The sequence below is a fragment of the Eupeodes corollae genome, chromosome 1 (genome assembly GCF_945859685.1).
Source record: "Eupeodes corollae chromosome 1, idEupCoro1.1, whole genome shotgun sequence".
NCBI classification, from domain to species: Eukaryota; Metazoa; Arthropoda; class Insecta; order Diptera; family Syrphidae; genus Eupeodes; species Eupeodes corollae.
Window position 1 is genome coordinate 225,641,219 of NC_079147.1, and position 72,089 is coordinate 225,713,307.

Consider the following 72,089-nt stretch of genomic DNA (forward strand, 5'->3'; position numbering starts at 1 on the left):
ACCAACTGCTTAATGGTGATTAAGTCAACGATCCCGCCTGCGAGCAACCAAGATTGAGATCAAACTAGCCATCACCAGGCTAAAGTCGAACAAAGTGGCCGGTAATATGATGGTCTGCAGACGGAGCTTTTTAACTACGCTGGAGCAGATCTGGTAAGGAGCTTGCACCAGCTAGTTACTAAAATTCGGTCGGAAGAAAGCATGCCCGACGAGTGGAACTTAAGCACCATCTGCCCGATCCATTAAAAAGGTTACCGCCTTTTCTGCGTCAACTACAGAGGCATTAGCCTTTTAAACATTGCGTACAAGATCTTTTCCAGCGTATTATATAAACCTTAAGCCATTTACTGACGAACTAATCGGCCCATACCAGTATGGCTTCAGGCCTAAAAAATCTACCATCGACCAAATTGTCATTCGACGCCAAATTCTGGAAAAGAACGAAGAACATAACATCGAAACACACCATCTTTTCAAGTGGCACAATCTTTCGAAAATCCACACAATATCTTTGACATGCAGATGACTTCCACCTTATGGAAAAAACCAAACGAGTAGTGAAGGGTGCCTTCTCTAATATCGAATCTGAGGCGAAGAAAAGTAACGAGGACAAAACGAAATATTTACTGTCGTCAAATAGAGCCGATTCACATCGTAGACTTGGTCAAAGCGTCACAACTAACAGGTATAACTTCGAGTTGGTAAACGAATTTGTTTATCTGGGCACTGCTGTTAATTCTGCAAATGACATCAGTGCGGAGATCAAACGTAGAATTACCCTTGCTAATCGCAGTTTCTTTGGACTAAGCAAGAAGTTAATGAATAAGGCCCTATCGCGAAGTATCAAAGAGACAATGAACATGACCTTAATCATCCCAGTTTTGCTATATGGTGAAGAAGCATGGACCCTCTCCCAGGCGGATGAAGGATCTCTTGGTATCTTCAAGAGAAAGGTTCTGCGTACGATTTATGGTCCGGTTTGTACTGGCATAGTAACATCTGACAGAGAAGATTTAATCAGGAGTTATACGAGCTGCACAGCGACTTGCCAATGGTCAAAATACTGCGTGTTCAACGCTTAAGATGGCTAGGGCATGTCGAGCGAATGAACAAGCCTGAGGGAACAAGAAGCAGAGGCAGGCCTCATCTCTGGTGGAGTGATCAAGTTGAGGCCGACGCACGTCAACTTGGTATTCGAAACTGCAGGTAGCAAGCTAGAGATCGAGTGAGTTGGTGAAAGTTATTACTTGCTTTTAATAAAGTAAAAGTAAAGTAAGAATTCGATTTTAAACAGTAAGTTTTCTGCCTTTGAACAAGCACTATAGTTAACGCTTTAAGTCATTTGATAATTTAGTTTGTGATAAATTTTTAATTTCTGTAATCTTACTTACGTACTAAAGGTGGCACTAAAGTCATGTGACTAGAGCATTGCCCAACGAACTTCTTTATCTAGCTCGGTTCCTAGCTAAATGTCTCCAGTTGTCTTGGATAAGGCCACTTTTCACTTGTTCGATCCACCTGATCCGCTGTCTTCCTCTACTATGCTGTCCTGTGGGTGTGGATTCGAAGACTTTCCGGGCCGGAGGATTTGTTTCCATGCACTCTACGACGTAGGACTTTTATTATTTTGGCTAAGTCTATATCGCTTTATAGCTCGCCTTGCATCTTCTCCTCAACTTACCTTGTGTCCATAGATCAAGCAAATAACTTTGCTCCCGAAAAGTCTCAAGGTGCTTTCGTTTTAACCCATGCATCTGCACCGTATAGCAGGAAGAGTATAATGAGAGTATTACGTACTTAAGATGGCACTACAGTCCTGTGACTAGAGCATTACCCAACAAACTTCTTCATCTAGCTCATTCTCTAACTAGATGTCCCCAGTTGTGCACTCTAAATTGAACGATGGCATTTTTCAATTGTGCCTGCAACCTGAGCCGCGGTCTTCCTTTACTGTGCTGTCCTGTAGGCTTGGATTCAAAGACTTTCCGTGCCAAAGTATCGGTTTTCATGCACTCTACTTGGACTTTTTTCTTTTTGACTAAGTCTACGTCGCTGTACAGCTCGTACTTGCATCTTCTCCTCCACTCACCTTTTATCCATATGGAACCATAGATCACACAAAAAACTTTTCTCTCGAAACAAACCAAGGTGGTTTCATCTGCTTTTGTCGTAGTCCATGCTTCTGCATTGTATAGCAGGAAAGGGATGATGAGGGCACCTGCACTATTCTTTCAAGGACGACGTTAAAGAAATCACATGACAGCGCCTCAACTCGTGTAAATCTTTTTTTGACATCAAGAGGTTTGGTTAAGTTGTTTCTAAACTTTATAGAGCAGAACGGATTTTTCATGGACTTTCTACACAAAAGCACGGGCTTGGCAGGGATGCCAAGACTAGACATGGCTCTATACAGTTCATCTAAATGGATGCTGTGATATGCCTTGAAATCGGTGAAAAGATGATGGATTACAATTTGATGTTGGGGATCTGTCGTAATGTGAATATTTGATAGACTGTGGACTATCTTGATCTAAATTAGTACTGATAGGGATCTATCATGTGGTTAACGATGGGCTTTAAAAGTTCACATATTACGGCAGAGAAGATTTTATATGCGATGTTAAGGAGACTGATTCCTCTATCTTCCGTCCATTTTTACAGATAGGTTGGTGCATGCTTCTAAATTGTCTCTAGCTGATTTGAAAAGTTTGGCATTGAACCATTTCCTCTGTTTGTAAGCCTTTAGTTTAATTATGGCAATTTTTACTTCTTACAAGTCGGGAAGACAGGATTGTTGTCTTTTGTAGTCTATATTGAATGGATCATCCTGCCTGACAGCGAAATTCTGTTCGTCGTCACCATTATGAACTAGATATAGATATCTAAACATTCCACAGTTTGATTTTGAATTAACTTTCTTCTTACAACAGATGACATCATGCTTAATTACATGTTTGAGTACAATTTCTGCAACGTTGATAAATTTAAATATTCAATCTTTTCTTTTCTACCTTTAGCTTACCTTTTTCTTCAAGCTCAATCATTTGATATATTTATTTATGATCAATGTATTTTATTGGGATTCCAAAACAGAAAAACACTAAATCAATAAAAATAAAAAAAAAACGAAAATGCTTTGTTGGGAACAACAATCAATCAAGACGTTTAAATCTTTTGGACTGGTTTCAAGCCCAAAATGTAGAAACATTTACTCAGCACTGAAGCAGTAGCTTCACACAAAAGTATCCTGCTTTTATGCACTTTAATTATGGTTCCCTCCTTATTTTTCTCTATGCAATAGCACTTGTCATAGAATTCCGAGAAAGTGGTACAAACCTCATAACAATACTCGCACAGAGTGTGCAAGAGTAAATCCTTTGTGATTTTAAGGATAACATCTGGGAATTTAAGCAGCACCTTTGCCAGTTTCCATTCCTTTTCGTGTTCCACTGTTATCGATTCTGTCTTCAAGATTTCTGATAGGTTAGAGAAGTCTACACCACAATTGCGAGCGATTGAGCAAATGCGGGTGAAGGCATACAGAAGATAGACCGCGGTGTTTCCTCGATCTTCCAACATTTTGTCGAAGGAAAACACATAGGCATTGGTGCGGTTGTGGCAAAGATCTGCATACTTAATACATCCATAAGCGACGGATTCCTGGGCAGCTTTTAATTCTTCTGGTGTGAGTACCTTGTCACGTTCCTTTTCTTTTAGTTTGTCGAGAGCCCTACGCAGACCTTCATCGAGCAGATCAGAAAGTTTCACTGTCTCACCGGAGCGCGTTTTGAATTTTTTACCATCTTCACCAAGGACCACACCGAACATTACGTGATCCACTCGGTGCTTCTTCAAGTCGATGATATTCGCACGTTCAGCGCAGGCGAAGATTGTGGTTAAATGTGTGTTTTGCCCAGCATCCACAACATAAATAGCCCAATCAGCTTTAACCTCTTCGAATCGGTACCGAATTGCAGCCATATCGGATGTGTCGTAGGTAAATCCTCCATCGGTCTTTATCACTGTAAGTGGAACGCCTGTCTTCGTTTCATCTGACCACATAATCTTTCGACCTTCATCCTCTTCGAGGAAACCTTTGCTTTCTAGTAATTTGATCACATCGATCATTCTCGATTGATAAAAGGATTCACCTCGCTCTTCGAGTGTCACATCTAGACGGTCGTATATGTTTTGAAACTCTTTTCGGGAAACATCACAGATTAATGTCCATGCTCTAACTGATAAAGGATCTCCACTCTGCAGCTTTACTACGCAGCTATATGCTCGTTTCTTGAATTCTTCATCCTCATCGAATCTAAATGAAACAATAAAAATTATGAAACAACTAAAAATGTTGGTATACAATTTTTTTTTCAAACCTTTTCTTTGACTCCTTATAGAACGCTTGAAGGTCGTGAATTGGTGGACTTTCTGTGTGAAAACTAGGAAAACTGTCCTCCAAATGTGCAATGAGCATACCGAATTGGGTTCCCCAATCACCCAGATGATTGTGTCGCACTACATCATGACCAATAAATTCCAAGAGACGAGCAATTGATTCTCCAATAATTGTGGATCGTAAATGTCCAACGTGCATTTGTTTAGCAATGTTGGGCGATGAGAAATCAACCAAAACACGCTTTTTAATGCATTCAGGTGGCTGCACACCGTTTTTTAGCAAATCACCAATTGCTTTAACTGCAAACGTTCTATAAAAAAAAACGTTAACTTGTAAAACTATATTTGCATTGAAAGTTATTGATATAAAATTAAAGTTGAATAGGCCAAGAATCAAGTTTGAACTGCTTAGATTTGATTAACTAAGAAGATTATTTAAATTTAAGGTATACATTGATTACAATATTGACAGGAACTTAAGAAGTCGTACTTTTTCTTTGGAAAACCTCTTTTTCTACATCTTCAAAAGACACTTGGTAAGAATCGGTAACGAGTAGTGTGGGACTATTACCACACAAAACAAACGGTTAAGCTTGCTTTCTTAATTTATGGTTTTTCTAAGGCGATGTAAGAAGTTTGCTGCCCCTCTGATCTGGCTATTATTTACAAGACTTATTTACGTCCAAAGCTTGAGTATAACTCCCATATCTGGGCTGGTGCTCCTGCAACTTACTTAAGCCTCTTGGATAGTATTAAACGTAGAGCATTTAGATTGATTGGTGATATTACCATCATAAGATTATTTACGTTTACGTCGGTACTGGCTTTAAGTTTTTTCATTTATTTTAGCAGTAAATTCTGCAAACAATCCTCGCCATTCATCAACATTTGACTCCGTTATAGATAGATTAAATCCATGTGATAGGGCCATCTCATTCCAATCCTTAAATGGGGAGGCATTGGTTTGTAATAATCTTATCAAAATAGATTTGTGAAGATTTCCTCCACTTCTTTTCATAACTCTAATTAGATATTCATAGTTGGCTTTAAGGTTTTGAGTGAATAGAGGAGTTATACTAGATTCGACATAGATGACGTAGTTCGGGGTTGAGTGTGGCAATCGCTTATTCAGCTTAAAAAAATATCTTTGCATTTTTTCAAATGACTCGAAGAATTAATATCCAAACACCTGCACACCGTAGCACATTCATGTGTTTACGGTTGTCTGGAAAACGCGATATTTTGACACCAGACCGATTTCCTGGTTAGCAAAGAACTTGGGCCATATTACGCTCAAAGCCAGTTTAGCATCACTACCTTTTTGTTCTGCGTGTTTTGAAAAACTAAGGTACTAAGGTAAAACTCCTAGGTACTTAAATTCTGTTACAACTTCAATGGCTACATTATTAAGAGACTAGCTCTCTACGGGACGCGTCCTTCTTTGATGTGCTTCAAAAATCATAACTTTTGTTTTACTTATATTGATGAGTAAGCCCCACTTCTCGCAAAAGGCATTCAGTTTGTTGATTTGCAACTGGAGGGTGAAGGGGTTGTCAGCGAGTAAGACTAAGTAGTCAGCATAGAGCAGGACTTTCACTTGGATGTCAGCAAAAAGTATTCCTCCCGGTAGTCTATCACAAATGTCATCAATATATAAAACAAATAAAATGGGCTTAAAATCATGCCTTGGGGAACACCTGCCGTTGGTTCAAACCAGTTAGAAAGATCGGACCCATCCCATACCGATGCACAAGATGAGACAAGTAAATTAAAGTACATCAATAAAAATTTTCGGGAAATTCGTAGCGTTGAAAGCTTGTACACCAAAGCCTGACTGTTGACCTTGTCAAAAGCTGTATAATTTCTTCTTTTTTTCAATCGACTTCTTGGCAATACTGGTTAGCGCGAATATATGATCCATTGTTGAGAAGCCCGAACGGAATCCCGCTTGAAACATGCTCAGTAGATTTCTGTCCTCGATCCATTTAGTAAGTCTGTCATAAAGAATTGACGTAAAAATCTTCCTTAAGGTGTTTAGCATAGAAATTCCTCTGTAATTCTCTGGCATCGTAATATCGAGCCATAAGCGATAATTGAATTTATATAAAAGTTCGTACCTTTTATTTAAATTGGTAAATAAATAACTTGCAGGTGCAAAACTGTGATAAAAGTTGATTTGTGTTATTATTATTAATAAAAATTTGAAAAGTTCACCAGCGACTTTAAATCTTAGACTTTCACTTTTGACAGTGGAAATGTCAATTGCCGTATCAACAGCATGCAATGATAGCGTTGGCATCCACTGAAATATCCCTTTTAAATAAAATATTTAAGGTTGGTCTTAAGACACTTTTTTTCCGTATACCTTCTTCTGTTTTCTTTTGTTCCGAGCTGTACCGTACTCTAAAGAGCCTTTTCGTAAAATAGATTTCAGTATTTTGTACTACTGCCTATGCAGTTCTTACTCCAATTTCAAGTGCCGAATCTTGGCAAAAACTTGAGATTGTTGATTCTTAAAGGTGTGTCCATTTAAAAGTACTTCTGCTAGTTAACTCTCGAGAGCAACTATCGGGAGACTGTCCATTTGAGAGCCAAATTTTAGAAATTTTGCTATCGCGAGCTCTCTGCTAGAATATTGAGAGTTTTCTTGCTGAGGGTACTCTCATAATCGCGTCCACTTGATAAATTTCTTCTGGTGGCATATTATCAGTTGGCCATGTATTCTTACAAGATGCTTTAATTAACGGTACTGTTGGGTCAAACCGTGGGTAGGTCGTCGTAACCGATTCGGTGAGGGTCTGCTCTTTCAAGAGAGCTTAAAATTGAAGATCCTCATCAGTTTCGAAATTTTTGCCGTTAGCGAAATTGAATTTTTGATACAAAACGTGGGAACCATAATTAAAAAAAAAAAAAGATACCCAATTAAGGGCATACCTTGGATAAGATTTGTTACGATGGTATCGTCCAAATTTTTCATTCCTCCACTAGGGCAGATTTCAGCCCATTGAGTTTTTCTGGAAGGGCGGGTCCCTCCTTATCATTTTTCCTAGTATGTCCCAAACATGTTCGATGGGATTCATATAGAGCACTTCTTGTAAGTAGTCGGGAACGCACCTAGCAACGTTCGGTCTAGCATTGTCTTGCATTAGCAAGGAATTGTCTTCAATAAATGGTGCGAAAGGAAGCACATTTTCCCCCAGAATGTTGTTGATGTAGTAACTTCCTTTTCCTTCCTCCTTCCACGATGCACAGCTCGGTTTTTTCGTCCATGGAAATTCCCGCCTACACAATGACGATACCCCCCCAGAAATGTTCGTCATGGGCAACCGTTTCCGAAGAGTAGCTTTCACCTGATCGTCTCCACGCCCTGCTACGTCCATCTGGTGAGCGCAGACAAAACCTGGACTCATCAGTGAAAATAACTCTACCCTAGTCGGCCTCGGTCCATCTCGATGAAGTTGAGCAAATTCCATCCGACTTCGCTTGTGCTGTAACGTGAGTGTCTTGGTACACTAGCAGGTCTTCAGCCTCCTCACCGTTTAAGAATTCACAGCTCTACCCCTAACGAAGTCTGTGAGATAGTTCAACGGCTCTTTGGTGAAGATCTCGAAGCCTTTGAAGCACCAAATATCGATCATCCATGGCAGATGTTGTTCTTGGGCGACCTGAGCCTTTCCGCCGGTTGCAGGAGTTTGTTTCCCCGTACCTTTGAATGGCTCTTTTTACCGTCGTCTCCGGTTTTCCGATCAAAACAACGGCATACCGTGCAACCTGAGCAACGATAAAATTGTACATTGGTGATTTGTGTAAGATATTATTTTGGCACGTACTTTCAAGTTCTTTGAGCGAGACAAAAGGAATTTCACATTCGTCGTTCCTATCAACAAACTGTAAGGAATCTGTAGCCGTGTTTCTGTTTGTTTTTAAAACATTCGCGAGATGTTCAGCAAAAAGTTTAGCGTTTAGTTTCGGTTTTCCGATCAACTTTATTCGAGTGTTTTGTTTGGGGGTTTTATTTATATGCTTTACTGCTTTCCATAAAGACTATTCGTTAGAAGCATCTTTAGGCAGAACTTTCAGGAATTTACCTAGTGAATTGTTTTTGAACTCACTGATTCTTTTTTTTTCAGATTGATTCAGATTCTGAAAAAAGGAGACCCTCTAAACTGCACCAACTATAGAGGAATCATTCTACTTAACATCGCTTACAAAATCTTCTCTGCCTGTAAAATGTGAACGTCTAAAGCCCATCGTCAACAACCTGATAGATCCTTATTAGTGTAGTTTTAGACCAAGAAAGTCCACAGTCGTTCAAACATTCACATTACGGCAGATCCTGGAAAAAAACCCAAGAACATCAAATCGACACCCGCCATATTTTCATCGATTTCAAGGCCGCATATGACAGCATCTACAGGGACAAGCAGCATAAAGCCATGTCTAGTTTTGACTGCAAAACTCGTCCGTTTGTGCAGTTTGACCATTGAGAATTCACGCTGCTCCATAAAGGTTGGAAACAACTTAACAGAACCTTTCGATGTCAAAAAAACAAGGTGATGCGCTTTCATGTGATTTTTTACCATCGAACTTGAAAGAATAGTGCAGAGCTCCCACGTCAACACTAGAGGCAATGTCTTTCAAAAGTCTGTCCAATTAATAGCATATGCTGATGACATTGACATAATCGGAAGAACTGAGCGTGATGTCAATGAGGCGCAGAAAACAACACCAGCGCTGAGATCAAACGAAAGATAACTCTTGCTAACCGCTGCTTTTTTGGGCTAAGAAAGTAATTGAGTGGCAAAGTTCTCTTTCGAAAACCAATGTGTCGCTATATAAGACCCTCATCATCCCCGTCCTGCTATACGGTGCAGAAGCATAGACTATGACAAAAGCGGATGAAAGTACCTTGGGTCGTTTCGAGACAAAAGTTCTTCGTGTAGATCCCACGTATGTCCCGTATGCATAGAAAGGGAGTGGAGTAGAAGAAACTTAGCCAGTAGGGTAAAAGTATCGACTAAGATGGTTGGGTCGCGTAGAGTGCATGGAAACCAATCCTTCAGCCCGGAAAGTCTTCGAAACCACACCCATAGGACAGCACAGATGGGGAAGACCGAGGATCAGGTGGCGCGCACAAGTGGAAAGTGACCTCACCCAACTTGGAGCGCGAAACTGAAGACATCTAGGGACCCATCTAGCTAGGTTTGTTTGGTTAGGCCCTAATACACACAGGACTGTAGCTCCACCTTTAGTAAGATTTTTTTTTATTTTGTTGTTTAGAAGTAAAATGTTTTGTTTAACGATAGTATCTTCTGCTTTTCATATCCTTTTTGGATTCACGTTCTCCTTCTTGTTCGGACACGGACTTCTAACAACAGCTTATGATAAGGTTTTTACATTTTGAACTTGAAAGAAATGTCCAATGTGTAGAATTTAAAGCCTCGAAAACTCAATGCTACTTACTCTAACTAATGTGTGACTCTCTTCCAATGCCACAATCCATGGGTAGCACTTGAACCAATTAGATTAGGTTTGTGTCTCTTGTCGCTAAAAACGCTGTTTTTTTTTGCGTTTTATTCGTCCGAAACGCGAATAAAATTCTCATATTTGAACAAGTGACCCAATAACCCACTTAAGTTTCTTGGAAAGAAATCAAAATAACGCTCTAAAAACAATAGTGAAATAGCCAATAATGCACTCTACTTCAAGCATTTTAACCCTAAATTCAAAACCAACATAGATCGGTAATTTTTTCTAATCCTATCCTATTTTCCTAATGATCCATAACGCTTTGAGTGTGCGTAAAATATATTTAAAAAATACAGGAAGATTTTTTTTAAACTTACTTGTCCAAGAAAATATTTATGAATCCAGGTCCGGCAACGTCAACCTTAGCTATAACAGGTGATGGTTCTAAACTGGCAACAATTGCAGCACCAATATCTCTTGGTGGCTTTGCCTGTCCCGCTGCTTTCAGAGCATTTGCAATAGACATTGCGCTGTTGCATTGGTAGTCACCCTGTTTAGCTGAAACACTTATCACAGCCGTTGCGGCATCTCCGCTCAGGCTGGGAAATGCTTTTGCAATTGCACGTGTAAACAAATTCGTCAAATGTTCATGTATGGAAATCATTCCCTGAACAGGAACAGACACACCAGTGCAGTGCTTCTTCTCTGCTATGACAGCCTTTGAAACAATTTTGTTAGTTTGACTTTCTAGTTAGAACACGTTTATTGTTTTTCAACTTACATTTTCAAGAACTGCCAACCGATGTTTGAGCTTCATATTTTCTACTTGCAATTTGCTGAATTCCTCATCACCGGTTTCCTCGAGAAATTCTCCAGTACTGATTTTTTTCATTTGTTCCCGCAGCTGCGATGTCATCTTTTCCTACAATCACCTCCTCACACGTGTTTTTAAACCGTTTTTTAGTGGGAAAATAGAACAAATGAACTTACCAATTGTTGCAGGCGTTCTATTTCACCATTTAACGACATTTTAATTAAAATTTCGTGGATCTTTTGGATCTTTGATACAAATTTGTCTATAAAATGTTTTTATTTGAAAACTTTCAATTGGCAATCGGCAGCCAGCAGCATCCACAAAATGTCAAAATCGTAGTTGACAAATGTGAAATGCCACGATGATCGGACACGTTCAGCACATAAAACCATAACTCAACTACAGGATACAGTGAAGCCCACTTTTATCATTTTTCAAAATTAATTAGGAATAAGGTTTTGGATTGAATTCCTCACAACATCGAGTAATTTGTTTGTATCGACAAATACAAATTAAGGTCTACTGTAAAATAGAATTCCGGAAACAATTTTTTCCATCGCGTTCCCTGTTCCTAGAGAATTAGTTTAGTTTAGTCTTTGTATATATAATTGAATAGTACTATCATGAAGAAGGAACGCTCGACCTAACATCTTCTTACGACTTCCTAAACAATTCGTTCCACATGTTTTGCATGTGGAATGTATTGGGGTGGGAGTAAAAATGAGCGAGAATTCCAACATAAAATAATAAATTTCCAGATTATTAGAAAAAACAGAAGATAGAGAAGAATGTATACAAATTCAGCGAAAGTTCGAGGGAGTACATGAAAATACATTTTTGTTATAATTTATTATTTATATTTTGTATAATTTGTTATTTTTATTGTTTGATTGGTTGATTGGCAATGAAATCATTTAAAAAAACACACAGGACAAAAAATAGAAGAAAAATTAGAATATAAACTTTTTGTGGTTGCCAAATAGAAAAATTAAGGTTTTCCCTATTTTTTTCTAATCATTTTCAAATGAGACAAATATTTTTAAACCATGCTTATAATAGTGCGAACATTTTTAACTTAACATAGGAAGTTATTGTAATGGGTCCGATTTGTCAAATTCAAAATTTTGACATTTCTCGACGTTCAAGGTCCCTAGAGTCGAAAAAAAAAGATTTTTAGAGAGTTGTCTGTGCGTGCGTGTGTACGTATATACATACGTTCGTGCATCCGTAAGTTTGGGAACTTTTTTCGTCATCCAGAACCAGTGGAGATATCGACTTCAAATAAATATTGTTATACAGATAATAATGCAGAAAGATGCAAAAAGGGCTCTCAAGAAAATTGCATGGGTGGTTTTTTTGACATAGTAATTTGAAAAAAAGGTAAATATTTTGATTAACCCTAAATATCTCACGAACGATACCAAAGAAATATATTTTTTGAAAAATTCCAATTAACGTTTTTTTTATAAATCAAAAAAACTGAAAAACAAAATATTATTCGCCTAGAAAATTATACGAACAAAAAATGATTTTATGTAACGAAAAATATCGTTTTTGAAATCTGGTAAAATTATGAGAAAAATTTAATTGACAGTTTTTGTACAAAATATAAAAAAAACAATACTAATACATACTTGGTAAAAATGTACTTTTACCTCAAATACCTTTTCAAAAATTAAAAACATTGGCTTCAAAATAGTTTTATCTCACAGAAAATATTATTTGCCACATTTATCTAATTTTTATTAAAATCCAACAGTTAAGTAGTTAATCGGAATGGGAAGTTATCAGTGCGGGTTGGGTCCGAGCCGCTACATTGAAAATATACTCATGTTAAAATAACAGCTTTAATGGTCACTTATTTAAAAACTCTTTTTAGTTAATTTGATGTTAGCACCGTAGAAATAAATCAATAGTAATTGAGGTGAAGATTAAAATTGACAAAGATTTTGTTGGAAATAAAAAATGTATTTAATTTTGATTTGAAATTTGATGTGTATTTCTTCAATGTTAAGGTTTTTTATCTTTATTCCTTAATCAAATTCCTTAAAATTAGAATGTCATTTTTAAAACGTGATTACTTAAATAATTAATTACACCTAAAAAATCAAAACCATTTGACCTTTTTCCTAAGAACGGAATAAGCAAGAAGAAGATAGTGTAGTAATCTTTAGCCATTTGTCCGTTTTTTAGAACAACCAAAATAAGGGTGAGAAGAATAGTAGGTTTTGTTACCTTTTTGGTTTAATACATTAATTTAACAAAACTATTCCCTAGAAACTTCCCTACATTTTTGTCTACGCAACAACCTGCCAACCTAAACAAAAACTGTCGTACTTATTTATGTACCTATTTTAACTCCAAAACGATAAATATAGAAAATATGTTTTAAAATTGGGAAAACATGCATAAATTCTCTTTTTTCCAATTCTAACACAGTTGTTTATAAAAAAGTCTGAAGCTACTATTAGAAGTTCAACGTAATCGGTCAATGCGTTGACTCTTTGACGTCAAATAGACTTCATTTGTAGATCTACAATAATTAAAAATCACAAAATAATTATGTAATATGCTTACACTGTACCAATTTTAACATTCTTTCACACCCTAATATGAAAAAAAATAAAAATAACGTTGGCTTAAATAAAAATTATTTTGTCTAATCGTGTGATAGTCAACATCTTAAGCATTGAAGCTTTGAACGTTGACACAAAATATTTATATGTTTTTATGACGTCACAGAGTCAATGCGTTGGCCCTTTAAGTTCATTGTTTAATTCTAGCTTGAGTCATGACTTGACTCCAATTACGAAACGACTTTAGTCCTTACAATTCAGCTTAATACACACCAACCTCCTTAATACTTACTTTTCTACATACCTACCCAACCCACCCACTACCCACATTACAATAAAAAAAAAAAAATTTAAAATACCTATATCGAATATATTGCTATGGAAAAATTCAAAATATGGCAACGTAGCATTCTATTAAAACTTAAATTTGAAAACGTTGCTTTTAAATTTTCAGATTTCACAAAAATAGAAAATCTAAAATCAAATGAATACAATTTTCTGCTAACAAACCTAAAACACATACAACTAAATGTATTGTATATGCATACCTTCTATACATTGATAAGTATGAATAAAACAAATCTCAGGTAACTTTGGCAACGACTGATTTTTGTTTAAATTTGAGTAATTTATTTTATTTATTTATTTCAATATTTTTATACTTCCAGTCGCTCTTAGATTCCACACCAAATTTCCGTACACACAGACGCAGCGCCCTCATGGTCCGCCTTTCGTACCAAAATTTTCTGTTCCATGATAATACTATTCAGTTTATATACAAAGGTTTAGTTTATTTCAATCAATCTGAGATAAACATTCTCTTTTCGTTTACATAAATATTAATAAAAATAACGAAAAAATAGTAACTTAGAGATATAATAAATATTTAAAATAAGTACAGAAAACATTAAATTAACATATATAGCACAATAATTAAAGAAATAAGAAAATTAACATTACATGTTATTGTTATACAATTATACGTTGTAAAGTACTATTCACATGAGCACGACCAACGACCAACGAATGAACGAATATTCGTCGATTTTGACGTTTCTTTCACATGAGAGTTTTTAATTCGTCGCGAATGAAGCCACAGACGAACATCATTCACCACCGAAACCAAAACAAGAATGATTTTTAGGTTAAGTACGCGCGATTATTTTATTCGTTGCGAGTGTGGATAATGTGGAACGCGAATAAAGTTTGACAGTTCGTATCAACTATAATTTTTTTCGCGACGAATAAATTTGTTTTCTTAAATTTAATAATATATTGTAATGAAAAGTAAAAGTATGTATCATAAATCAAATAGAAACTATATTGTTATCGTTTTGTTAAGAATTTGTGTGGAAATATGTCTTCAAACGTATATAAACTCACATTTTGTAATTCATTCGTCGTTCGTTGGTCGCGCTCATGTGAATACTACTTTATTCAAATATAACGTGATGAAGGCCAGCGATCTTTACAAAGACGTCAAAACAGAAAGAATGCAAGAAAGAGGAGAAGACCATCTTTACTGCTTCTGATAATCATTCGCAACCCTAAACTAGATCAAAAGGTAGTGCCGAATATTGAGAACTAGAGCACCCTAGCTCAGCTCAATAAACGCTCATTAGTATAAGTCAAAAGTCAGTGCGGATATTTTCGCAATGACGTCCAAAAAACTGCACTTTTCTGCCCAGGATAGTCTCATACAGCTACCTGAACTTAGCTATAAGTATAAAAGAAATAAGAAGCAGCATAACACAGGATAGATGTCAATTATTTTGACGTCTTTCTATGGCTTACCTACTGACATAAGCTTGTCAAGCTACTAGCATATTCCTATAAAAAGTAAGTTGATAAGTCTGCTATTACACTATGCCTCACGACTCACATGAGTCCGAAAAAGAAAGCAGATGTGAGAAAATGAGATGCAAACATTATTTCAGGTGAGTCTCGGGCAAATTTTTAGTGGACTCACTTTGACGTTTCTTTTTGCTCTTGTTCATTTTATGCTGTTCTTTTTCATTCGATTTTCTTGTTGCTGGGATAAACAACATCGAATTTGTTTGAAAACCAGAATACTGTGTAACTCCATATTAGCAAATTTTACAGGAGAGCAAAAAAAACCAATGAGGAGCATTCAAACCAAAACAAATAATAATTGTCAAATTAGAGGCATGCGGCACGAGTCAATGTGTAATAGCGCTTCCCTCACCGAATACAAATTTATAAGGAAAGTTAAAAGTAAAGCTGGGCATACACGGTGTACATGTTGTTTTGATTTGTTGGGCAGCGCTTCGCCACACACGGATCAACATGTTCATAGACTTCATTTTTTTTTTTGAGTGTTGTGAAGGCAAGATGAGCGAAACAAGTTCGGATGATACAATAGCATGAAATTTTCAATAAATTGCTTGCATTGCGACGACATGTTAATGCAACAAAAATAACTAAACAAATGCCGAATTGTTGTCACACAACGCCATATACGACGAACATGTTGTAAACTTGTCCATTCACAGCCAACATGTAAGCCGCAAATCACGGTTTATTTAATATTTTATAAACAGTGGATTTGTTGGCCAAAATGCCCTTACACGAATAATTTTCAGCCCAACACCAACAAATCACACCAACATATTCACCGTCGTTAGTCAACGAGTAATAGGTCTCTAAAGAAAGATTTAATGTATTTTAATGGTGTGAAACGTGGATAGTGCTGATAAACCAGATAAAATGTATCTTCGCAGTTGCCAATTACCAAAATTAGTACGTGCATTTTTCTCTGCAGAGTAGATGAATTTATTTCACGTATTTGATGCAGAAAGTGGGTGAAAAATATGATAAATCCAGTAAAGTAATCTTTAACTTTAATTTGATATTGGATGTACACTACTACTTCGATCAGAGCCATCTAGAACCGCACCAACACGGTATATACTGTTGCCCGGTATACACGACTGAGCCAGTCTCTTTGACAGATTGATTATTTTTATATTTTTCTTTTCGAGCACAAATTTATGTAGGTATCTAGATAATAATCTACATAAAATAGAGTTTTTGTAAAATAACCACTTGTTCATCTTAAAATTACGATGCTTATAAGCAGAAAAACATGGCTGAAAATGGCCCCATTGTAATAAAAGTTGTCAACTGACCCAGAAAAATTTTCTCTCCAATACCATTGGAGTAGAGCAAAGTCTTAAAATTGGGTATAATCATCTCCTTTTTTAATTTATTAAAATTGTTTTTGTAGTAAAAAAATTGATACTTAACTGTTTAAGAAGAGAAACGTCAAAGAAAAGGATGTCGTATATTGTGTTTCGCATGTGCTAACTAAAAGTTTCGTTTTTAGTCCGGTACTACATAGCGCATGTTTTCCCTTGCATCAATGAAGTGCGAAAGAGAAAGGATTAAATACAAAATAAAATAGAAATAATTCTGCCTCGGCATGCACGTACAAGCCATTCCTTACATGTTTTTGACGTTTGTCTAGTAGAGCTAATACCTCAATATGGAACACGAAAGTGAATTCAAGTGGACGATATATATTTATACCTAGGTTGCCACTGCTGGAAAAAATTACCAACATAATTTATCGGTTTATGTTCAACATACCGAATTAAAGCTTCGTCAAATAGAAAATGTATGCATTAACAATACTAATATCTAAAAACTTCATCTCTTTGAGTCTGACATTCTTATGGTATCTCAAAATTAAAATCTAGCTCAAATCCTGGTCCAGATGGAATTCCATCTCTGGTTCTGAAGCAATGTCAACTCACATTAGTGTTTCAACTACTTATAATTTTTAATAAATCTCTCTGTACTGACGTATTTCTTGATGAGTGGAAGTTCTCATACATAAGTCCTATTTACAAAGCTATTCCAAAAAATCTTGTAACAAATTACCGCGCTATAACTAAGCTCTCTGCAATACCTAAATTATTTGAGCTTATAGTAAAAGACCGTTTGTATTTTAGTATAAAAGAGCATATTTGCGTTGAACAAAATGGGTTTATGTCAGGCAAGTCTACTTCAACACATCTCATGCTTTATTGTAAATATGTCGTAGATTCATTAGAATCTGGTTATCAGGTAAAAACTATCTACACAGACTTTATAAAATCATTTGATTCTATTTGTCATGAAATTCTTCTAGCTAAACTTCGAGCTTTTGGCATTTACGGATTGCTTCTGAAATGGATTTCCAGCTACCTATATAAAAGAACACAATGTGTGAAATTCTTCTCTAATATCATACAAGCTTCATCAGGAGTTCCTCAAGGTAGCCATCTGGGACCACTTCTTTTCAATATATTTGTTAATGATATCCCCTCTCCTCTTATTAATGCATCTTGTTTGATGTATGCTAATGACATGAACATTTTTCTTTGTATCAAAAATAGAATTAATCAGCAAAATCTTCAAAATGATTTAAATGTTTTATCTGATTGGTGTGATAGGAATATCCGTCCATTGAATAACACAAAGTGTAATGTGTTTACGGCACATCGTATTTTAGTTCCCATGATTCACAACTACCATATGTTCAAGCAGATTCTTGATCGAAAATCTGAGATTCGTGATCTTGGAGTAATTTTTGATCCAAAGTGGTCGTTTTCGTTACATATAGATTATGTAATTGCAAGGTCTTATTCAATGCTTGGTTTCGTCAAGTGAAACTGCAACGAGTTTTCTAACCCTTATGCTCTGAAATCAGTGTACATGTCATTAGTTCATCCAATCCTTGAGTATTGTTCAATTGTTTGGTGTCCTTCTACTTCCATTGGCATAACTCGTATTGAAAGAGTTCAAAAGCCTTTCACAATATTTGTTGTTAGGCAACAGAAATGGAGAATTGATACTCCTTCATATCCGTCAAGATGTGCTTTGATTGGACTTGATTCTTTACAAAAAAGGCATTCTGTTCAATGTGTACTGTTTGTCCATGATGTATTTTCATACCGTATTAAATGCCCACAAATCATTTATAATTTTTAAATCTATATTCCGGAAAGAAGATTGCGTCTTCGTCATTTCTTTAACAATCCTAAACATAGATGTAATTATGGTTGCATAGAACCATTTTCTAGATGCATAACATTTTTCAACACTATATGTAATGAACTTGATCTTTCTACAAACAGAACTGTCAAACTTTATTCGCGTTTCACATTATCCACACTCGCAACGAATAAAGTAATCGCGCGTACTTAACCTAAAAAAATCATTCTTGTTTTTGTTTCGGTGGTAAATGGTGTTTGGCTGTGGCTCCTTGTCAAACTTCATTTGCGACGAATTAAAAATTCTCATGTGAAAGAAATGTCAAAATCGAGGAATTTTCCTTCATTCGTTGGTTGTTGGTCGTGCTTATGTGAATAGTGCTTTAAACATCCAAAAAGTATTCGTGAAATAATGCGCGCATCACCGAATGACAAAATAGCCGATTAATGCGCATTAAATACATGCGCTGTGTAATACCGGACAAAGCAACATCAAGAAACAAAGAAGAGCAAGGAAAAGAAACGTCAAAAACCATCCAACACAATCCTGAACCCAGAAGTCTGCGGGTGGAGACTTTTTAAAGTATTTCTATTGCACCTACTTTCTCTTTCGCACTTTACGCATCTTTCTAAAAACGTCTTAAGCCCTATTCACATGAGCACGACCAACGAATAAAAGAATATTCGTCGATTTTGACATTTCTTTCGTAGCACAGCCGAACACCATTCACCACCGAAACCAAAACAAGAGTGATTTTTTTAGGTTAAGTTCGCGCGATCATTTTATTCGTTGCGAACGAGGATAATGTGGAACGCGAAAAAAGTTTGACAGTTTGTATCAAATACAATTTTTTTCGCTACGAATTAATTTGTTATCTTAAATTTATTAATATATGATATTGAAAAGTAAAAGTATGCATCAAAAATCAAATATAAACTATATTGCTATCGTTTTGTTAAGAATTTGTATGGAAATATGTCTTCAAACGTATATAAACTCACATTTTGTAATTCGTTCATCGTTCGTTGGTCGCGCTCATGTGAATGCTGCTTTACAAATCCTTCGCTCACATGAAAACTCTTATTCGCGTGTACGTTACAAAATGTGACCAGAATGCGAATATCCATTCATAGCAATTTTTTTAAATTGATTCTGTAGCCTACGAATCGGACTCTGTTATCGAATGGAATTGTACTAAATCTCAGTTTTTATATGACAGTTTATGCTAGAATCCAATTTCAATGGCGTCGGTTTCGTCCAAATATTTACTTTTTCAAAAAATAAAACAGCTCAAAATCCAACCCAAGTTCAACCCAATTTTTCGATTTCGACCTTTTCGAGTTCAACATTCCAGTCGGTACTGAATGAATCACTATCTGAATGAATTTCTATCACTGCTGTTCAGCTACAGTACAGTTCGAACAAAAATTCTACGCAAGATGGCGTTTCAAAGTTGACAAATGGCGTAGGCACAAAAACTTTGTTGAGCATCAATATTGTAAAAATACTTCTGTGTACATAGAATTTTTACCATTGTTTTGAATAAAAACCAAACTAAACAAAAGTGTTTAATCCGTTGCAAAAGGATATAGGTATATGTCCTTAGCAAAAATAACTTATCTATCCCGGTACTGTGTGCATGTCCCCACTGCCACTGTTCAGTGCTCATTCAATGAAAAGTTTAATTCGCGTGCGACGACTTTCCGCTGAAAGAAAATAAACCTCTTCACAGAGGATTTGTATAACTTCTATACATTAGATGAATATATCTTCGTTCGTCGTCACAATACAAACTTACATCAGCAGAACCATTCATTGTGTCTCAGATTCAGATTTAGAAGAACAATTATCTTCCTTAACAAAAATACAAACATTTATGATTTATTATCTTTATCAGTGCAGCCCGCTGCTTTGATTTTGATTAGTGAGTGATTAAAAACAAAATTGGAGCAAGCAAGCAGAGTTGCGAAACAAAAACATTTTTTTATTTATTGTGCTGATTAGAGGAGCGGATTTTTGAAAATTCATTTTTGTGGTCTAGTGATATAGTATTTTTCGTTTCAAGGTAAAAATAAAATAAAACTAGAGTAAACCTAACCAAACAAAGAAGAAGAAAAATAGAAGCAAACAGTTCAAAGGGTTACAATTTTATTTACCTAGTTAAAAGCCAACAAGAAAAATAAAGGAAAATGCAATAATATTGCTTACATACCTACATTTTTATATTTCCCAAAATATACACATAGGTGTCGCTTTTTTTCACTATCTCCGTCTCTGCGAGTAGTCGAGCTATACATTTGCAATCACAATCATATGGGAGTGAGAGAAAAAAGACACCGCTATAGGATTTTTTGATGAACCGATAAATGAATTCCTTTGCATTGGAATGGAAGTTGGATGGATGTACATTGGAATTGGAAGAGAACCTTTTTATGTGTACAATTCGCATCGCAGAGCATTGAACAATTGAACAAGAAAAATAATAAAACATTCGGCTGTCCGCTGTTCTGTTCGGATTCGGAATTGGAACCAATCAACCAAAAACAAAAGTGATGCTGCTTGCTGTAGAGAGCTGTTGGAAGAAACAAATCTAAGAAAAACTAATAATTTAATAAATTTGTAAGAATTGTTATTAATATTAAAATATAAAATGCAACCAGCGTCGTACAGTTGAGTTAAGTTGTGACCTTTTTAAGCGGATAAAACAAAGTCAACGCCGCAGAAGCAGCCTCCACCTTCACACCGCCATCGCCGCTTTTTTATAATTTTCTTTTCAAATCAACTTGAGAATTAGAACAAAATAAAGAAAAATGGTTCGCGGTAAGTTTTTTTCTTTTTTCATTCAATTTATTAATTTGAAATTTATATAATTATTGTGACATTAAGAATGGTGTCGGTGTTGACAACTAAAATTCTTTTGTTTAATATGTGGATTTTGATTTTGATTAACTTTCATACTTATTTATCAATTATAATTTTTATATGCAATTCTAATTTTCTTTTACATATATATATATAAATGTCGATGTCGATGAAATGGAATCAATTTAGGCAGTTCTTGTAGTGGAAGCATGTGGCGGGAATAATTTCCCATAGCAGTCAGAGCAATAGTGTACTCTTTTGCACTTATTGAGATGTGTTCGATAGAAAAGAGAAAACACTATATACGATGAAAAAAAGCAAAGTAAGGAGAAAGATAGAAGTATTGGAAAATTGTTGTTAGGGTTCGGTCAGGGTTCGGATTCTCAGTTCTGAAATTTTGGAACAAATTTGGAGAAAAAAAGTGGAGCAAATGTAAGATTATCGGAGATATGTGCAAACAAATATTTATTATAGCAATTTTGGAGCGAGGAAACATTTTTTATTTTGGCTCAACTTTCCATTACCGCAGCACGAATTTCGACTCGCGGTGTTTTTTATTCGATAGATATGTGCAAATAAATAATAACTATAGCAATTTTAGAGCGAGGAAACATTTATTTCTATTTTTAATTAATTATTAAAGTTCACTTTTTTCCATACAAAACACTAAAAAATGGTTGATTTTGACATTTCTTCCCTGTTTTTTGTTCAGTGTTGCCATACTTGTTTTTTTTTTTCTTGGTAATTTCTTTTATTTTAGTGCTCAAATCGAAAAGTACTTTGCATATACCCAAACTCGCACCCACCCCAAATCCTATAGTGACCCCAAGCAGGGGGGTTGCAGGGGGGCAGCATGCCCCCCCTTACATACCTAGCTCTTAGTACGCCGTGCTATCAATTAAAAAAAACTTGTTTTAGGCTCAACAAATGCAATACAAAAAAAGTAGGGTTAAGTCCGAAAAAGAAAATATTTTTTTTTATGACTTAAAGTTGTTTCCTCGCTCTAATATTTAAAACATGTTCTATTGAAACCCCTACCTAACTGTAAAAAAAAAATCAGAAGGAAATTCGTGCTGCGGTAATGGAAAGTCGCCCCTTTATTTTAAATTAATTTTTAAAGTTCGCTTTTTCACATACAGTGCATCAATTTCATATTCGTATCCCTTCTATTAAAACTTTGAATGGATTAATACCACATGCAGGTTAAGTGTTTATTTATCATATTTTATATTTTACATATTTTATCAAGTTTTTTAGTTGGTAAAAAATCATTTACTAAGTAAATGCTAAGTTGATAGAAACTACTTTAAAACTAGATCAATTTCGTATTCGAATGCTTTGTTCTAAGTTGCCAACCAGCTTTAATTTCCCTTGCATTTTTAAGCAAATGTGTTTTGTCAATTCATGTGCTATTATTTAAGTATTCTGAAGTTATTTAGATTTTTTAAAAGCGTTTTAGATAATTTGTTTCTGAATTTAACAACAATGGCAAGAAAAGCAAGTGAAGCCTCTAAAGAACTTCGAGAACTCATCGTAAAATACCACCAAGAAGGTAAATCTTATAAACATATTTCATCTTTAGTTAATCAAGCTAAATCGGCGGTTTAAACTATTGTTGATCGGTTTGTCAAGGAAAAAAGGATTGTAAACTTGCATCGCAATACGATAAGAAGTATTTTCAACACGCAGGACAAGAGGATAATTGTGCACGAAATAAATAAAAACCCAAAGATAAGTGCACCAAAATTGGCACAGAATCTTCTCCAATCCCTGGAAAAACAATTTTCACTGAAATTTTGCGGATTTTTTTACGGAAACATGGTTTTAACGGAAGAGTATCGAATAAAAAACCATTCATTAGTCATGTCAAAAGACTTAAACGGCTTGTATTCGCCAAAGAATACCAAGCAAAAGACTTTGACTTCTGGAAAACGGTTATTTTCACAGATGAATCAAAGTTGAATATTCATTACTCAGATGGCAGACAAATCGTTTGCCGTAAGCCGAATACTGGATACCTTCCGCAATACACTCGAGGAACGGTTAAAAACATGGTTTTTGGGTCGGTAATGGTGTTGGGTTGTTTTTCAGCAGCTGGAATTGGGAAACTGCGCACAATTGAATGAATTATGGATGAAAAGATGCTGAAGACGAATTTAAAAGACAGTACTGCACAAATGGGTCTAGAAAACAACTTTACTTTTTATCAGGATAACGACTCAAAGTATAAGGCGAATGCAACCCGAATGTTACTTCTCCTTAATTGCATTATGGTTTTGGAAACCCCCACAATCACCAGACACTAATCCGATAGAGAATCTTTGGGACGGTTGGGGTTTTCTTTGATTTTAGTGGTCAAATGCAATATACCCGAACTCGAACCAACTTCAAATCCTAAAGTGATCCCATACCTAGCTGTTGGTACGAGTACGCCGCGCCGTACTATCAATTCAAAAAAAAACTTGTTTTAGTTTCAAAAAACGAAATACAAAGAAAGTAGGGTTAAGTCAGAAAAAGAAAACAATTTTGTTTTATAACTTAAAGGTGTTTCCTCGCCTTAATATTTAAAACATGTTCTATTGAGACCTCTACCTAACTTAAAAAAAAAATCAGAAGGAAATTCGTTTTATGATAATAAAAAGTCCCCCCAAACCTTATTTTGTCCTCCTCCTTAGCAAATTAAAAAATTTAGAATAAAGAACCAAAAGAGAACATTCAGATATGGGAACAAATAATAAGAAAATATGTTATAGTAATTTCAAACAATCAAATAACTTGGTAGTAGGTCAATAAGTTTTTTGTTTGGAAAAAGTTAACTAAACCTCAAAAAATTTTAGCGTCAGATTTTTTCCCTCAAAAGTGAAACAAAATTGCTACGAATACTGAGTTTGGTCTAAGTTCTATTAATATGAATTTATTTTAGTATTATATGAAGGAAATAAGGTGCTGTATCAGTAGTTGAATTCTTATTGCGTCTTTTCACATTTCCGTTATTTCATTTGTATCTGATAGAAATCATTAAAAAAACACTCGACAATAATTGGTATCGAGTAGTGTGGAACTCTTACTGCACTAAAATCAGTCCTTAGTCGGGTTTAACCAACAGTACTGTGCAAAACATTTGCAACTATCACCGCCAATCAAATTATTTTTACTGCTTTTCGACTTCAATATGTACCAGGTTACTGTTCATAATCTTAAAGGACTGAGCAACAGGCAAATTCTACAAATGCACTGCTTTTATAAAACCAATAGTGAAACAGAGATGATCCTCTTTCCGTCTCATTTTGATAAAGGTTAATCTGATTTATTTTGAGTTTGGTAAGTTTATACGTGTAGCTTGATTTGTTTAGTTAGTTTTAGCCGGGACTTTGATCGAATTTTGAGTGATTTTTAAAAAAAAAGAAGCATCACAAAAAAGAAATATTCCATTTAGAAATCATTTAGCAGAATCATCAAAAATCAAACAGCAAAAGATGTTTGAAAAATAAAACATTTTTTCCGAAGAAACCCCACAGCATCATCCAGGAAAGCAAAAATTGAACTTAGGATACCCATTGACCCCATTAACTATCAAACGCCGAACACTGCATGCCGGATTGCGCGGTTTTCACATAGCAAAAGAGCCATTTTATTGCGCGGTTTTCACATAGCAAAAGAGCCATTTTTTTTAATGTAAAGCTCAATTGGCTTTGGCAAAAACTCATCTCAATTGGTGTCCCTAAAAATATTAAAGAGTCTTGTTTTCTAACGAATCAAAATTTAATATGCACGGATTGGGTAGAAAACAACATGTTAGGAGGCCAAGAGGCTAAATTGAAAATACACTAAAGGGACGGTCAAACATGGAGGTGGTTCAATTTTATTCTTGGGCTGCTTCCCGGGCCAATTCGACAAGTGGAGGGCATTATGAAGTTTGAGTCTATACGAAAATCCCAGAGATCTTAGAAATACAAACTAGCCACATATAAAAAAAATATCTCACAGCTACAGAACGAAATCAGTGGAAGACCATGAAGTACCGTCAGACCTCCTTAGTATCTTAGTGAGGATCTTGATAAGGCTTTATATATGTCATGTGTCACTTAACGTCCAAAGGGTCCCTGGGAGGTCTAAGCATTCTTATACCTTAAATAGAGATGATCCTTTTTTTTAAATAATTGAGTTACCTCACTTTTAGAACAGGCACGCAAAGCGGCGCTGCATAGAAGAACGATAGCTGCTCATGAGCTCTATGAGCAGAATAGGCGAGAGGAACACCGAATTCTCAGGAGGAAAAAGACAGAGCGTTATGAGCAGGTGACTCTAAATTCACAAGTACATAAACCTCAAACCGAAGGCTGCAAAGACGAAAGTAGAAACATCATAGTGGAACCTCAGTCAATGCTGAGGATATAGAAGGACCCTCTCTGCAGACTGTATAACGGCGATGACGAACCGAATTCCGCTGTCAGGCAGGATGATCCATTCAACATAGACGACGAAAGCCAACAATCCCGTCCTCCCAACTTAGACGAATTAAAGATTGCTATATTTAAACTGAAGTCTAAAAAAACCCCTGGAGCAGATGTCGAGCTGAAAGCAGCTGGAGATAAATTGGTTATTAGATTTTGCAACAGCTTATCTGTGAGATATGGCCGGAAGAAAGCATTCCCGATGAATGGAACCTTAGTATTGCTTGCCCAATTTTGAAAAAACTAGACCCTCTAAACTGCACCAACTATAGAGGAATCAGTCTACTTAACATCGCCTATAAAATCTTCTCTGCCGTAATATGTGAACGTCTAAAGTCCATCGTCAACAACCTGATAGGTCCTTATCAGTGTGGTTTTAGACCAGCAAAGTCCAAAGTCAAATATTCACATTACGGCAGATCCTGGAAAAAACCCAAGAACACCAAATCGACACCCACCATCTTTTTATCGATTTCAAGGCCGTATATGAAAGCATCTACAGGGACGAGCTGCATAGAGCCATGTCTAGTTTTGACATCCCTGCCAAACTCGTCCGACCATGGAAAATTCGCGCTGCTCCATAAACGTTGGAAAAAAAAGGTTTTAGACGAGGTGATGCACTGTCATGCTATTTTTTTAACATCGTACTTGAAAGAATAGTGCAGAGCTCTCACGTCTCTTTCAAAAGTCTGTCCAATTGCTACATATGCTGATGACATTGACAGAATCGGAAGAACTCAGCGTGATGTCAATGGGGATTTTGTGAGTATTGAGGCAGAGTCGGCAAAAATGGGTTTACCGGTTAATGAGGGCAAAACAAAGTACATTCTGTCATCACGAAAGGATTTACAACACCGAACGTCTCAGTCAAAACGTCACCATCGACAGTTGTAACTTTGAGGTAGTCAAGGACTTCGTCTACGTAGGCTCCGCTATTATCGCAGATAACAACACCAGCGCTGAGATCAAAGGAAGAATAACTCTTGCGAACCGCTGTTTGTTTGGGCTAAGAGTAGCAAAGCCCTCTCTCGAAGGACCAAAGTTTCGCTATATAAGACACTCATCATCCCGGTTCTGCTCTTCGGTGCAGAAGCATGGACTATGATAAAAGCGGATGAAAGCGCCTTGGGTCGTTTCGAGAGAAAAGTTCTTCGTGAGAAGTTTGTTCGGTGAGGCCCTAGTTCACACAGGACATAGGTACAACTCTTTTAAGTGCCCCAGGAAATTTTTGCTCTGTTGGGACTGAAAGTCTACACCATGCTTTAGATTATTTGAAGAAAAATCATTATTTAATAAGAGAATTTGATTTATTTCCTATAAAGCCATTTAGATTTATTTTAAAACAAGATGCACACCTTCAGATCATTAACTAGTTCAAGGTGAAATTCTTGTTAAATCACTAAATAAAGTAGGGGAAAATCGAAAAAATCTCCCATGTATGATGTCGTGACACAATGTGTTTGATATCGCCATTTTGTGAAAACCACATACCGTCGGCATCCACTCAAAACAAGTTGATCATTATCAAACAATAGAACGGAGCATATTCCCACATGTTGTGCACTAAATTTAATTTTTTTCATTATTTTCATTCTTTTTCGAAAGTTTGAGGATAAAATTTACTAAAATTTAAAGCATATTCGTCGTTCTCTATTTAATTATTAAACTTTGCTCATAAATAGATTTGGTAGCATTCCCAAATTGACGGAAAAGAGAAACACAACAAAAAAAATTACAATTTGGATTTTGTCGAATCGTTCGAAATATTTGTATGACATACCTCTTCCTTTTTTAAAAGTATTAAGTCCATGTTAATCCAAGGTTTAACTTTTCTTCTATGCTCTCTACATCGACTTTTGTTGACATATTTTATGAATTCCTATTACATATTTTTTTATAATATAAAATACCTAATTACCCTTTTCTTCCTTGTTATTTTAATTATAGGACGCCGGGCACGTCCCACAACAAAAATGGAAGCTGGTATGCTTGCGAATGGAGTTCAAGTATCAAGCCTTATCGACGATCCACACTGTGCCAGTCCCAAGAGAAAAGACTGTAAAATTGATACATCTCTAGAAAAGAAACTCAAAGCCGTTGTTACAACAATGAAGCATTCTCCAGTAGCTCCTATATCACCGCGGTGTTTATCCCGCGAGAAACGTACAGCAGCTGCTGCAGCTACTGTCTATATGCGCGAATGTCTAGAAGCAGGCAATCACTCAAAGAACAGATCACAAAATCACATCAAGAACTATTTCAAAACAAATTCCAAGGATGATGAACTCTATAACATTCCGGTACAACCCGAAGGTGCTGTCATGCAAAATATACAACCAGACGATCATCAGCTAATAGCCGCTCTTTCCTTCGACCTATCCGAGGAGGATACTTGTACCGAAATTTTTGGCAATTATGACGTGCAAAAGCCGCAAACACCACCACCACAAATTAACACCTACCAGAATCGCTTGCGGTCTTCGCCAATAAATAGCTCACAGAACATCTTCCTGCAGGAACCAGTTCTATGCTTAAATGTGGACAAATCGCCAAATCAGGCGTCATCTATAAAAATAAAAAAATCCCTAGAAGTAGAACCAGTGTTTTCATCTCCGCCAATGGCTGCTTGTTCCATTTCTACTTCGACCTATCCAATTTGTTTGAATGGCCAGTTCAACAAAATTGTATCCTTAAATACTTCACCAAAGCGTGAAAACTCTCTCGAATCAACCGCATCAACATTTGCTTCTTCGAATAGTTCGAATAGCAATAGTTCAAACAGTAATTGTTATCTCTTAAACATAGACAGCAGCTCCTGTGACAGTGGCGTGGTTTTCATTGACAACAAGACCGAGATTAGCCCTAGTCGGCGACGGAAGCCTGCTACACCACATCGTATCGTTTGCCCATCGCCCATTAAGAGCTGTTGCGTTAGCCGATCTGGAGTTGCAACACTACCAACTGGTGTTGGCATGTCACCTTCAAAGAATTCAATAATTAGCACAACAACATCTACTCTTCCGCCATACCAACATAATTCACAGAGACGTCATCCTAAATCAAGAAGAAGGTAAGTTTCATACAAATTTTGTATACTGAATTCTCTTTTACCTAATGATTTTAATTTTGTAAAGACTGAATCAACAAGAACATGAAAATAAATGCGTTTTGCCTTCGGGAGAACCACAGATGAATGAAGAATCTCCAACAGCTGACATTGTGCAGTCACAACTTGAGTACAATGCTCACAACAAATCAATCCTAAACTCAGCTAAAAATCCTACTGCCGAACAAAACACTAATAACAATAATAAAGTAACTATATAACTTCTTATAATTGTTAGTACATAACTAATTGTGTTTTAATTTATAGAAGAAACACAACGTTGCACATACAACCAACTCAAAAATAAGGCTGCAGGCGGCAAATGCAAACGCTATAGGTAATCGAGAACTAACCGAGTTCTTCCCGGTTCGTCGAAGTGTTCGAAAGACGAAGACCGTCGTCAAGGAGGAGATGATGAGAAGTTTAGAAAAGGCCATATTAGAGGAACGTGCTGACGGCCTGAAGGTGGTTAGGACACTTTTTTATAACTTAACAAACACTTAAATAAGAATAATAACAATCTTATTTGTAGATCGAAAATTTTGAAGGCAAAGGAAGGGGCATATGTGCTGATAGACCTTTCCAAAGGGGAGAATTCGTTGTTGAGTATATTGGCGATTTGATTGACATGGCGGAGGCGAATGTCCGTGAGAGAAAGTACGCCTTAGATGAGAACGCTGGTTGTTATATGTACTATTTTAAACATAAAAATCAACAGTATTGGTAAGCAGTCTTGGTCTTTTGTTTCATTTTTGAAGGCCTCAATTGTAACCTATTTTATTTTTGTATATAAAGCATTGATGCAACAGCTGAATCGGGTAAACTTGGTCGTCTGGTTAATCATTCGCGCAATGGCAACCTTATTACAAAAGTGGTTGTCGTTAAAAATCGACCCCATCTTGTACTTATTGCCAAAGATGATATTGAGCCCGATGAAGAGTTAACCTACGATTATGGAGATCGCTCAAAAGAAGCCCTTTTACACCATCCATGGTTGGCTTTTTAGTTCGGTCGGGTTAGTTTTCATATTGGACCCCACATAAACATTTAATCTAGCTTAAGAGTAATTCTTTTTTTTTTATTTCTTAATAAGCAAAGCTTAGAATATTTTGTTTTTTTCTTTATTTTTGTTTTAAAGAAACGCTTCGACACATTAATTCATTAAAAAGAAACACATTCACACTGAAAAAAAAGAAAAAAACACCATGAATATCAATTCAGTAGCTTTTTTATTAGTTTGTAGTTAGATTAAAAACTATAAATATATTTAATCAAATTTGACATCGTTCGCACATAGTTCTTATAACATAACATAAAATACAACATAAAACATAAATACGTACTATAAAATGAGCGTAGTTCAAAAACTCTTCCTTTATTTTTTCAGAAGTAAGGTGAGATTGTGTTAAAAGAAAATAATAATGGTGGAAGATTTTATAGTACTCTAAGACAAAAATCTGAGCGGTTTCTTTATAAACATACATGCATAGAAAATGGCGAGCAATTGATGAAAATCATAAATCATCTTTATGAACTTAAGTCTTAAATTAACATGACTGAAGACTGTATGTGTTACAAAGAGCTTAAAAATTTAGATTGCCATCATCATTGATGTGGTGTTTTTATGTGAATTAAAAAGTTGTAAAGGTGAATTATGAAATTTTTCATTAGCTCGAGATTTAATAGCTATGTTTTGCTTTTTTTTAAAATTGTACATATGATTAAAATTACTATTAAACAAAATATATATTTATTGACTAGCGACACACATTGTAATAGTTATTATTGTTTAAATGTAAAAAGTGCTAATATTTATCATGAAAGTCTAAACATTTTTTTACAAAAACAGAAGATAGTCTAGGCAAAGTGAAATATGCAACTTTTTTGGATAAAATTGGTTTAGGAAACATTTATATTTGTGAAAGGTAGGCTAGGGTTTTATATTTATAATATACTCAAATCAAGAATGTTTGTTTTCGGCTTTCGATGAGCTTAGAAAAGGTTTTGAAATAATTCAACTTTTTAGTGTTCTGACGTTTTTTGTTGTGGATACTTTTTTTTTGTCGAAATAATCTTGTTATTCAAATATATACACCTTGAGACAGTTAAGGGGGTCATCCCATGTGACTGCCTGTATTTTAAGGAATTTTTAGAATTTTTTTTTACGACCGGTAAATAGATACAACTTTATTAAGTTTATTATCATTTACTAACATAGTTCGACAGTATAAATATAAAATTTTAATTAAAAATATTGTAAAGAATACGAGTTATACCAGAGTTATAACTCTACCTCGAAAGAATGGGCTCGCACTTCCTCCACGATTCCGGCTGATTGGCTTATCTAAAACAAAAACAAAATAAACGGCGTTTTAAGCTGTGAACCTAAATGCATGGAATGAACTATCATCAAATCAATATACCAAAAATTGGACTTTTGGGAGAGTTTTGAAAAAAGTCGCTAATTGTGCGGTTTTTGTTTTGTTTTTTGCTATAAAAAATCGAAATTTTTGGAGTTTTTGCTTGGCGATATTTCATTCCATGCCCATCAAATTTCAAGTCATTCGGTCAAGCCGTTTTTGAGATACGATGGAGGCAAGTTTGAGAAAAAATCGTTTAAAGTTTCAAGTCCTCTTAACTATGAAAATATCGACTTAACTTTCAATCGGCGATTCCTGGTCCATAGTATTCCTTCCTTTTCTTCTTCTTCTTTTTGAAACTCTTTCAAAGCAGATTGTTCAGCTCTTGAATCAATTCTGGCTTGTTTAACGGCATCACTTACGCGCCGTTCAGAACGTGAGATTCGCTTTTTATCACCTTTTTCAACAGAGGTATGGGCTTCGCATAACCGACATTACTTTCAAATTACCTTCATAGGCCGAAGTCGTATCTTTAAAACGACTTCAAATTTAAAAAAATCCCTTTACTACCGTATTCTAGACATATTAAACTAGCAATTTATAAACATTTTTTGAACCCATCACATGGGATGACCCCCTTAACCAGTTGCCTCTTTTTCCCGTCCACAGAAAATGTTGTAAGCTGATAATCAAATCCGTTAACCATGACTTTTTTTCACGGGTACTGCCGTTTACGAGGAATTGACAAATCTTTGCTCTCTCAAAGTAGCCGTTGGGATGACATTACTCGTACACAGAAATAGTCGAGAGTTGTTCAATAGGCCCTGGTTCTCTATGAGCTGTTAGACACCTAATTTATTGTGCACTTTACTTGACTTAGCAGATTAGTATTCTATCGCTTTCGAATTTTGTTGAAGTGAGTTTTAAAATCCTAAACAAAGCCCTTCCTCAAATTTGTCTTTGTGGACACTTCCTGACAAAAAAAGAGCACATTCAGTTAGGTTTTTCATTTCACTCTCACTCAAAAGACAATTTAAATCGATTCAAAATTAATATTGGAGTTCAGTAAATGACTTTTATCGATATTGATTTTTGTTTTACTAAGTTCTTGAAGTGAATTTCCGTGTTCCCCGTTTCGATTAATCCGATTTTGAAGTGCTTGAATTCAATTAAATTTAGTCGGTGTAGCTTGAATTCGACAAGAAAAACAGAAATAATTTTTGAATGGAAATGAAGCTTAACTATTTTATGTTATGGTTTTGATTAAGTTGATCAATAAGAACTGCAGCTTCTATTTCGTATTGGGAACGGACCAAACATTTAAAAAATGATTTTTTTAGCACTCCAATGTTTTTTTATAAAAGTTAAAATTGAAAAATGTTCTCTCAATAACTTCTGCCTGTGCTCTGGGCCATAGAATTATACAGCTGTGGACAACTAATTAGAAACACAAATTGATTTCACTTTTAAAGCAGTATGTGTATTTTTTTTTTTTTTGTTCAAAATATATTTTTTAAACTTAAAACCATGTTTCCCAAACAACAATTATTTCATATGGAAGTTTCTGCGGAAAACACAGCTTTTATTGGTGGACAACTAATTAGAAGCAAAGAAAATTCATATCTTATTATAAAATTTATAACTTGTTGCGTTCCAATGATGAAATAAGCCGCTTGCTTCGCTCTACGGCTATAGCCTTCCAAGCAGCTTCGATATTCGTTAAAAGAACATCATTGTTGGTGTTATTTTTGAGAGCAACAGCCCAAAGAAGCTCTATCGGATTATAGGTCTGCATTTGATGATTCCCATTCCAGAACTGTTATCGATTCGTCCCTTAAGAATTGATTCGTAATTCCAGCAGTTTGCTTGGGGTCGTTGTCTCGCTGAAACTTCCATATCAATGGCATGTTTTCATCGGTCCAATCCACCAATAGTTTCGTAAGAATGTCAATGTATTGAACGGCTGTCAGCGTTCCATCGATTCGATGGATTGGGCCAACTCCACACCACGAGAAACAACCCCAAACGTTAAGCGAGCTGCATCCATGCTTAATTACTTGCAAAACATATTTAGGGTGGAACGCTGTTCCTTTTGGCTTCGGACGAGCTCGTTTTTTACGAGGTACAGTTCCAGCAGTCCTGAAGTTTTGAAAATGCGTAATTGCATTGAACAATTTCTTTACAGAACAATTCATTTGAAATACAATAGCTCTGTAGGACATTTTAAGCTTCCAAAGCTCAAGAATCGCTTTCCTTGAAGAAGGATCACAACTCTTCCAACTTTTCCAATTGCAATTACCTCCAAAGTTTAAAAAATATTCTTTAAAAACGTTTGCAAACAATTCAGAATTTTCTACTTACCAATGCAAAATAAAAAGATTATTTTTATTCCAGCTAAATCAAATCTAATTAAACTTTACACTCTACCTTGATCTTGTTGTGTACTATGCAAAGACTAATGCACAAGAGAAGTTTTTTAAAACATATCTAATGACGCTTGCATTACACCGTTTAGGATACCACCATTCTAGTCACACATGACATAGTGAATGTGCAAATGAAAAGCAAGTAATGTTTCTAATTAGTTGTCCACAGCTGTATATCATGAGTCTTTCCCAAACGATCTTTGAAGACTAATGCGAAACAAACCAATTGAATAAACAAATACTAGGATTTTTTTAAATCACAGGCCAAATAAAAATAAAAGAAATAACACAAATTATGAAAACCAAAAAAATAATCGTTTCTTGGCTTTTACGGAATTTATTTCTAAGATTTTAAAGAATTTTCTTAGTCGGATTGAGAAAGTTGGGGAATGAAATATAATCACTATTGACTATTCATTCTCATCTAGCAATCAAAATAGATTTGAATTATTTGTCCTCCTTTTTTAATTAGTGCGATGGAGATTTCTTGAGAAATCGAATCATAAAATGACTGTTCTCAAATTTCTCACAGCAAAAGAAAGAAACTTTGTTTATATTTCTGAGAATAAAGAAATCTCTGAAAGCCTACAAATATAACTTCTCAACTTACATATGTGATCAGATCCTTTAATTTTATTTGAAGGTGTTTTTTTGGAAAATAACAATTTTACTAGGTTTTGATTTTAGATTTAATTCGTTCCATTGATTGTCTTTTTCTAGTGCACAACGACTGCTTTTGGTGGCCGTATTGCTATCATCGTAAAATGCATGTATCTATTCTCGTTAACCATAGTTGGGCTAATCGTCTTTGGACGGCAAATTAAACCATGCTTTTTAAAATCATTAAATACAATTTGTTTATTTAAAAATCGGTCTAAGTCGGGGCTATCGTTTTCTTGTGTATCAGCTCCTGTTTCATTATTCACAATATGGGTCCAGTACTTTTTTTTACTATCTTCTACAAATTTCATTATTAACATGATAGCAAGCTGTCTCAAAAATGACTATCACTTAATCGGCCTTAAAATATAGATTTTTACAAGACCATTTAGCAAAATGGGGCGATAAGTCTTAAACCGGAATGCCTTAATAAAATTTGATTTTCCTCGCAATACATTTGTTCAGTAAAAAATCCTTGACTGCGAAAACGTAAAATAATTTCAATCATTTAGACAACCTATTTTCATACATTCATTACATTAGGATCTATAAACTTATGAGCTTAGGAGGGTTTAAATAAGGTGTCACTTAACAGACAGTGTTTCACAGTTTCAAAATCAGTGCAGTGAACTTGACTTTTTATATTCTTTAAAATTAATGCATGACTTTTGTGATAAAAAAAGCATCTTTTTCAAATATATAAAACAAAGTTAACAAAAATGTTTACAAGTTGTTTATTGTGTTTAAAAAACAAACATTACACAACAAAAAAAAACAAAGAACAAAATAATTCTTGACATTGGATTATATTCAATTGAAATAAATTGAAATGTGAGATCCCCACCAATACAATATTTAAAATAATATTCTCTTGAATAATTTGTTTTCTTAATTTATTCTAGTTAATCGTAAGAGGTAAGTTTTCTATTATATTCTTTTTATTTCTATTTTATCTTTTTTATTTCAAATATATCTCACATAAATATTTTTTTTATTTAATTTAAATAAAACACTAATTCAAATTAAAAAAAAACACACTCTTAAATACATTTCTAATTAGTTTATAACCACACACAAATATTTGTTAAAAAAGAAAAGATCGAAAAAATAAGAAAACAAAAATCGAAAATCAATATGTTATTATAATCACGAATCACTGCTTGAGAATATTAGATATTAGTTACATATATATATAAAAAAAAGAAGAAAAAAAGAAAGAAATATAATATACAAAAGATATATTATGTATTATACAATAAATACAAAACCATATATGAGTTTATTAATATGTTAGATAAAATAAAATAAAATCAAAGTAAATTTTGAGAAATTTTAATTTAATTATGATATAGAAAAATGATAATATTAAACAATACAAAAAAAAACAAAAAATATGTTAATTAAATTTATTTTGCAACAAAACCAAATTTGGCTTGATTATTATTATTAACAAATAAAGACAGTTTAATGAAATTTATATTATTCTTTTATTACATGTAATATGTATGGAGTGATGTTTGCGGTGAACTGACCTTTGTGGGTGGGCAGCGAATGGTGATTGGCTTCAGGCTGTTAATGATTTTGAAGTATTATCAGCAACTTTTACGTCTCATTTACCAATTCTGGTGAATGCAAACTTCTTGAATAAACACATCGCCTGAGATTAGAAAAAATTCCAAGACTTAAATGGATACCTCAGGAGGGAGAGAAACTCCGAGAAAGATTAAACCTTCACGTTGGTTCGCTGCCACCCCAAGCCCCTCTGCAATTGACCAATTAGGAGAACAAATAAGCGTAATTGTTGGATCACCTGCTTCCCGTATTAGTTGTCACAAGCAGCTGCAACCCAGAAATAAATGGTTTGGTTCATAATGTATGAGGCTCAGAAAAAAATCTTTCGCTTTCCTAAAGTTATTTAGAAGTTTTAATTTAGACCACTTTAAGTCTGCATGTCTGGAAGGTAACAAAATATACAAACAGGTCTGCGAGGCTAAAAAATTAAATTACACACTAAATTTAGCGACTAGCTTAGAAAGGTGTAAGGATTCAAAAAAATGTTGGTATAGTACGGGAGTACTATTACTACTGCTTCGTCGCAGTGGACTAACAACAACATTGGCCACTCCGTAATTCTAAGGTACTTAGAATCAATTCTAAAGCACACAGACTACACCATCCCCCAACTACAATTCGACAGAAACTTCCAGATTTCTATACCTACCAGATCTTTTTGGGAGGATAGGACATTCTTGGAGGATGAGTCAATCCATTTTTACTCTGATGGGTCAAAAACCAAAGATGGGGTTGGTGGGGTGCGTACTCTGAACGAATGAAATTAAGTCTCTCATTCATTGTAGCGTGTTCCAGGCTGAACTTTTGGCGATTAAAGAAGTCTTGTCTTGGCTCAAAGAAAATGTGATATCAACATCTGATATCCGTATTTTCTCTGACAGCCAGGCCGCTATCAAATCTCTGGACTCTGTCTCTACAAACTCTATAACAGTCCATACATGTCGATGATCTCTAATGGAGATGGTACAACAGTTTAATATTCACCTTTGCTGGGTGCCGGGCCATAGAGACATTCCAGGTAACTGTAAGGCAGATGAACTCGCCAGGAACGGTACAGTACAGCCCATCCTACCACGTTTGGAAAGTACTGGCATACCAATCGCTACTTGTAAACTGCTGCTAATGCAGGACATTGTGAGGAGTGCAGGCACCAGGTGGACCAACATCACCACGTGTCAAGCCACAAAAAACATCTGGCCAACACTGGATTTAAAACGTTCAAGGTGCTTGCTCTCTCTAAGCAGATCGCATATAAGCTCGATAATAGGTGTCATAACCGGACACTGTTTAATAGGAAAGCACGCTACGAGACTAGGCGTATTCTCAAATGACTTTTGCAGAAGCTGTATGGACGAGGAAGAGGAAGAAACGATTCTTCATCTTCTCTGCACATGCCCTGCTCTAGCTCGAAAACGCAAGAATTACCTAGGAGAATTCTTCTTTAACAATCTAAACGATCTAAATCGTATCGGTATAATCAGCCTATCACGTATCGTAAGGGATTCAAGCTGGTTCCATTGAGCTTAGGAAGAAGCCACAAGATTTATGTGGTATCACAATGGGCCATTAAACTGGCCAAAGTGTGTCCGTTTCCATCTTGGACAGCCACTATAACCTAACCTAACGGGAGTACTATACTGCCATCCCATTTCCGATCCTTGTTGACATGTCAAGATGGCTTTCATTCGTTTTATTATGCTTGCCCAGACACAGCTGATGATTTGCTTGATTCTGTAATAGTCCTTGATGAACTGGAACTTGCTCGTTTTAATATGAAAAACAATAGTCTCCAGAAATAGATGGAATTTCCGTTGAATTTCTTAAGCAATATCTTCTTTCTTTTATAACAACTTGTACGATTCCACTTGAGTTTCCTCGAGTTTTAATAAAGCTGTTATATTTTAAGAAAGGTGATGCTAGCTTACCTGAGAATTACAGAAGGCTTATCAGTTGGGTAGAATCAAACAATCGCTCAAGTATGTTTCAAGCTGGTTCTCGTGAGGGCTTTTCAACGGTTGACCATATTTTTGCTTTATCGAGTATTGCTTAAAAATGTATCCAAAAGAAAAAGAAGATGTATGCATACTTTATCGACTTAAAAGCTGCATTTTATACCATCAATCGGCAAGCTCTCATTTACAAAATGTCCTCACTTCGTATATCTAGAAAAATGTCTAAATATCTACGAAAAATTTGTATGTGAAACTTATGCGACAGTTTGGGATGAGGCTGAGATTTTAAATTGGTTTCAAACGACTGCAGATGTTCCCCAATGATGTATCCTCAGCCGAATCTTGTTTGAAACTTCACACACCTATCTTGAAGGTTCTTTTGCGAACAGAAGCATCGCCATTATTTGAACTGACTGAGTTGAAGACAGATAATTGGCGAGATATCTTTTCAAATGTTATCGCAAAAGTTGATGAAAATATATATCTTCAACATCTAAATAGAGCATCATCATCGTCAACAAGAAAAATATATAGAAATCTAACCCACTCCTTAAATACTAATACGACAAATTATTTCATTATTAGACTTTCTGCGAGAACTATATAGGTACAATTTTTAGAGCAAAGGTTGAAATATTGAACTTGAATTGTACTCCGCATCGGTCAGATCTACCTCTCCTTTGCAATTATTGTAATAGAAATGAGCGTGACGATATTAACCATTTCATAGCTATGTATTTGTCCAATTCTACAAGCAATTCGAAGGCTCTATTTTCAACATAGTGTCCTCTCTAGAGAACAAATGTTTGGTGTAATGAACGGATCCGTTGGGTGGACAAATCTCTTCATGTTCTGTGCCCATGCTTTAAATTATCGATTCAACCTTTTAATTTTTTTTTTTCTAATTCTGTTTTCTTAAAAATAAAACAATTTATAATATGAATTTATAAAAGCGTAAGCTAAAACGCAAAAATCAATAAATATCAAAAGATCATTTATAGTTTTCTGTTTGAGCGAATGTAAAGCAACAAATTATATTTTTTTATAACAAGAAATCTAATGAAAACCTCCCAACTAATTATTTTATTAAAGCAAATGTTAATTTCTGGCAGACGGCAATCTTGCCATGTTCATATATTATTTTGATTTTCAAATTGTAAAAAAAATGAATGAAATAAATGAAAAATAATAATAATAGAAAAAAACAATAGTAATAAATAAATAATAATATGTACATGCTGCGGCTAAACGATGAGTGCACCTATTAGATGGCTTTGTTTGTTGAAGGTGCAGAAACAGAAGAGCAATCAATGAGTGTAAAATTCCCGTGCAAAGTTAATGGGGGCATTCACTTAGCTAGTGACTACGTAGTTAAGTCATTCTGGTTGACTAAATGCAACTACAAATTTACTAGAAACAACTACGAAGTTAGTTGTTGCTCGTAAGGACACAGAGATTCAAAATGAAATTAATCATTTACAGTCTTATTTAAAAACGCTGTATAGAGCCTACATAAAGTTATGTAATCTCTATAATGCCTCTAAACGCAAAAATTCTATTTATAAAACTTATGCAAGGTTGCATAGTCCCATAATAAGCTAAACGCATTTTGAGGTTAAATAGAGCCTACATAAGGAAATTATTGTTGTTATCATTTCGTAAATGTCATTTTGATTTCTCTCCATGATTTAAATTTAAAAGAAAACAATAATGCCTTTCAAATTTAGCTCATTTATTAACGATTTTAATAATTTAAATTGCGTTTTACCAATTGTCGAAGCAGTATCTAAAAGAAATGTAAGAAGTTTTATTGATTTCAATCAAAGGTTCTTTTCGCTGATATTACTTACTTATTATTAGTATTTAAGTATAAATGTGGATGATTATACAAAAGTTGGGTAACTTTGTTTACGATAGTTATTAAATCCAACTTCTACAAATTCGGGTGTATCTGATAGCTAATCATATTAATATATTGCTCCCAATCGGGCCACTCACTTTTTTGAGTACATTGTATGATATTTGAAAATTTTTAATTTGACTGCCAGAGAACTGACGAGTATACACAGTTTTGAAATTATTATATTGAAATTTTATACAAATAAGTAAAAAAGTTTATTAATGATAACTTAAAATCACTTAGTAACAATTAAAAATAATTATTAATATGTAATACTGGAAGAAAATACTATATCAGTTTTCGAAACAGACTTTTGACATTTAACGTAACGTTATTCAACTATCTTTTACAACTTTCAAATAGTTTTACCAAATATTTCTAAGTAATCAACAAACAATATGAACAAAATTTAAAAATATTTATCTTAAAAGTACTAATGATACAAATTAAATGAAGAACAATAACTATATACCTGACAAAGGACTGACGCCATAGGACTGACGAAAAAGTCGAAATTTGAGATTATAATCAAACTAATGTTGTTTTTTGTAATTTCGAATATCAACAAACTACATTTTAACAAATCAAAATATAATATGAATAAATAAAAAAAACTTTAGATTAACAACAAAATAACGACTCGCCATAGGACTGACATGTTGACTGGCTTAGCACGGGTATAAACAACAAACATAACCCAAACTCTGGTACAGTGATGGTGGCCGTCAAATTGTGCCACCCGCAACTAACTTTATTACCAACATTAAAATTTAAATTGAGATTTGACGTTGAGTCGCCGATATTTCGCACGATTTTCAAATTTAAATAACACACAACGGACTGAAGAATGAAACTGAACACACAATTTCTTATTTTTGTTTAAATAAAGTAGAGAACACTGCATTATAAAAAATGCAGTATATATTTAACTTATACATCACAGATTGTAGGAAATTGATAATTTTACTCAAATCAATGATAATTTTTACTAGACAGCTACTTAATTGTTGGTCTTCAGGGTTGTAACATGCCAAAGGACTGACGTTTTAAGAACTATTTGTGTTTTTTTAATAACTTGTATTCAAAATGAATAAATGCAATTGAGTGACAAATAAAGGTCTTTCCATTGTTTTAAAATAAATTGTAATCTCAATGAAATATAATAAGAATTTGTATATATTGGTTAATGACATCGAGTTACCCAACTTTTGTACAATCACCCATATATATTACTCTTATATTTAATTTTACATAAACAAAAATGATTATTTGGAATTGTTAAAACACAATATTTTATATATCATTTAAATAACAGTTCGGTTTTGACTCGCTTTGTAGTGCAATTTTGTATTCACAAAGCTAATTTAATTGTGACTACGTTGTCACTAGCTTTATGAAGGCGCCCAATTTTTTTAAAATAACGGTCAGCATGCTAAAATCGCACAAAATTTTTTAAGACACTTTGTACATTCTTTTCAAATGTTGATGGATATTGTTCCATTTGTTGATGCTTATTATTCCTTTTAGATGTTAAAAAGAGAATTACGGCTTTCTTAGTTATACATAGGCCCACTGATGATCTCAGGGTTCATTTCAGTGAACAAATCCATACATCGTTTTAGTGAAATTAAGATTATTGCACTTGATATTTCAGTGCGTACCTGTTGTGCCCCAGGGCTCTGTACTGTCTCCGCCACTACCGCATGTTTATTAATGACCTGCCAGAAACTTCTAATCCACTAATATGCTTCGCGGCGATAACACTCTCAACTTTGCATATTCTATTTTAGATTCACAGCCCTACTTTTCGGGTGTGGATCTTCAGAAAATGTAGTGTGTAATAAGCTCATAAAATTTCGGTCTAGACATTATTGTCAAATGGGGAATAAATACTACCCACAAAACATAATTTACCTATTTTGCCACTATCCATGAGTGGCACTTGAATCAAGGGGATTGAAAGCTTTGAAATTTTCGGTATGCCAAAAATACCGGCCGAAGTTTTGACTTTCAAATAAGATGCAAGAAATGTTTCTTCCAAGTCCAAAGCTTGAGTACAATTCCATAAATATTCTTGAGTTTTTCCTAATGCTCACATTGTGTATTGGCATATATGTAACTGGCACCAATTTTTTTAGTTGTGTGTTTATAAAAGAACAAATGTCACGAGATCAACATTTTATATAAAGACATTTTTGTTTTTATTACACTCCAGACTGAAAACTATGTTTAGACCCAATTATGTGTTTTATACCCGTTGTGTTCATTCTAACTTCATAAAAAAAGTAACCACCGTGAGATTTTCAAGCGTTTAAGCAATAATGTTTATTTACAAGTGAAGGATTTCGAGCAATTTAATTCATGTCGGGTAAGTGGAGAACGGTTTACTGAATGTTCAGTTCGCATAAGTTCAAAATCAAGATATTAATTGTCATAGTAGCAGTTAGCCATTAAAAAAGACCTAAATATTGAGTTAAGAATTTTATTACTTAATTAATTTACAAATACTCCATTATTTAAAATTAACTTAAACAGCCTTTACTTTGTCCAGATCACGCTTTTCAATCATTCGCATTTGTTTCTTCTTCATGCGTCTCAGTTTCGCTGGATTTTTGATGACTTGTACAATTTCTGAACGACGCTCATTTTCAAGTCGGCGCTCTGCATTCTGAATGCGTCGTTTCTTCTTCATTTCATTGTCTTCTTTCTTTGCGTCTTTAATTGATTTTGAGAGCTCTTTGATGTGACGGATCTCATTTCGCAGTTCCATTTTCTTTTCGAATGAATGTCTGTGAATTGTTTTCTTTATCGATGAAAACCTACAAGTTATAATAAATTCATATTATTTTCAATGTTTCTTTTCTTTTTCGTAAATATACCCACTTCTGTTTAGGTGTCTTCCATGGCCTTCCGGATTTGGGAAGTCCTCGAGGAACTTCTGGATTTTTGTTGGCCTTTTTCTTTTTATTAGCAGAATTTGTAGGTTTTACTTTAGGCGGAGTATCTGTTTCCTTAGTTTTATTTTCTTGGTCAGACATTATTAATAAATAATGTGTTATTAAAATACGCGGAGATTTAATACAAATTTAAAACTCAATAAAAATATTAAATTCCTTTCGCTTCAAGAAAATAAAAAAGAAAACAAACTAATCCACGTGCAATATGAAATGTCACTTTGACATATTATAGTACAGGGTGCAATTTTATTTTCTTAAAAACTGATTGTCTCACCAAGCAGATTTAAAAACTGAAGCAAACACAATCTCATACGGTAAGTTGTCGACAACTAAACTTAAAAAACTGTCATTGATTGTAAATAAACTTGCGTTAGGAAACTTTAAACATATTTTTTTGGAAAACAAAACACTATTTTCTAACAACAAATTTTACGTAGTTTTCATAGTTTGTGTTTTAATAAAAAGAAAACTATAAAACATCTACATATCTATCTTACATCATATTTTTAATGTCAGCTAATTTTGTATTTCAAAAACGCGAAGATATGATATTTTTCGTTTACGTGTTATTACGAAGCATTTAATTATACAAAAGTTATTAATGGAACAGTATGAAGGAGGAGGCCGTATGTATTTCGTTGAAGTTTTATTAAATTTTTATAAATATGGTTTTGATTTTTTTCCTTTGCGAAATCTTAATTTTGTTGTAAAATTTCAAAAAAAAATGTTGTTTTTTTTCAAATTTATCCAATTTCTACATCAAATTCGTGCAAAAAAATCTAATTTATATTTTGACAGTTCCTTTCTGAAAAGGTAAATTTATCTTGGTTAAGAAGTTTGAGCCAGTTTTCTGTACTCCTAAAATTAAAAATAAAATAAATTGGGTGGCGCAACAGTCCGTTGTGAACCAGGGCCTAGTAACTTACAACTCGCAACCGTTCCTGTGTGCGAATACTGTTGTCAGGAATGAAAGAGACCTACAATTTTAGGCTGAATCCGAACGGCTGATTTGAGAAAGCACTTTTTCATGACAAGAATTACTCTTGAAGGAATTGTCAATTCCTCGCGAAAGGGAGTACCCGCGAAAATTATTTTTTTTTTTAAATTAAGGGGCACTGGCAAGGATTGAACCCAGACCCCTTGCATGACAGTCCAACGCACTAACCATCATGCCCCGGGTACTACACTCCTAAAATTACTGATCTAATAATGTCAATTTATTTTTTAGTGCAGAGCAGAGACTGAACTGTCAAACAACAATATGTATTCCCTTTTTACCCCTGAACGTTTAGAGCTTGAGATTTGTGTTCCTTTTTCGTTCCAAACGTATTCTTAACTTGTTTGAGCGTGTTCGATGAGCTTAAAATAAAATAAAATAACTAAGCTGAAAACAAGCATTTGAAAAAAAAAAAACAAAATTAAACTGAAAACTACATTATTACATTATTAGTTTTTCTATTTTAATTGAAGAAAATAACGAGTTAAATTGACAATTGTCAATTAGTGACAGCTAAGTTATGAGCAATCAGAACGCGATTTTTTCAGAAGATGTTTAGGGAATACCCACTGAATATTGGATTAGACTCTGTTTAGAACTAAAAACTGAAAACTAATATGTTTAAACAAATGAATAAACACAAAAATCAAGTTCCCAGAGTTTCTAAACATTTCAACTGAGCCTACATTTAATTAAGGATTAGATGACATCAACGTGAAGTTGGCTACTTGCAAGATACAAATCCATAATGACTCTTTCCCTCTTTTTATTTATCCTATAAATGTTAGTATTTTGGAACATTTTTTTGTATTAACAAGTTTTAATGGACCGAATGCAAAGGCTTGGTGCCAAGGAGCTCGATCGTGTATGTCCAGCTTTACATTTCCACAACTATATTTTTGGGTATTCATGAAAACGTATGAAGAAATATTGTATGTTTTTGAAATTGTATCTACAAAAATGTTGAAAAAATGTAAGCGAAATTCCGATTTCTTATTTCTATTTTGTAAATTATTGAAAATGTTCTAATTTAAATACATTTTAGGCACCTCTCAAAGTTTGTAGTGTAAACAAGATAGAAAAAACAAAGCAATTCTAATGTTTGTATTAACAGTAAACAAACAGGTCATTTGACAACTGAACAAGCGCGAACCTCTCGAACATACCCGCGATGGAGTGATGAATTCTTTTATAGTTGTCAAAAACTAAAATTATTCGTCCCTTTTTTTCTTCTTGTTTACAAGAATATTTTTTTAATTCATTTGTTTCAAAAATTTGGGCTCAAAAATCACAAATTTTTCAAAATTCGTATCAAATTAATAACTTACTGATTCTTGTTTTCCATCTCAAAACGAGAACAAAGCCAAGAACCCAGCAAGCTTCGCCACAATTACAAGCGAAGAATCTGCCAACTGCAACTTTTTTCAACACAGGAGGACATCACCTTGCTTCAAAATTGGTACCGATATAGATTTTTTGTTTGAAGAAATGGAAGAAAAGAGGCGCAATCTGGAGCTGGACAAAATTTGTCGAGTCTGTTTGAGTCAAAAGAAAGATATGCGACCCATATTTGGGGAAATGATTGCTGATATGCTGATGGAATGTGCCCGCGTTAAGGTAAGTTTGTGGAAACTGATTTAGCCAAAAATTATAGGTAACAAACTTAATTTTAAGATCGAAAATACTGACGGGTGGCCAGATAAAATATGTGTACAATGTGTGCACTCTGTTTCGCGGTGCCATGCATTTAAGACGCTCGTGGAGCGCTCCGATCGAGAACTGCGCGAATATATCAAAGGACTGACCGTCATTTTTGAGGAACCAGTAGTTGAGATAAAAACTCAGCCAGCTTCACCTGCTCCACCGATTCTGCAACCCCGAAAACAGCAACAACAACAGACCCAAAAGGAATCCACGAAGACGGCTACTTCAACCAATATATCAAACCAGGGACAGACTATACAACAACGTCAAGTCCAAACGGCTGCTCTTCCCCAGCAGATTGTCCTCTCGAATGGACAAGTTATTAGCACAGCACAGATTGTCGCACATCCGGGCACTCAAATGGCCCAAATACTGAACACAGGGCCGTTTGGCCAACTAATACAAACTGGCAATACGGTTCAGATGATCCAGCAGAACGGCCAACCCGCGCAGGTTGTGCAGTTTCAACAAGCAGACTCCGATGACGTAGATGGTCAATGCGAGATCATCGTTCGCGATGAAATGTCAGAGGATGCTGAGTACTTTGAAGACATAACCGAGGTAACGACCCACGACGACATTGAAACAACTGAGGACATAATCGAAATACATGACGAAGAGGAGATGATTGAGGAGGAAGCAGAAGATTGCATAATACCAGATGCAAATATTGCTTATGCCGTGGAAATGTCTGAGGATTCGGATAGTGACGAAAAGATCTATCTAGGTAAGGTTAAGTTAATTCATTGATTCCTTCTGCAATTGTATTTTTTGGACTTTCTTTGCATTTAACTGTAGCAGAGTTCATAAGTTCACAGACAAGTTGTCCTTCTCCGGGTAGATACATATGTAATTTGTGTCGGAAAGAATTTCGGCAAATCAAATGGCTTCAGAGTCACATGAAGTCTCATTCAAATTGGATAAAGGTTTGATAAAGAATTTGTTTTAAAAATATAACACAACTTAAATGAATTTTATGTTTCAGGCGAATTGTAAAAAGCAACCTCAATGTGAGATTTGCCATCGTAGCTTTAAGGGTCCTGGAATGCTTCGAATGCATATGAAGACGCATGAGGTAAGTAAACCATATTATTAAAGAATTATGTAAGACATTTTTAAAAACATGCAAAGGGGCCAAAAATGACATTAATATAACTAAATCGTAAAAACAGACGCCCCTTTCCACCTGTTGTTCAAAATGTAACTTTTTTATTCCTACCGTTCTAATGGACATATCAATATAATTATTAATTCGTAGTGAAAGTGAGTTACGTTAATACAAAATAAGGAAAATCAAAAAATAAAACACTTGATGTTGTTTTAAGACTCCTTAATAATAGCAAACATTTGTTTAAAAAGATTTCTTGACCCAAGTTGTGATCCCCAAATACAATCGAGGTTCTCTTGTGATTCGCATTCCGCAGACTGCTCCACAACGAAACACATGACGTTGACATTTTCCAATCAACTTCGACCAATGCGGAAGGATTGTTTAGACTCCTCTTGAGTTTAGACTCCACTCTTACTTTTACCTGCTTAAGAATGATGATTGCATTTAGACTATAAAGGGTCAGGTTTTAATCGCTTGCTTTTTAAGGTGGTAGCTGCGTCTGACTATAGTAAATACTCGCCGAGAGGCTCAATTGTCGGGCATTTCTGGTCGTATAGCAGCAATAACGTCAGCATGCTCTCTTCCAAGGCATTAATCGGGCTTATCAGCATAGACAAGAGACTTTACATAACCCCATACAAAATATTCCAGCGGTGTCAAGTCGCACGGTATTAGAGGCCACGCCACATGCAACCCACGCGGGACAATGCGCTCATCTAATGTGCACGAATTACAAACACGATGTTCAGGAGTAGATCTATTTAATATGGATAGATAGATAGATAAAGATTTTATTGAATTAAAGTAAAATTTACATTACACACCAAAAATGTTTACGAAAATCATTATAGCATGGCAATTGCCGTCTGCCAGATTGACAACAAAACACAATGAATGTAAAAAGCTCTCAATATAATTACTTTTAAATATTAAGAAAGGTATTTATAATATTGTTTAACTAAAAACAGTTTATGATAGATTACAAATAATTTAAAAAAACAGTAAATAAAACACAATACAAAATTTTCGTTCATTATAGCACTTCTATATCAAAACGCAGTTTTGCAAAATTCGTAAAGATTGACAACATCCATTTCATTCAATAAACTTATCACTTGATCTTCAGGAAATCAGGAAATTGAAATGAAAATCTAGAAATCACACAGACATTATTGGAATCCTTAAAATAGTTGTTCTCTGCAAGGTTATGATTTAATCTGATGGAAGTTGTTCTGCACAAGGAATTAGACGCATCAGCACTATATTCAGCTCAACATTTCTCATCAACCTTTAAAATGACTTCATACAAGATGTTTTTAGCGCTTGTTAAATCCTTAATTGACATTGCTCAGCAAGATCTTGCCACTCTCGATACCAACTGCTTTGATATTGTATGGCTTTTATGGCCACTTTGTGAATCATTCAATCTAAAAATGTTAAGCAAGAAGTCCGCTTGCAACTTCAATATTTTTATAAAGAAAGGAGAGAGACCCATTTCCAGCATTATAACATAGTTGGGCGTATTTTTCGGCATATGAAATATTCTTTTTATAAAGTGCGTTAGGAGTTTTTCAACCGAATTGTACTTTTTACATCCGCATACCTGCGATCTATATAAAAATATAAAAGTATGCTCTCAGCTACTGCTTCAAATACTTTAAATTTGCTACTATGTGCTATAGACTTATTCATGAAGCATTGTTTCCAGGTCATATTAATAGCATTTTTTGCCTTAACCAATTTCTCCTTCAAGTGTTTATCCATATTTAAATTATTTGTAAAAGTAATGCCAAGGTATTTGTACTCTCGCACACATTCAATATTTTCGCGATTATAGATCCATTTTTCATTTGATGCATTACGTCCACCACCACTTTTAACAATCATATCCTTGGATTTATCTATATTTACTATTAAATTCCATAGCTGACAATACTGGTAAACCAGTGAATAGAGCACCTCTTTCGTTGTATTATCGTTGTAAATATCTTGTAAGATGCATTGAAAAAGGAAATCCCTCTGTAGTTAGCTGCATCAAACAACGATCCTTTTTTGTGGATTCGAAATATAAGTGCATCTCGAAATACATCTGGCGACAATTCTCCCTCCAAAAATGTATTTAAAAGTTGTATAAGGTGTTCTTTGAGCATGACAGTCCCATATTTAAAAATTTCCATTAGAATGTCCTTAACGTTTCTTCCAACTCGCTACATGTAAATGCGCAGTCCAGAGGGTCGACTACAAATCCAGGTGCTACAGGTGCTGCGAATTGCCACTTTGTCGTCGGCGTTATATTATTTTATTTAAATGATCCTTGAAATGAGAAAGCATTACATTTGAAGTCAGTTTTGTGGGGATAGTAAAATCAGCGGAGCTCTTACAAGATGGTAATCGGTCTGCTTGCTTTTCAGCGTATACCTTTTTTTTAGTCTTACAAAGCTCTTTAAACTACTTATTGGCCTCTATATAAAATCCCTTAAATAATCCTTGGGTGGAGTTACGGAAGATCCTCAACAACAAAAATGATGTTTTACGAGCTTTTAGACATTCTTCGTCAAACCAGGGTTCTTTTTTGTATTTTCTTTCTTTTGATTGAGTCCTTCTTGTGGGTATGAGGCTTTCACAATCTGTTATAAGAGGGAAAAGTCCTCGATTTGAAGTGATTGGAGTTGCAAGTCTAGAGATCGTCTAAATTTCTGAGCCTTAGCCTCTTTCCATTTCAGTTTGGGTAGAAGCCGCATAAAGGTTATTTCCTATCATGCTTAGATTGAAGTTGTATTGTCACAACAACAGGAAGGTTGTCTGAATATGATAGATCACTAGTCTCAAAATCTTTCAAGAACGGTTCCCAATCTTCTCCTGTGAGAGCATAATCGACCACTGATGTCCCTTGGCCGTCCACAAACGTTAAATGTCCTGACGAGTCGCCGCAACTGGTTTCATTTAGTATGCGCAGACCAAACGTATTACAGAACTCTAATAGCTTCTTTCCTCGTGCGTTAGAGCAAGGATCTTTTGATTTTCTGCGGCAAACTCTTAAATCATTCATCACTCCTGCCTGCGTTCCAACTCTCGCATTCAAATCTCCAATAAGCATTACGTTTGAGGCATTTATACCACTGAATGTATATGATAATTGTTCGAAGTCTTATTCCCAACTGTTACAATTCAAATACATCAGTAGTATCGTAAGATACGCTTTTCAATCCAGACTTTCCTTAGTTATCTGTCTTGGAATTCATTTGCATTTACAAAACCCGATGATACAAGAGATTTACGTTGTTGCTTGAGAATCAAACTAACCAAATAATGGTACGTTTCCATATCCGTTTTTCTTAAACTTCCAAGATCACACAACCTCCATTGCAGCGGATTCATGATTTCAAATTAGTTTTTAGTTAGACCTTCCCTACTATTCTGTTTATCTTGTTAAAAAAAAACTCTAACCATTCTTAAGATGGGCTTTAATTATCGGTACTATTCTTAAAAAAGAAAAAAAAAATGTTGGGTCAAACTGTGGGTCGTAACCAATTTGGTGCGGGGTCTGTTGAAAGAGCGTTTCAAATTGAAGATACTCAACATTTTTGATACAAAACGTTGGACCCATCATTTTTAAAAAAAAGATACTCAACTAAGGGAAGTACGCGAGCGTATACTGGTAACACTTAAATTTTTAGCATCCGGTAAGCATATGAATCGCAAATCATTTTCAAAGGAAAAATAAAAGTTAATTGTATGATCTGTGTAGGGGATTGATACGGCAGCCTTCAGTACATATTTCGGATTCCATTATGTAGAATAGAGAGAGACGTTTGTATAGAAATTTTCAACAGTTTTAAAAGTTTTTGAAAGTAAAAACGGAAAAAAAACATTTATTTTCAAATCAAATGTATGTATATATATAAACAAAAAACATAGTTTCCACTGCTTTGCCATGTTTACTTTCGACAGCTACTCGCAAAATACGAACTGTGTTGATATTCCGCGAGCTTATCTCAGATAGTGGTAAACACATGTGTCCACTTGCAAGTGACTTAGTATATCGGTTTCGAGAGCATCTTGATAGCAATTAGCAGAACTTTTACTCTCAAATTAGATAGATAACATGTATGAAGATAATTGGTATTGAAAACTGTTTCTAAATTTATAAATATATAAATTATTAGGGTTTTGGAAATGCTTAAAACGCGATGGTTTAAAACTTTCAACTTAGTATATACATAGAAACCCATGTAATGGAGAGATGGAGAGAGTTCTAAGTCGACTACAGGCTACCAAAGCTTCGGGAAGGTAACATTTCGTTCTTATCGTTTTTCTTGTTTCTTTTCCATAATTGTTAGGCAGTTTCAATTTAGTTATTTCTACAATTTTCTTTCAACAAAAAATAACCTGTTCTGAAAAATCGAAAAAAAGTTAAGTTACTTTATGGTAAATGTAATGGTCACCATACTCAATCATACCAACCCAATGTTAAATGCAGTGGTAGCTGTTTTGAAATTAAAAAAGTTGAAGACTTTAAGTACCTCGGCATCTATATTGATCAAAACTTTAACTGGGACAAACACATTGCTATTTTAAAAAAAATATCTTTTCTCTTCCTCCCGTTGTTTCTACCACCTGCAAAATTCTTCTTCAAATTTGTTGAAGATGGTTTAGTTTGGCATTTTTCATTCCAAGTTGCAATATGGAATACCCTGTTGGAGTGGTGCATATGTCAACAAACTACAACAACTCACCGTTATTGAAAAATCAGTTATACGTTACGTTTGTAATACCCATCGTTTAACACCATCAATGGAATTTTTAGTTTTTTTAAAAATTCTTCCCGTTAGACATTTATATTTTTTTAAAGTTTTAAACGTGTTTTTAAAAGATCTGTGGATATTTAGAAAGTCCGATTTCCGAAATACGAAGTCTTCGAAGTAATTTCACCTTTATAGCACATATCCCATATTTTCGTACGACAAGCTACAGAAACTCCTATTCCATTGCTTCCTGCAAACTTTTTAATACGCTTCCTATAGAAGTGCGTAAAATAAGAAATATTGGCGCGTTTTTTTGTTAATATTAATTTTATTAAAATGTAAATAAATTACAAATTAAATAATTCCTAAAACTAGAAATTAGCTGCCAAGGCTATCTACTAGGGAAGTTAAGTTTTTAATTGTAAAAGATAAGAGAGTTTGTAATGTTTAAATTCGTCATTACATTGTATACCAAATTTATGTTTTCAAAAGAAGGTGCAAGCTTTGCTTTGATAGTTATGCGCAGGTTGAAGAGACTTTTGGACAGGAAAGAAGGTGGGTCATTGTAAGAGTGGATTTATCCTCGCAGAGATATCAGAGTGGAGGTGCTTTTTTATTGAACAGGTGTTTGTGTGTAATGTGTGAGTCTGAGCCTGATGTATAGCTTTAGTTCTTTTAAAGATATGTTGCTGCCTCTTGCGAGGAATTGACAAATCCTTCAAGAGTTAATCTTGTCATGAAAAAAGTGCTTTCTCAAAAATTAGCCGTTCGGATTCGGCATATAAACTGTAGGTCCCCTCCATTCCTGACAACATTACTCGCACACAGGAATGGTTAAGAGTTGTAAGTCACTAGGCCCTGGTTCACAACGGACTGTTGCGCCACCCAATAGTATAGTTGCTGGGATAGATTGCTCTGTCCCCGTTTGGATTTAGATTTTTGTATGAGTGGTTGTAGTTTGTCCAAGATTCTTTTCTTTTAAACTTCCAGTTTTCTAGAAGTAAATTAGTAGTATCTTTTTGATTGTGCTGAAAAAATGCTTTTAATGGTTCTTTTTTCGCTGATTTGGTTTCTGCGTCAGCTAATTCGTTGCCATTGATTCCAACGTGTGCCGGGAATCCAGATGATTTTTAAAGTTTCGGGATTTAGGATGAGATGGTGTCTTATTGTTTCTACTACTTCAATCGAGTTGAAATGTTTTCTATAGCCTTAATAGTTGAAAGGCTATCCGAAAATATGATCGTTTTTCGTTTCTGGGTGTGTGCTATCGCTTGGTATATAGCAAACTCTTCGGCAGCAAAAGTGGATGTGGCCTTTGGAGAGAACGGAACACTTGGCGCCAACAACAGCAAACGTGGTGTACTACGTGTCTCCTTTGGATGCGTCTGTAAATAGTAGTTTCCATCCAAAAGATTTGTAGTTTTCTGCGATGTCTTGAAAAAGTTTTTTGTACATATTATCATCAGAGGTTCACTTTTGATAATCAGAGGTTGATAATTGGAAAGTTCGGTGTTTATGGTGTTACCTGGAAGGTTTCAAGGTGGCTATTATTTGCGTAGTTTTGAATAGAGATCGGAACATCAAAGTTCTTTGCGAACGTGAGTGCCCTACATAATGTTGATTGGATTCTTTGATGTCTTTTCCGATTCAAAATTTGTTTGACTTCTAGATGGATGGATGTTCTGTATGAAGAGTTTATTTTTGTTATTAGTTTTGCCGTGAGAAAGTCAATTCTGTCCGTTAAATGAGGAAGACCAGCTTCAGTTAATATGTTAATGATGGGTGTTGAGCGTATGGATCTCATGTAGCTTTTGGTGGCGGAGTGGTAAGGTGTTGCGATAAGACCCAGAGATGATTTAGAGCATTTTCCGTAGATTGGTTAACAATAATCAATTTTTGATAACACTATGGTTTTGGTTAAAATTATAAGAGTATTAATGTTCTCGAAATGATTTTTTGTTCTTTAAATTAAATTTAGAATCGAATATAATGCCAAGAAATTTCAAAGAATCAACGTTTTTTATGCAGCTGTTGTTTAAATTGACTTCAACAAATTTTGAACAGTTGTGTTTTTTGCATAATGAAACATTTCGGATTTTGAACATGAAATTATCGAGCCCGTGTAATTTAATTTTAGAAAATGATTAAATCGTCGGCATAGAGTGAGTGTTCGACTTTATGAAAGCTGTCTATTATATTGCTTACTTCATTAAAAGCTATGATGAATAGAACCACTGATAGTGGAGATCCTTGGGGGATGCCCTTCTTAAGTTGGTGTAGATTCGAGTAGATGTTGCAATAAGAAGTAAGAAAGAAATGATTGTATGTATTTGTATATTTTTGGTTCGATTTTCCATTTTAACAGTTGATTAAGAACAATATGTGCTCCGATCCTATCCAAGGCTATTTGGAAAACAAGACTGATAATGGTGGCATGATTTCGTTCAGACAATGATGCGGAGACAAAATGGTCAATATGGAGAAGGGCGTCTAGAGTAGACTTCCCTTTTTTAAATGCGACTTGTAGGTTGTCAACCAGTTTCTCTTTTTCAAGGAACCAAAATAAGCGTTTGGCTATTATTTTTTCCAAAATGTTTCCTGTACACGGAAGGAGGGATATAGGGCGATACCCTGAAATTAATGTGCGGTCCCCGGTGGGCTTGGGCAGTGATATGATATTTGCAGTTTTCCAGGCATGTGGGATTATTCCTGTGTCGAAGATGTTGTTGTATAGTGCCAGTAGACGATTTTTTAAAGTCAGAGGTGAGTTTTTTAAACATGACCGGGGTTTTGCCTTTTGCTGTGTGTTCGCAAGAAATACGTTCAGACATGTTTGTTTGCGATTTAATAGAGATAGCTGAAGTGCAGGGGTGGAAAGATATATTTGCGTTGTTTGGGCTTTTTTCTTTTTCGATGATGAAAGTATAGTCGAAATTAGAATCGTCTGATAATTGTTCCCTTGTTTGGGCAAAGTTTTCAACGATTTTTAGAAGGCAAGTCAACGTTGTTGTGTCTGTTTTTATTGTGAATGGAGTATATGTGCCTGTTAACGTTTTTAAATCGGCCCAAAGTTTTTGAGGTGTTAACATTGGATTTATATTAGCAGTTTTTACTGTTTTGCGAAATTTGGCATTAAGTTTACGATAGAGAACGAAATTGCAGTCAATAGGGGATTTTTAAAAGTTGCACCATGCTTTTTGTTTTGCATACGCAGAGAAATTATTTTCTTATTCCACAAAAAGACGGTTTTCTTGTGTGTCCCAGATAGTTTTATTTAGAAGAGAAGGTGTGATGAGTGATAGATCCACGTGTGAAAGCGTACTATGGGTGAAAAAATGGGTTGGTCGACCGTCATTAAATAAAGCTAACAGAGTTAGCGATAAAATGTTCGACTGTTTTGCCGCGTTTATTTAGTTTTTCAGAGCCACACAAAATAATATCGATGTGGCACCACCACTGTTATTTAGAAATAAAATTTGTCACTTACTATTCTTATTATACAGTATTTTTGTTAACTATGCCTTTGTATTCGAGCGCAATGTAATATATGAATTCACTAACAAGAATAAAAAACTTATCTATCTATCTATAATTTAGTACGATACACACTTGGGACTCAACCAACATGTGTCTCCACTGAACTTGGTCCCTACCTGTCTCCAATTTTGAACGCTAAGTTGATTGAGATCCTGAATCTCAGTTTTCTTCTACTGCGCTATTCCCAGGATTGATTTCTTAGAATTTCTGTTGCGTTGATGTCCATTTCTACATGATCTAGTTATTATTCTTTTGACTAGATATGTGACGCTGTACAGACCGTACACTTCGTTGTTGTATCTTTTCCTCCACTCTCCATCTATCCAGACGAGACCAAAACTCACCTGAAGAATTTTTCTCTCGCAGCACCCCAAACAAGGTACAAACTTCAGCGCCATAAATGAGAATTGGGATGAAGAGTGAGACTTTAGACCGTCGAGAGAGGACTTTACCACTCAATTGCCTTCTAAGTCCAAAAAAGCAGCGATTTGCAAGTTATTCCTAATTTGAATTCAACGCTGGTGTCGTCTGAAGATATAGTCCTCAACTAACTTTCCATGGTAAAATTTTGTCCAAAGCTTTCAATGTCTTTTCTTGCTGATAGCATGTTCTTGCTCTCGCCAAGTTTCTTAAAAATTCTCCCACAAAAATCGATTTCAAATTTTGAAATTTGATGGCAAGTTTCTAAAAATGCAAACTAACAACTGAATGGGTTTTATAGAACAAATTACTGCTTTCAATTATTTCTAAAAACACAAACTGTATACTGGTATTTGAAAATTTGATTTAAAATGTAATAATTAAACTTGAATCTTTCAGACTGCGGAAAAAGTGCCGACATGCAGCATCTGCAACAAAGAGTTTAAATCAAAAACAATTTTGTATCGACATAGACAAACACATCAATTGGTAAATACAAAAATTAACTCTGAAAACATTGTAGACACAAATTTGTTAAAATTATTTTTAATTCATTTAATTATAGAAATCATATGCTTGTGGGAATTGCACTAAGGCTTTCTCGTCTCCGCTTACTCTAAACTCGCATATGACAAAGAAACATCCTAACAAGCCTAACCAATATAAATGTGCCGAGTGCTACGAGTTATTTTCGGGAATAGATGATCTAAAGGTAAGTTTTATTTAAACAAACAAAAACTAAATACATTATTTAATTAAATAAACAATAATATTGTTTTTTTTTTAGGTTCACATACAACTGACGGGTCATAGTGTTAAAAATGATAAAAAAGACGACGAGTTCTCGTCATAATCATTGCCACAATTACTATCTCCTCAATAAAACATGTAACCCCTTCCCCCAATTTATTGATTTTATAAATAATTTTGAAAAATAAGCATATTTTTTACATAGCTATAAAAACGAAGTTAGAGTCTATCCGTAAACAACACTCGCACGGTTATAGAAGTGCAAACATCTGTTACACATTATTATTATTATATTGAAAAGTATGTACTTTGTTTAAATGTATATAGAAATATTTCTTAAATGCAGAGCATTTTATATATTATCTTTTTAGTTCATTTAAAGTAAATCATAACAAAAATTATAGCTATTAAATAATAACTGTACTTTTTTCAATCTGTTTGGTGTTGATTTTACTTACTTTGATTTTTTTTTTATATAAACAAAAAAACAAGTAAAAAAACAATATTTGCGTTAATCAAATAATTTGACATTTTTTTTTAGCCTGAAACTTAAAAAAGGGAATGATTATTACCTTAATTTTTATTTTATAAGATTCAAATACATATAAATAGTTTTTTCTTTTCTTTTTGATTTTGTTTTGATTTTGTCAAAGGCAATTTAAAAGTAAATAAACAAAAATTAAAACAAAGAAATTGCAAACGTTTTAGTGTTTACTTTGATTTGTTTTTTCTTCGTTAAAAAAAAGAGAGAGTAAGGCTTCTGTTAAGATTTTGTACAAGACACATTCCATTAAGTATTAGAATTATTATAAAAAGACTTTTGAAAATATGTATAGGTATACAAAAACAGGAACAATTTTGGAATTGCGATCTTTCAAACCAACAACAACCTCAGCAATTGTTGGTTGTTGTTGGTTTGAAAGATCGCAATTCCAAAATTGTCGTCGGCAAACTCAACTTTTGTTAATATTCGCACATTCGAATTTGAGGATTATACTTCCTCACCTTTAACACACGTATGTATATAAAGAACATGAAATATAAATCAAAAAGAATAGAAAACATTTAAACTTAAAGTATAGAGGAATGTATTGGATAATAGGATAAAACTATGACATATTTATCCAAAACAAATGTGTCTCCTAAAATCAAAAGCAACGTATTCCACTTTTCTAGAAAACAAAGGTTACGACGCAGTTTTCTTCATTTTTTTGAAATCTATCTTTCAATGTGATTAAAGTTTTCTTATTCTAAAGAAATTTTGTTTTAAATACTAGGGTTAGAATCAAAAACAACGAATTCCGTAGGCATATTTGAATCAAAACGACTCAATTCCTGTTTTGAAACAAAGTATCTCTATTCCAGAGTAAATTCATTTTTTTTAGTCAAAACAAATTTATTCCAAGTTTTGCGGCGAAAATCGATTACTGTCAAACTATTGTCCATGGATTTAATAATTAGTTTTAGTTCGATCTATTGAGATGTTAAGTGCGGATGCAATTTTATAAAACGTCTTACTTAAATAAAGAAAACACGAAGCGTCAACTAGCTAAAGTAAATAGAACGGTAATTAAACCCTTTTAAGGCAAAATTAAGCATGTTTATCATTTTCTTCACTATGTAGGTACAAGCATTAAACAATTATCAATAATGCCTACATGCAACCATCAAGGTGGATCTTATAAATGTAGAAAATTGACAGCAGCAGATGCTGCTATATTTTTCAAATTGTTTTTATACAATGCCCTCAAAAGTTTCCAAGTATGCTTTTATTTTAAGCTATTGCAACATTCAAAAGCCTGAACGTTCCGACCGAAATTTGAAGAATGGACCACGTAAACAGTTATCAGTAACTTATTTTGTCAGAACAAAAGAAGAGCATACCGTTAAAGTTTATCAGAAGACTTTTATAAATATTATTGGAGTAACAGCCAGTCGAGTAAGAAATATTTGCAATAATCATTCCAAAATAGGTTCAGTTCCTTCGGAGAAACGTGATGGTGACCATAAAAGCTCTAAGCTAAGAGAGACGAAGGAACTCATAATTAATTTTATAAAAAATGGAAGTGCATTATTGTAGGAGCAGAACCGCAAAACGACAGTACCTACCTGGCGATTTTAAATAAGTGGAAAGGTTTCAATCAGAGCCATCAACTCAAATAAGCTAAATTAAGCTTTTTTCGTATGGTTTTCAACACCTGCTTTAATCATGGTTTTAAAGCCCCTTCATCAGATGTCTGCTTGACATATCTATGTACATATTAAGGAACTTTTAAAAATTGTAAGAGAAGACGGAGAAACGGTTCAACTAATGACAAAACTTCGGATCCATAAGTTGCGGGGAAAAACATTTTTTGACTACTTAAAAGTTGAAGATTTGTTCATAACGTCTTTCGACTGTCAGAAAAATATGACAATACCCAAAATTTCTAACCAAGCAGCTTATTACAGTCGGCAGATATATCTGTATCTTTTTGGTCTCGTTGTAGGTAATTCGCACTCATCTCTAACCAAAGAAAATGTTTTTTTTTTATACTATTGGACGGAAAACAACAGACCCAAAGGATCAAATGAAATTACATCTGCTGTATTTCACCAGCTTTGCTTTACAAATTCGAAAGGCATTAAAATGATTCGTTTGATTGCTGATGGATGTGGTGGGCAGAATAAAACTCGTTTGTATGATAGGTATGTGTGAGTACTGGCTGGTAAATTAAGCACCATGTCACATTAACTCCCTTTCATAAGTTAGATATTGGAGAAGCAAAACCAAACTAACTTTGTTCTTCCATGGCTCGTAAAGACTCCCTTTAGGTGTAAAATTAAACGATGCAAAGCTTAATGACGTTGATAATTTACTCCAAAAACACTTTAGATGCAATTGGAAATTCTTATAATTGCTGAATTTTTATAAGGATATTATCGAAGTAATAATTACTCTTATTATTATGAATATTATTTGTTTGTTAATGTTTTTTCTTAATTGAAATTACTTATTTATTAAACTCAAAAAAAACATAAAAAATTAACCAAATTATATGTGTTTCATTTTCAAAAAGAAACTATTCCGAAAAGAAAACTTCAAAATGCATCTATTCCAAAATGCATTCTTAAAAATTTCAAAGACTTTTGGACTGCCAAAGCCAAATGATAAGCAATAAGGATTGAAGATCTAAGCTGAAACATAAAAAGAAATCTATTTCTACTTTTACTAAGGCCTCGTCTCTACAAACTTTTTTTTTTTCAATATCTCAAAACTAGAAAAAGTGGAATACGTATGTAGTTTTTGAATATAGAAGACACATATCTAACTATGGAGCTGCAAGAAATGAAATGCAGAACCTATCCCAAAATTCCAAAAAAAAGTCCTTCGTAGAATAATAAATGCTCCTTGGCATGTAAGAAATAGCCATCTACTTCTACATATTGACCTTTAAATTAAAGTGGTTATAAAACACGCTGTATCAAATAACGAGTAACTTCAAGTGCATCAACTCCAAAATGGAGACCGCTTTGGAAGGGATAATTGGGGTCGTTATTGGTGACATTCGGCCCTTAAGTGGCCCAACACGCCAAAATGTGGTCGAAAATTGGTGGTCTCGGCTGGAATTCGTTTAAACCATTCACAAGGCAAAACATAATCGCAAACCTTTGAATTTAAAATAAAGCTTAATTTTTGGCCATAAAATAAAATTATATACGTTTTATTTCGGCCTTCAAAATTAAAAAAAAATATTCTTTCTTTTTGAATCAAATTTAAAAATAAAAAATTATATATAAATAAATAAATATGTACATAAATTAATTATGTAAAACATATTTGAACTCGCAGGAAGTAACCATTGAAGATAATTTTATTTGTCTACAATTCCAATTGTTTTTCATTTCTTTTATCATTAAATTATGCCAAGGTCAAGAAATTCGTCCACATCAATTACTTAACAACTTTTATGCTACTGCTAGATTCTGAAGAACGCACTTACCATACTCATCAAATAATGCCCTTCCACATAAAAATTGATAAACTCCCTCTTTTAATTGACTTCCAATTTAAGAATTACGAATTTAAATATCCTCTGGGGATGTTTAAAATAAATTTGTACATGCCTCTTAAAATACATCCTTAACCAAAGTTCATTAGACTGATTCAAAATTACAGTTTTGCTTCTATATTTCTTACTTCAAATCCTTTTGTATTTAAACCCGTTTTCTTTAATCTATAGTTGACATCAAACTCAAAAATCAATTAAAGGTTTGTTTTTCTTTAGTTGTGTAACTTTTTACTTATAAGTTAGAATTAAAATAGCGGTTGTTGTAACACTAAAGGGGTTATGAATACCCTTATAATGATAAGACACAGTGCGAGCAATTAGGAAAGGAGGATAGGATTAGAAAGGAGAATCCGATGCACATTGCTTTTGAATGTCTGCACATTGTAATGAGCGGGAAATATTGAGTCAAGTAAAGCATTCCACATTCTTGTAGCGCGGCTAAAGAAAGAATCTCTGTACTTAACAGTACGTCTGAAATTGGACTCGAGGGTAAATTGATGGGTATTCCTAGCAATACGGGTATTACGGTTGAATTGTTTAAGGGAAGGAATGCAACTGGCTATTTCACTAGAGCATTGCGGAGCAGCAGTGTTCCAGAGACACAAATGTCTCAGTGAGAAAACGATCTACTATCATTTTTAGAGCTCTTTTTTCAATTCTATCCAGAATACTCAAGTACGTTATTGGGGCTCCAGCCCAAATATGAGAGTTATGCTCGAATTAAGGACGAATAAAAGCTTTGTAAATAAGCCAGATGAGAAGGGGTAAAATACTGATTGCTATTTGTTCAATATCTTCTATGCAAGTATCACCCATGGATATTGGCATTGGGGGAGGGTTACGCTTTTGTGACAATAGACAGCATTGAGTTTTAGAAGCATTAAATTCTACACGGTTTTTAATTCCCATCAGAATTTAATGAACTTATCATACGCTGCCGTTGGTAGTCCACATCCGATGAACAAGGATGGAAATCTAAAAACGAGTATAAAAAGCAGACGGTACTGTCATCAGCAAAACAATGTAGTGGGTTAGAAGTTTCAGACAAAAGAGAATTGGAGAATATAAGGCAGCGAGTTGGAGAATGTAAGGAAGAGAGTTGGAGACAAAAAGGAGCCCTGGGGCAAACCAGCGTTTATTTCGTGGATATCAGATTTTAACCCGTCCAATACTACTTGAATTGAACGGTCCGAAAGGTAATTTCTAACCCAACAAAGAAGGGATTCATCAATAACAAAAGCACGCATTTTCTATAAGACAGCTTGATGCCAAACTCTATCAATTTGGCAACAATATTTAAATTTGCGGCCATTTTTTAAGTTGTCAAGTGATTTATTTTTAGTTTGGTTTGACATTTCATGAATAGACTGGTGGGTTAGTGACGTTTTCCTCAGCACATATTCCCAAATCGAAATCTCCAAACCCAAAATCTCCAAAGAGAAGACCCACATAGCAAAATATTTTCGCAAATTTAATTGCATGATTTACGACTTGGACTTATTATTTGATTTAATTAAGGTTGCATCAAATTTTATTTAACCTTCCTTTACGTCATGGGGTCCAAATGCACACCGGAGCATGTTTGAAAACTCATAACATTTTATTTTTTATTTTATTTCTGTTGGGTTGATACTCAGTAAAAGAAATTCAATTTTCTATTAATTTCGTGTGTTCTTATGAATATCCGAATTACAGAATTTTGTCAGAATTCTTTCTAGAAACAATTCGTAATTGCTAATAAGATTAAATTCTCCCCATAAGGTGAAGGGCATCCAAGTAGTTTTTCCAGTGAACGGTCATTCATTTCTGACTCCATCAGCTCCTCCGAGAGTTGGATGAGCTTATCGTTTCTGAAAAAAATTGTTTGTTTTTTCTTGATGGGATGAACTGTCAAAATACTACGACAGTATCTTGGATAGGTGGATTTTTAGATACCTTGTTGAACGAGTTGGATAGCTGTATTGAGATTGCTGTCAAAAAACAAAAACAACGGTCATCTACAAATTGAAAGCAAAATACCTTCTAAAATTCGAAGGCAAATAGCTTCTTCATCGTCTATTATGTACAGAACATCCTCAAATACAACTTCAACTAACAATTTGTATCTTTTTGTTTAATAACAACTACAAAAAGCTGAAATCAATTTTCAAGTTTCTTGAAATTCAACTATGTGTATATACCTGCATACCCCAGACATTCTTGGATACCTTTGGATTCCTTTTTTGACATCTCAGCTGTCTTTGATCAGCTGTTATTTTACACGTAAAACACTAACAAAAAGGTATCCGGATACCCTATCTGTCTGATATTGAACTCAGCCTTCTAGTAAGTTGTAAAATACTACCATCGGCAAGCGTTGTGTTTAACGTGTCAGAAACCATTTAATCGAAAACATCGACTTTATCTTTAGTTTTGTTGTAGTCCAGTATCATCACAGGTTTTTGAGAATAGGAAATGGCTTTCTCAAAGTTATGTTCAGTCGATAGTAAAAAATAGTTTGTTTGACTTTTGAACATAAGTCACTAACGTCATTCTTTCAGAACATAAGTCACTAACGTCATTCTTTCAGAAAATCCAAAGATAGTTGAGAACGCTGGCCGATATTGATTCCTGTTATTGTCACTTACGGGATCGTTTTAGACATCAAAAAATTTCTATAAAACAAAGAGTTTTGAATGCATATTTAGTTTTTGAGGGTTCTGCACAAGATGGTGAATCGGGCAACTTTAAGGCCAATTCCAGGGATGTGTGGAAGTATGATGGCATCAACGACATCACATCCATGACCTGTACTTTTATCAGAGCTGAACATATTACTAACCACTAGATTTACCAATTATAAAAAGGTTATAAATACAAATCTTAGAACTCGAGTTATACCTTTTTGCATCTTTTCAAATTCCGCTAAAACACGATTTTACATTTACAGCTAAATTTGACAATTGCAATTAAATAACAAATTAGAAATAGTGGACCTTTGTATACGCACAATTGTACTCAAGATCTTGAGAACCCAGTTTAAGAAGTAGAATTGGTTGAATTTTGTTTACAGGTGACTAATTAAAGCAAACAAAAAGATCTGCTTGAAATTTTAAACTTATGGCGTTTCATGCAAATTTTCAATTCAAACAAATTAAAGAATATATTTTCGAATGGTCTGAAAGATTAATTGTTAAAGTTTCAACTTTACTTTTCTGATAAATGTTTGTTGAAAATCATTCATAAATAAGTTAAACAAATTTTAACTGAATAATGTAGCATAGATATGAAAACAAAGTTATCAAAAATATTTTGTGGTACAAATGGACCTCATTACAACACGATTTTTGCTGTGATGTAAAGGAGGGTTAAAAATGAAATATGGTATTGAATAAATAAGTTTTCTTATAGTGAAATAAAACTACTTCATTACTTTATGTTTTAAAAGCCAAATATATTGGTTTTCTTCTTATTTTAAAAGGTAATATCTCAAGAAACTGATATGATAAAGAGTGGATTTGAAGCCGGATACAAACAAAAGACATCTAAAAACCTTCAGAAAATTACAATTTGATTGCAACTCAAAAAAACCTGGTTCACCAAAGTATTCGTTACTATGTGTTATCACGGTTAAGGAATGTCTTCAAAATGGCACAAAAGAAGTGATACCGGAGCTACTCTTGTAAACGGCCACAAATGTTGGAAAGAGTTATCGAAAATTGGACTTCTAGACTAGATACGTCCGAGTCAGGATTGGTGGCCAGAAACCATATTTAAATAACAATGTCATAAGATTATCTTTCGGATGAAGTAAATTCCATGACTATATATAAAATATTCTTTGCTTAGTTCCATTACCAAGGTCTATAGCTCTAAATAAACCTCTTGCAAAGTTTTTTTTTGAAAATGCAATTGCAAAGGAACACACTTTATTTTAACAAAATGGGGGTCATCCTATTTATCAAGCCCAATCCATTAAATCGTTTGTACTGCTATCTTTCAAATTCCGCTCTTTTATAATTTTGAAATTACGACCACGGAAATTTTTCCCAAAAGTAGTTTCTTCGGGACATAATTCAAAAAGTAGTTAATCGAACACAGAAACAAATACAAGATGTGACAACAAGTCTTAAGTAAAGTAGTAGTTTTTTTTTTTTGGAATCAGTCTAATGTTAAAATAATATACCTCCCTAAAAATACAAAATATCTGATAATAATAAACTTTATATCGGTATTGATTTTATTTCTAATGCAAAAGTATTAGTCGTTGGCATGGCACGCAGCACGGGCCAAACGAAAAATAAAATTAGAATTTGCTTATCCGGCCGATGACACTTCAATTCACCTGTTTCTCTGAGTTGGAGTCACGATTTGAAGAAGTTTTCTAGAGAATTTTAATATTTTAGATATTAAAGAATAAAATGTAAGAACAATTAATTTCAAACGAACAAAAAACACACACACACAACATGGAATCATCTACAAAACCTTCAGAAGATAGCGTTAGCACTATTAAACTAGGACATCAAAAGATGCGTCGTAGGTCTCGTAGTATGACTCCATCGTGCAAAGATAGTTGTTCGGACAGTGGAAGTGGTTCATTTGACTTAAAAAAGAACATGGCAGAAGTTATGGCATCAGGGGACTTTAGAGGTTCTTATAATCAACTTCATTCTCCATACGATTCTGACCAAAGTGGTTCAGGTTTTCGGAAAACTACAGCAGAAATTATAAGTGAAGCTAGAACAATGTTACATGGAACTAGCAATAGCGGTATGTTTACAACTTCAATATATATGATACTCGTTTATGATAATATTTAAATAATTTTGACATTCAAGGTGTTCGTTTGGTCAGTACTCGTCGACCCATCACCCCTAGGGATCCACGACGACAATTATATGGAAAAGTTGCTCCACCTGGACGTCCACCAAGTGCATTTAGGTGAGGATTTTAACCATGAACAAATCTTAATATTTAGTGTTTTAATCTAATTTATTTCAGTCTCCGATATCTTCAATTGGAGGTTCGGAATCTACCAGCATTGGACCCAATTCCAATGCCAACAATTGATAAAGATTCAAACAAATCAGCAGCTCCTTTGCAATCAATGGGTCCAAAATTTGAATCATTTGACACAAAATACCAACGGAAGCTTCCTGCACTTCCGCAAAAAGTTAGAACCCCACCCAGAGAAAATGGTAAGTTAACTTTGTATACAAGAAGCCCACACTTAATAAGACTAAAAGTTTGGTTTTCTAAGTTGACAACCATGTAGAAAAATAGTTTTTAAAAAAAATATATAAAATATCGCACTAAAACTTATAACCGTTAAAATGAATGGTCAACTAATTAGAGACCGTTATATCTTGTAAGGATATACGAATCTTCTCGGACAGCCAAGCCGCTCTTAAATCTCTCGCGTCTGTCTCCACAAACTCTCGAACAGTCCACGATTGTCAATCATCTCTGAAGGAGATGACGGAACAGTTTAACATTCACCTCATTTGGGTGCCGGGCCACAGAGACATTCCGGGAAATTGCAAAGCCGATGAGCTCGCCAAAAACGGAACACTTCTGCCTTATGTTAGACAAAAACATAACATAGGAACACCACTTGCTACATGCAAATATCTTCTCAAGCAATATGCTTTAGAAACAACAAATACTAGATGGTCACAAAGTACCACCTGCCTGGCAACCAAGCAAATATGGCCAAGTATTGACTTAAAACGGTCAAAAGGCTTGATATCACTAAGCAGACAAAGTATAAGCTCTACAATTGGAGTAATAACGGGACACTGCCTCATAGGTAGACATGCTCTGAGGCTAGGGGTCTACACAAATGACTTCTGTAGAAGCTGCATGGACGAGGAGGAAGAGGAAACAGTCCAACACCTTCTATGTACATGTCCAGCACTCTCCATTAGAAGGAATTACTTTCTCGGTAATCCCTTCTTCGATAATACCAGTGAACTGGCAAATATTGACACAAAACGTCTCTCTAACTTTATTACAAGCACAAAATGGTTTGTTTAAATTCATTACTCTCCCATGAGTAACCTCATTAGTGGTATCACAATGGACCCTTGAGGTCTACGTGTGTCAATGATATCTAGACAGCCACTCTAACCTAACCTAACCTAACCTAGAGACCGTAAAATATACAGGAGACATTTAATTTGATTTTCTGAGCAGATGCTTTGCTTAGTTGGTCGACCAGCTCTTCTTCCTTTTTGTGTGAGCGGTTTCCACTGCATTGCTTGGCCTGCAATGCAGTCGTTACCTTTTCGAAGCGTATGTTCAATCCATTACCACTTACGTCTTCGTATTATAGATTCTATAGGTTCCTGGCCTATCCTTCTATGAAGGACTTCATTTGAAATACGGTTTTGCCAGAAAATCCTTAGGATGTTATGAAAACATCTATTTACGAAGGTTTGTAGCTTTCTTGTTATGGCTGAAGTAACCTTTCAAATGCTGCACCCATAAGGAGGCACAGATTCGACATTTGTACGAAACAGTCGTAGCTTTGTTCTTAAGCTGATATTGTTATTCCTCCAAATTTTTGACAGCATACCGAACGCAGCTTTTGCTTTACCGATGCGGCAGATGACGTCTTGTTCGGTTCCACCTTTGATGGAAACGATGCTTCCAAGGTATTGAAAGCGCTCCACATTTTCCACCGGTTGCGAGAAAATATTTATTTGAGAGGATGGTCGGGTTCCGAAGCTGTTTATGTTTGTTTTGCCGGAATTAATTTTCACCCCACAACTTTTGCTTCTCTCTCCACACTTGTTGTCATTTGATGAAGATCCATGATCCTATGAGAGAGTAAGCAATCATCGTCCACGTTATTCAAGTGTTTTAAATAGGATGTCAAAGTCCATTGGATCCCTCCGCTACCTGACGGAACTGAGCGCAGTACATCGCTTATCACAAACAAAAACAATATTGGGTACAGAATACAGCCCTGTCTAACTCCGCTTCAGATTTCAAAATCATCTGATATCCTATACCGTCGTGCAGAACGTGACACTAGGATTCATCATATGCAAATTCCTCTTCAATTTTCGCACTTTGTAAGATCTCCTTTTTTTGGGAGCTTGACAATAATTCCCTTCTTTTGCTCATCGAGGAACTTTCGATGTCCAAGGCTTCTTTTATGAGAGGATGAAGAGTTCGCTTGAATTCCATCAAGTCCTACCGCTTTATTGTTTTTATGTGCTTTAACTGCGGCAACGGTTTCATCTTTACTGGGAGGTGCGAATTCGGGAATTAGTTTCTTCAGGCGCTTCAGAAGGTATCGGCTGGGCGTTATTTGCTAACACTCGGTTAAAACCCGAGGAAAAGTGTTTTTTTTAAACCTTCTGACTTGCTCATCCACCGAACTTATCACTGTATCGTCTACTTCTTTCACCAGGTGATGCTTTAAGCTGTGTGTTCTGGTCAGCTCTTTGGTTATTCTGTAAACGGCCATGCTGTCACACCTGTTTGCAGCATCTTCTGCTTTTTGCGCCAATGCATTGATGTAGTTACGCTTGTCACAACGCACACTGCGGTGAACCTCTCTCTTTTTAATGCGATACGAGGACTGCAGCTCTTTTCTTTCTTCCTCTTGTGCAGCAGTTATTCGAGCCCTTATCTACATATGTATTTGCGTTCGTTGATCCTTGCCCAAGATTCTTCTGAAAGCCAAGTGTTGTTCCTTCCTTTTTTCCGACCGACTATTCTGTCAGCACCTGAAATGAAAAAGTTGTTCACAGCATTTCAATGGTGGTCAAACATAGTGCCACAAATCACAAGGCTATTGGCGTTGCAGAAGTCAATAAACCTCTCACTATTATCATTACAATTGCCGACTCCGTGAGCACCCATCACATGTCTAAGCCCGTTGTTGTTACTTCCAACCTTAGCATTGAGGTCTCCCATAACAAAAATTACATCTCCGCGGAGAGTGTTGTTGTAGGTGGATCCTAGTTGACTATAAAAACATTTTTTCTCTTCATCAGATTCCAGCTCCGTCTTTACGTAAAACTGTATAATGGTGACGGGTCGTACTCTACTTTGAAACCTAGCTTTGATAAGCCTTTCCCCAAGAGGCTCCCACGAAATAAGGCTTCTGGTTGCCGTTTTTGTAAGGAGTAACTTAACTCCAGCTTCTCGAGCGTTTCCTGGATCATGACCAGAGTTGAGCAATACAGTATTACGTGTCGGTGACTTGTTTTTGCCCGATCACAACCATCGCTTAACCTTAAGATATCTACCCTGTACCGCATAAGTTCTCTCTCTAATTGGAGGAATCAGGCATTGTGCGGACATTCATTTCCTGCCAACTCTTGCTAACTTATGTATATTGGGATACACAAATCATTGCCCGGAGGCAACCACGAGGTGGTAAAGCAAGAACTTCGACATGGCAAGAAAGTTACATTGCTGGTCTAAACCAAGTTTAAGGCAATCACCAACTTCCCGATCTGCCATGCTGCAGTCATCCAGATCTAGATATATCAAAACTGAAATTTCTCCAATTTTTGCATTCTATTTTTTCGCAATATTTTGTTCGAAATTGGTCTTTTTGACAGCTGTCACTCAATTAATGCTCCTAGTACCAAAACAATGGTTGCGTTCACATGACGCAGCAATTTATTGAAGTTTTTGGTGAAGTCATTAGCTCGCGTAGTGTGCCTGGCTAGGCATCCAAGATGGTGCGATTTAACTCCGCTAGAATTTTGGTGTGGGGTAATGTGAAGTCACTTGTCTACGTAGATAAGCCCGAGACGATTGACGCCTTAAAAGAGAATATTTTGCGCTTAATTGCTGGCATACGTCCTCAAAGAAATGGTCGAAAATTTTTTCCTCTCGGCTGGATTTTATTCGAGACATCCGCAGCGGTCACTCGCCCGAAATTGTAATTGCAAAACCTTACAATTAGAATGAAGCTGAATTCTTCTACATACCCTTAAATTGTATACGTTTTAATTTTACTTTTACTTCTAAAAACACCTTTTATGTACATTTTGGAATAATAGTACAAAAAAATTGAAGATCAAAGACGGTAATAAACTTTCCAGGACTTTCAGAGCCTTGTAAACATTTGAATTCACGATACTTTTAACTTCAGTTATATTATTTCGCTTTTATTTAGGTCAAACACCAAACCCATCGAAGACCAAACTCACCACCAACAAAAATGCTTCAAATCATTTCGATTTGGATTCAACATCAGCTAGCTCAAAGCCATCAGAGCCACATCCGTTAGCGTTACCTGCATTTTGTCAAGATGAAAATGAAAACAATTTATCAAATATTGGAATAAATATTCTTTCATCGAGAAAACTCTTCGCAAGGAACTATGACTTGCTGGCGCAAACATCAACGGAAACCCTTACGGATATGCTGAAGGAACATTCGGGAATCAAGGAGTGCACCGATGAAACTATCCAGCACATTTATGCCGTTAGTTTTGAACTATAACTCTGGTTTTCAGTGTAAACTTCATGTACCTTATTTATACAGATTTTGTTGGAGCTTTACAATCGTATTCGAAGTACACATGGAACATGGCGCAGTGCAGTCCTCGGAGGTTTATATGGCCTTGTTGAATGCACATCACCAAAAATTTTACTCGCAATTGCAAGGGTTGTCCTTGGGGTAAGTATTTTTAGGCGCAAACATTGTACCTACTGTTATTGTTCTTGATGGAATTTCACAAGAAAAATGTATATTATAGCTTCGTGTTACTGGAAGCAATCTCACTGGAGCTTGTAAGTTGGTGTTCAAGGTAGCTCGCAACGAAGCTAATGATTATCTATTTGACGAAACCGATGTACCGGAGCTTCTTATCGATGGACTGGGACGGGCTAGTCCATTAGACGAACCAGAAGCTTGTATTTATGGCTATGGAGCAGTGCGATTCCTTACAAGTGACAGCCAACAAAACCGGGAAACAGACGTGGTAGATTACAATAAGAACGATGCATTTTGGGAGCTGACCAGCGAATTACCACCAAAGCCCTCAACGGCACCTGAACGAGACACCAAAATAACAACTTTCCAGTTTCGTAGCAAGCGTCAAAGTTCTCTTAAGCAAATCTCAATTGCTCAGCGTCTATCGAAACATGGGGCAGTACAATTGATGGTTTTGCACTTGCAAATTGTAAATGAAGCCGGCGCAAGGAAAAAACTTACTGGACCACCCTTGCATGCACTGTATCAATTATCAGCTGCATTGAGAGCCTTGGCTGGAGCCCAACAAGCTAAAAACATTGAATTTGACAATTTACGGGCCCAGTCAGCTCATGATCGTGCTTCAGCTGATAAAATGACTAGATATTTTGGCGAAACAAGCCCTGAAGTTGACTTCATTCACCTGGAATTAGCATGCCCTCATCTGATTAAGGCTGCCGAGATTTCGATAGGGGAATTGGAAATTCAGGCTAACATTATAAGGACCTTGAGGTAAATTTTATTTTCAATTAAAGAAATTGGAATATTACTGACTTTATGGGTTGGCTACTCGTAAAGTGTTCTTTCAGAAGATATGAGGTGCTGTGAGGCTCTGGCAGAGTTTACAGGAAAAATTGGCATGCTTTTGGGTCCAAGTCGGCATATATTAAGTGATTCGCCAAAAAAGCTTTTGTCTATCCTGAGCAGATTGGGATATATTTTGGGAAATATATTGGCTCGTTTTAATAGTGCTAGAATGCAGGTAAGTCAGCTAGCAAAGCTTAAAGAACATCATTAAACCCGGTTTTTATAGTTCTATCAAAACGATGTGGCAATGGAGTATTTGTTCGACGCGTTGGTTTTCTACTCTAAGCAGAAACTAACTTTACAAAATCATTTGGGCGACACAGTTGTAGATGTCCTGATAAAGTTGATTCGTGTCATTGCTAACATGGGCGTCAATTGCGAAGTGGGTTGTGGACTGGGCCAGAAGAATGGACTAGGAGATATATTGCTGCATATTCTGAAGAGATTAAATCAAATAAGAGAGACAAATATGGTAGATACTCAAGAAATTTTAATCTTTTATTTTATTTATAAAATATTTCCGTCTTACATTTGCAGAACCCTGAAATGCAAGAACTTTTAAACGCCACTCTTGGTGCTCTCCATAACTTATGTTTCTATCAGGATCAGTCACCCGATTCTGTTCCAATAAGTGGGGAAAATTGTGAAGGAAGCATTTCTAATATTCTGGTCGATTTAGGTCCTGTGTTATGCCAGAATTTACGAAACGGTCCCGATCCAGTTCGAATTGAAGCAATTCGTGTGTTGGGAAATCTAAGTCGCAATCAAATCGCTCGAATGGCTTATTGCAAAGCTGGCGGTCTAAGGACAATTGTTCACTGTTTAAGTTCTCCGGAATATAATCTTAGAACAAGCGCGGTTGGAGTTTTAGTTAACCTCTTAGGAGATTGGGAGAATCGTACTCCATTCATGGAACTAAAGGGGCAACTCATTTTAATGGAAATGCTTAAGATGTACCTTCAACAAGAGGATTGGTTGGTAGCTGGAATTATATGTCAAGCTTTTTGGAATCTTCTTATTGATACACATAACGTGATCAACGTATTGGGTGAAAAACTAACTGACGAGCTGTCTGATATTCTAGCCGAGTATTTGGATGAGCATCGTTTTTTCAAGGGCGTTAGTCCGGATTCAATGTGGGAACAATTTGCATTGGTGGCAACAGATCTTTTGGAAAGGATTCAATCGAATCTGGGTTCTCCATTCCAGTCCTATGAATTAGACAGTGGGACCGATGAAGATGATGTTCATATCGAGGGTTTAGGTGGAGATCAAAGTATTTAATGCATAAAATTAAACTCTACGCAAAATTATAATAATTGTTATACGGATATAGATTTTTAAGATATTTCATGTAGTACCATTTAATCAAAAAAAATAAATTTGAAGAAAGTTGATCTAAAAAAAGGGGAAACACTTACAAATATTATTAATAGTTACTTTTTTAACATAATTTTTATTTACATTCTTTATCGTGTGTTATATGAATACGAAAATTCATACAATTAATAAAGCTTACCTTTTCATCAAAAAAAAGAAAATAGTTTTTCATTTCTAAACCACATTTTAACTTTGACAAGTATTGTAATCCAGTGTGACCCATATTATGAACCAAGCCCTCGAAATCCCTTTGTTCGGGTTCAGAGCACAGTTGAAACTTTATCCTGGTCAATGAAAGTAAATAGAAGTGTTTTGCATCTAAACTTTTCCTGAAGTTGACAGACATTCATTGCAACGCATCATTCATGAAACCC

At 34.9% G+C, this 72,089-nt stretch overlaps 5 protein-coding genes across 9 annotated transcripts; 3 read left to right on the plus strand and 2 right to left on the minus strand.

The window, feature by feature from the left end:
- Positions 1-3,052: 3,052 nt before the first annotated feature.
- LOC129940720 (probable arginine--tRNA ligase, cytoplasmic) lies at positions 3,053-11,016 on the minus strand. Its single transcript, XM_056049158.1, has 5 exons — positions 10,858-11,016; positions 10,649-10,789; positions 10,245-10,585; positions 4,380-4,709; positions 3,053-4,315 (listed from the first exon to the last, which is right to left on the minus strand). Exons 1-5 carry the CDS (start codon positions 10,894-10,896, stop codon positions 3,166-3,168), a joined length of 2,001 nt encoding a protein of 666 aa, XP_055905133.1. The 5' UTR covers positions 10,897-11,016; the 3' UTR covers positions 3,053-3,165.
- Positions 11,017-19,691: 8,675 nt separating this feature from the next.
- Positions 19,692-34,451, plus strand: LOC129954104 (histone-lysine N-methyltransferase PR-Set7). Of its 4 annotated transcripts, none has more exons than XM_056067777.1 (7): positions 19,692-21,075; positions 27,519-28,641; positions 28,706-28,886; positions 28,945-29,145; positions 29,210-29,400; positions 29,473-29,692; positions 30,065-34,451. In XM_056067777.1, the coding sequence occupies exons 1-6, from the start codon at positions 21,066-21,068 to the stop codon at positions 29,681-29,683; spliced, it is 1,917 nt and encodes a 638-aa protein (XP_055923752.1). In that variant the 5' UTR covers positions 19,692-21,065; the 3' UTR covers positions 29,684-29,692; positions 30,065-34,451. The 4 variants fall into 4 exon arrangements, with proteins under 4 accessions (XP_055923752.1, XP_055923753.1, XP_055923751.1 ...); XM_056067778.1 differs by having other exon boundaries at positions 30,068-34,451; XM_056067776.1 differs by having other exon boundaries at positions 29,473-34,451.
- A 7,564-nt stretch (positions 34,452-42,015) lies between these two features.
- Positions 42,016-42,712, minus strand: LOC129939855 (coiled-coil domain-containing protein 86). The gene is made up of 2 exons (XM_056048031.1): positions 42,431-42,712; positions 42,016-42,366 (listed from the first exon to the last, which is right to left on the minus strand). Exons 1-2 carry the CDS (start codon positions 42,583-42,585, stop codon positions 42,075-42,077), a joined length of 447 nt encoding a protein of 148 aa, XP_055904006.1. The 5' UTR covers positions 42,586-42,712; the 3' UTR covers positions 42,016-42,074.
- Positions 42,713-44,680: 1,968 nt separating this feature from the next.
- Positions 44,681-56,203, plus strand: LOC129941847 (zinc finger protein 236). Of its 2 annotated transcripts, none has more exons than XM_056050598.1 (7): positions 44,681-45,118; positions 45,176-45,932; positions 46,004-46,131; positions 46,191-46,280; positions 55,418-55,507; positions 55,584-55,730; positions 55,806-56,203. In XM_056050598.1, the coding sequence occupies exons 1-7, from the start codon at positions 44,990-44,992 to the stop codon at positions 55,869-55,871; spliced, it is 1,407 nt and encodes a 468-aa protein (XP_055906573.1). In that variant the 5' UTR covers positions 44,681-44,989; the 3' UTR covers positions 55,872-56,203. The 2 variants fall into 2 exon arrangements, with proteins under 2 accessions (XP_055906573.1, XP_055906574.1); XM_056050599.1 differs by having other exon boundaries at positions 46,007-46,131.
- A 7,901-nt stretch (positions 56,204-64,104) lies between these two features.
- Positions 64,105-71,876, plus strand: LOC129941063 (armadillo repeat-containing protein 2). The gene is made up of 9 exons (XM_056049605.1): positions 64,105-64,572; positions 64,641-64,743; positions 64,804-65,000; positions 68,948-69,258; positions 69,319-69,453; positions 69,533-70,260; positions 70,327-70,510; positions 70,562-70,807; positions 70,873-71,876. The coding sequence occupies exons 1-9, from the start codon at positions 64,269-64,271 to the stop codon at positions 71,617-71,619; spliced, it is 2,955 nt and encodes a 984-aa protein (XP_055905580.1). The 5' UTR covers positions 64,105-64,268; the 3' UTR covers positions 71,620-71,876.
- Positions 71,877-72,089: the final 213 nt, after the last annotated feature.

Bases quoted from the DNA above. Each gene is read 5' to 3' on its own strand.
- LOC129940720 (XM_056049158.1), bottom strand. From the start codon at position 10,896: ATGTCGTTAAATGGTGAAATAGAACGCCTGCAACAATTG. The intron at 10,790-10,857 runs GTAAGTTCATTT...AGGTGATTGTAG, and splicing joins TAGAACGCCTGCAACAATTG to GAAAAGATGACATCGCAGCT. The intron at 4,710-10,244 runs GTAAGTTTAAAA...TTTTTTTTATAG, and splicing joins ATAAATATTTTCTTGGACAA to AACGTTTGCAGTTAAAGCAA.
- LOC129954104 (XM_056067776.1), top strand. The intron at 28,642-28,705 runs GTAAGTTTCATA...AATTTTGTAAAG, and splicing joins CATCCTAAATCAAGAAGAAG to ACTGAATCAACAAGAACATG. The intron at 28,887-28,944 runs GTAACTATATAA...TTTAATTTATAG, and splicing joins ACACTAATAACAATAATAAA to AAGAAACACAACGTTGCACA.
- LOC129939855 (XM_056048031.1), bottom strand. From the start codon at position 42,585: ATGTCTGACCAAGAAAATAAAACTAAGGAAACAGATACTCCGCCTAAA. The intron at 42,367-42,430 runs GTGGGTATATTT...TATAACTTGTAG, and splicing joins TGGAAGACACCTAAACAGAA to GTTTTCATCGATAAAGAAAA.
- LOC129941847 (XM_056050598.1), top strand. From the start codon at position 44,990: ATGGAAGAAAAGAGGCGCAATCTGGAGCTGGACAAAATTTGTCGAGTC. The intron at 46,132-46,190 runs GTTTGATAAAGA...TTTATGTTTCAG, and splicing joins CTCATTCAAATTGGATAAAG to GCGAATTGTAAAAAGCAACC. The intron at 55,508-55,583 runs GTAAATACAAAA...ATTTAATTATAG, and splicing joins ATAGACAAACACATCAATTG to AAATCATATGCTTGTGGGAA.
- LOC129941063 (XM_056049605.1), top strand. From the start codon at position 64,269: ATGGAATCATCTACAAAACCTTCAGAAGATAGCGTTAGCACTATTAAA. The intron at 64,573-64,640 runs GTATGTTTACAA...TTGACATTCAAG, and splicing joins ACATGGAACTAGCAATAGCG to GTGTTCGTTTGGTCAGTACT. The intron at 64,744-64,803 runs GTGAGGATTTTA...AATTTATTTCAG, and splicing joins CGTCCACCAAGTGCATTTAG to TCTCCGATATCTTCAATTGG.